Source organism: Lepidochelys kempii, chromosome 2 (genome assembly GCF_965140285.1).
Source record: "Lepidochelys kempii isolate rLepKem1 chromosome 2, rLepKem1.hap1, whole genome shotgun sequence".
Classification (NCBI taxonomy): domain Eukaryota; kingdom Metazoa; phylum Chordata; order Testudines; family Cheloniidae; genus Lepidochelys; species Lepidochelys kempii.
Genome location: NC_136381.1, coordinates 216689461 through 216761549, shown reverse-complemented (window position 1 = coordinate 216761549; position 72089 = coordinate 216689461). Strand labels below are relative to the sequence as shown.

General features: G+C 39.7%; 1 long non-coding RNA gene across 1 annotated transcript; it reads right to left on the bottom strand.

Annotated features, from left to right (window-relative positions):
- Nucleotides 1-30211: 30211 nt before the first annotated feature.
- Nucleotides 30212-60338, bottom strand: LOC140906052 (uncharacterized). Its single transcript, XR_012157030.2, has 3 exons — nucleotides 60187-60338; nucleotides 39272-39354; nucleotides 30212-30794 (listed from the first exon to the last, which is right to left on the bottom strand). It is a non-coding gene; the product is annotated as an uncharacterized LOC140906052 (long non-coding RNA).
- Between the last annotated feature and the right edge of the window lie 11751 nt (nucleotides 60339-72089).

The following is a 72089-nucleotide window of genomic DNA, read 5'->3' as shown; positions in this document are numbered from 1 at the left end:
CTTGTGCTATGGTGCTAAAACTAGCTGAGTTAGTCATTGGGACTCGGGCTATGAAGCCTACCTCCCTTCCTAGGCTTCAGAGCTGAATTCCAGCCTGACCCAAACATCTACATAGCTATTTTTAGTGCCATAGCATGAGCCCTGTGAGCCCGAGTTTGTAGATCCAGACTCTGAGGTGGTTTCTGCTTGCCATGTAGACATACTTTGTTTGTAAAGTGCCTAGCCCACTGGGTAAGAGACAGTGCCTCCACTGAAGGCTTACATTCTAAGTGGATAAGACAAGCAAAGAATGGGAGGGAAAAACAAAGGCACAAAAAGGTGAAGTGAGTAGCCCAAGTTTACAGTGAGGTTAGTGAAAAAGCTAGTCTCGAACCCAGGTCTCCTGAATTCCAAGCTGGTCTAGCCATTAGACCATGCCACCTCTCAGCGTGAGATTGATCTGTACAGCGCATTGCTAGTGAGCATATAAGTTTTGGGGGCATAAACAGGGCTCTTGAGTCTTGCCACAGTAAATCAGGTAACTCTACCAAAGGTTCTCTACTATCAGAGTCTGGGATAAGACAAGCTGATTGTTTGCACACTTCTAGTTTAAAAAAAAATCAACTGAAATAGATGTTAGAGAACTTCTGTCTCTACTAATTCTCTGTAGCAAGTGGGAAGTGTATTATTTTGGGGAGCACTTTTGTTACTTTTATTGAGCTATAAACAAAAAACAGCTTTGACCAGACTAAAAAATATTCTTTACATGTCATGGAATTGTATTGTATTCTGTGTTTGTGTGTCAGAGTAGAAGTGAAGCAGAAGGTAAAGTTCAACTAACGCTTGTAGCATCAAAATACTGAGCTGAATGATGAGTGTCTGATCAACAGGGCTTTCTGACACAATGCAAAAACTTTAGCAAAAGCAAGAGGATGGCTGGTGCAGGGATGGAATATGGAGAAAGTAATAAAGCTCCCCAAAATTGCTTTTTAATTTTCGTATAAGCTTTTGTAAATATATCCAATATCTGTGTTTTGGAGAGACCTTTTCATATCATAATTGAAACCAAAGTATTTCCATAATAAAAATTGTTTTTCAAAAAGTGTCATGTCAGTGAAAATACTAAATTATTATTACAGGACATTTTTTGTTTGTTTATTGCATTTAAGTTGTAAAGATGTAAAGTACTCTGGGCTAAGTTCCACCACCTTAACTTCCATGAAATAATAAATAACTCTGCAAGAGAATCTGTAACAGAGTAGCTTGCCCCCTTAAGGGATGGAAACATAGGGCCAGCCAACCATGATCACTGAAGGAGCCACCTGTGCTGTATTAGGTTCGATGGGGTCTGTCAAGGTTCCTCCCCCACTCTGAACTCTAGGGTACAGATGTGGGGACCTGCATGAAAAACCTCCTAAGCTTATCTTTACCAGCTTAGGTCAAAACTTCCCCAAGGTACAAAATATTACCCCCGTTGTCCTTGGACTGGCCACTACCACCACCAAACTAATACTGGTTACTGGGGAAGAGCTGTTTGGACGCGTCCTTCCCCCCAAAATACTTCCCAAAACCTTGCACCCCACTTCCTGGACAAGGTTTGGTAAAAAGCCTCACCAATTTGCCTAGGTGACTACAGACCCAGACCCTTGGATCTTAAGAACAATGAACAATCCTCCCAACACTTGCACCCCCCCTTTCCTGGGAAATGTTGGATAAACAGCCTCACCAATTTGCATAGGTGACCACAGACCCAAACCCTTGGATCTGAGAACAATGAAAAAGCATTCAGTTTTTTACAAGAAGACTTTTAATAAAAAAATAGAAGTAAATAGAAATAAAGAAATCCCCCCTGTAAAATCAGGATGGTAGATAGCTTACAGGGTAATTAGATTCAAAAACATAGAGAACCCCTCTAGGCAAAACCTTAAGTTACAAAAAAGATACACAGACAGAAATAGTTATTCTATTCAGCACAATTCTTTTCTCAGCCATTTAAAGAAATAATAATCTAACACATACCTAGCTAGATTACTTACTAAAAGTTCTAAGACTCCATTCCTGGTCTATCCCCGGCAGAAACCAGCATATAGACAGACACACAGACCCTTTGTTTCTCTCCCTCCTCCCAGCTTTTGAAAGTATCTTGTCTCCTCATTGGTCATTTTGGTCAGGTGCCAGCGAGGTTACCTTTAGCTTCTTAACCCTTTACAGGTGAGAGGAGCTTTCCCCTGGCCAGGAGGGATTTCAAAGGGGTTTACCCTTCCCTTTATATTTATGACAGGGTCTGATGGAGGACAGTAGATTCTCCAATAAAGGGCAGCAGGACACTGGAGAGGGGAGAAACTCATGAAGAGGCTGCAGAGAATGAGGAAAAGCTCCTACAGGGAAAAACCCCTGACAGGGGAATTGTCCCCACTAGGAGGACTGAGGGTAGCTTGCTAAGGCAGGAGGATGCTGGAGCCTGAGCTCCAGTCAGGTAAAGCCTGGGAGTGGTGACTGAGTTTGGACCCAGCTCTGGGAAGGATGATTGGGAACAAACCCCACCCAATCCACACCCCCAGGGATGGGTGGGGGATGGGGCAGGAAGAGACAGAACTGGGGTTAGGGCCCAGAGAGGGTCAGACTAAATACATTCCAAGGACTAAATAAATTGGACTCCAACAGGGGAATGTTTTAAATTACCTTTAGACTGGTGGTGTGACATTCTTAAGGGGCCCTGAAGAGGCGGAAACAGAGGCAGGGTGCTGTACAGTTGCCTCTGGCCATGAGGGAGTGTTCAGGAGTTGGCTGACTCTGTTAAAGAACGCAGTGGTCAACTGGACTACTTTCGAAGTAAGGTACTGTGGGAGAAATTCTGGCCCTAAGTCAATGGTAGATTCTCAATAACTTGAATGGGGCCAGGATTTCATGCCATGTCTAAGCAGGCCTCTGTTAGTAGAGGACCCACCCTATACTCTGGGCATTCAGATATCTGCTATGTTTTGTACAAGAGAAGCGGGCAGGGGGAGACAGATTGGAGAGATATACTAGAGAGCTCAAAGAAGATTTTAAAAAGAAAAGCCTTGTAAAAGATGAAGATAAAAAGTACTGGGAAAGGGCTATATTGGACAAACAAAATGTGTTAATGCTGCCATCTCCAAGTAATGAGTTTACTTATAAGTAACCTAGACTGGGGAAGATTCCATAAGTGGTGAGCACTCAAGCAACAATTTCATGAATCTGAGGCCTATTTCCTGATGGAGAAGCAACATGCAAGTATCCTCTCATCCTGATCCCAGTGTCACCTAAGACCCTTTTGTAATTTCTTTACGTAAAGTCTTGTGTGCTAAAATTGAAAGGAGAGTTCAGAACACACAGCATTAACTAAAGGACAATACAAGAAAAAGCTCTTGACTCAACTGTAATCAAGACACTAAGATATAGGAGTTGTAGTATCCACCACAGAGGACATATGCTCTATGGTACTTTTCCAGTGGAATAACAGTAGATCAATTCTCATATATTGATTTTTTCGCATGTGTCTATATCTCATATCTATCTTATCCTACAGTGCACACGACACTATCCCACACATGGGCACATATATTAATTCCAAAGGGATAGATGATTTTTGTGCCTTTGTGGGTTTCATCAAGCTGTGACTCATGCTTCCTAGAAGGCTCCAGCCTTAAACTTTGGCAGGTAAAGATGGGGTAAGTTTTTTTTTCTGAGCTTCCTCCCCAAAATCTCAAATGTTTTCACTTAAAATCAAACCCAAGATTTTCCATCATTAAAACCCCATAATGATTATCCCTTTTTACTTGATCCTCTAATTTGTTGCATGTGAACAGACTGCTGTGCTCATGTGCAATGAATTGCAGAATCAGGGCCCATATTATCAATATGTAACATCACTAAAAGGCAGGATCCCCAACTGCTGAGAGCAAAAAATCCCAATATCTTCACTTCTCCCTTTTTCAACAACAGATACTGTTTAAAAACTGGACCTCAGTGCACAGAAAATGAACTGAAAATTACAACAGTGGAGTAAATTTGAGATGTCATTTGAATAATTTTTTACGTAAATGCTACGTTTCTCATGTAGCTCTGTTACCTTTCTTCTTTTTCAAGTATTTCCAAGCGCTGTTGATCACTAGCGCAAGAGCCAAAACAAGAATTAGTGTACGCTTTCAAAGTCCAGACTTTAAATTTAGGTATTTAAATGTGTTCGTAGGTAACTGCATATACATTTTAGATGCCCAGGTATTCATTTAAGCATCCATATCGGGATTAGGGGCTGTGTTCTGCTCCGATTGAGGTTAATGCCAAAACTCCAATTGAATTCAACGTTCTAGGAGTGAAATCCTGGCCCTTTGAAAGTCAATGAGAGCGTTGTCGCTGGCTTGAAGCTAAGATTTCATTTTCACTACCCATGTTTGAAAACTGGGCTCTGCATGAGAAAAGCGAGTTCTGTCTTTCTGTGCACACAGGTTCCCCATTCTTCCACCGTAAAGTTGTCATAAACATTCTGCTGAATATTTCCTCCACCTGCTTCAAAGAATTAAAAAATCATCTCTTAAAAGGAAAAGTAAATGTACCAAATGTTGCTATGCCTCAGGGGGTTGAGAATGATGAAGGAAATGTTGTAATGTTTTATATTTGATCTCATGGTATACACATGGAATTTGTGTGTGTGTTATATATATGTGTGTGCACACCTACTGTCATATAATCAATCCTCATTATTGATGCTGTAGGGTAAAGGTGAGATTACGGTTTCATCATATTTTCTAAATACTCAAACTTTCTCAGTATTATTTTTTGGAGGCTGAAAATTTCTCCTGCTCGTTCTTCAGCCAGTGTTCAGAAGTGCATTTTCATGGAAGGTTTCATAAAAAAAAATTTGTTTTTTGAATTATTAAAAAATAAGAAAAAAAATCACCCGTTGACATTTTCCGAGATTTTTTGTGTGCTTCCACACCACACAAATTGCATGGACTTGGGATGTGGACTAGAAATATGATCTACAGCAATAAAAATGTTTAACTTCTATGATTTTATAAAGAAACTTTTGAACAACAGATTTGATCATTTTACTTTAGAGGGATTCTTATGGTATAATGCAAAAATCTGAATACGTTGGGCCAGATCCACACCTGGTGTAGATCAGCACAGTGCCACAGAAGTCAGTGGATCCTTGTTCAGCTGAATTAGGTGTCTTTTTCAGGCTGAGGGCTAAATTTTGGGAGGTGCTGAGAACCTGCATTCCCCACTGAAGTTGAGGAGTCCTGTGTTAGCCCCTTGGTGAAGGCCAGGTGTTGCCCTTCCACAGTGAAACCTGTGGAAGGTGATTCAAAGAGGGAAAACAAAGTTTCCTTCAGTTTCCTCTGAAGTTTTCCTTTAGTTTGGGCATGGAGCAGAAGACTTGCTTCTCTGGAAGAAGGAAGTACAGTCACCAAACAGTATGATCTGCTAAGATCACTTAGATCTTTGAGGAATTTCTCAGAGGCCAGGGCTATGTACGCTGTGCCATGGCACTGACTGCTAGGCCTCCTGTAGCTCTTTCCTGCTCCTTAGCTCCACAGGACACCTAAAAGATGGTCTCTAAAATTACATTTTCTGTCATGTTAACTTTGTTCTCTCTCTCCTCAGTTCCTTTCACTGATTTTTGTGTACACACTTGCTGCTGCCTTTTACAGATGAGATGTTTAGAAGGTTAAGGCAGGGATTGTTTTGTTCAGTGTTTTTTTCAGTGCCTACCATATTAGGGCATGATTCCTGCTCAGGGTTTCTGGTACTACTGGGATAAAATAAATACTTTTTAGTGAGAGACAAACTGTATTTAAACTCAAGTTAGCCATAGCACATAGAGGCCGGATGGTATTGTGTTGAAGGCACTAGTCTGTGCCTCAGGAGACGAGTTCACTTCCCGGTTCTGCTCTGAACTTCCATTGTGATCTAGAACATGTCCCTCAGTCTCTTTGTGCCTGAGCTCCCCACCTGTAAAATGGATATCTCATAAAGTGGTTGTGAGGATAAATATATAAATGTTTCCGAGATGCTCACATACTGTGTTAATGAGGCAATATATTTACCTACACACAATGCAAAGGGGGATGCAGTCTTATACAATGGCAGTGTACAGCAATATTAATGCAATGGGCTTTCTTTTTTATCCCATACCTAGATAATCGCATGTATGCTGCCATCATTTGAATCAATAACACGTTATCCCTTTTCAGAAGAGGGATCATTCACAAATGGAAATGACAGTGAAAGCTAAAGTGGACTCAGCATTCCTGTCAGTGACATTAGGTGAGCGCTCAACAGAAACCTCTTCCTCATTCTCTTTTGAGTTCCTTCTCATGTTCCCAGAAGACATCAGGCCTCTTGCTAGGTGCTCAGTTTAAAAGCTAGCCAGTCTCTTCAGCTTTCAGGTTTTATTATCTTATTTCTTCAGAATGTTCTACCAACCTGTCTGGGTTGTGTGAAGAATGTAAATAAATTACAAGCTCATAACATTTAGACTTCATTATCAGGTAACATCCTCCTGTTGCCCTGTTCTTGACTCCTGATACCTGATGCCCCAAAATGTGTTGTCTGATGCTGAAGAGTGAAAATGGGGATGTCTTGCTCCTTTTTTATGGATAGAGACTAACTGGTCTATGGGATAAAAAGATGTCTGATTAAAGCACTATGAGACCCAGAGGATCCCCTAATATAGAAACTCTTTGGACCTGATCCAGCTCTCATAGAAATAAATGATAAGATTCCCACTGGCTTTAAGGAACCTGGATAAACCCCTTTTATAGCACATAATTATTCCTGTACTCCGTATACTTTTAGTGTTACAGCTGGCACAGTGGATCTTCCAAAACAGCAAAAAAGCAGAATGGATTTTCATAACCTTTTTCTGGCTTTCTGATGTTGCAAGCAAGTAAGGTTACAAATATTTGGTCCAACTGAAGATCTGATCCAAAGCTTGTTGAAGTCAATAAGACTTTTACCACTGAATTCAGTGGTATTGGATCAGGCCCCAGGTAAAAGTCAAAAAGATACTTTTCCACTGGAACAGGAGTGGAGACGTTTAAAAGAAGGGTAAAAATCTGTAGTACCTGATGCTTTAGGATGCATTACTAAATGCACTCCAGCTTCATCCTTACAGGGTTGGCTCCATTTTCTAAAGCTTTTAAATAGCTAACAAATGGCTTTCCTATGTTGCCTGGTTTTCTATTATATTCTTTCTGGCATGTATGATATAGTGGAATGACATCATATCCATTAAATCTGTCTCTATTCTAGAAACTTGTTTAAGGTTAACTGAGGCACAAGGGTTTTGTTTCACATATCTGATGTGATTCAGACTGCACAGCTCTAATTCATAATGCCTTTAAAACTATGAAAGAATACCCAGTAAATGGGTCACTCAGTTTGATACATGGATTCAGCACTAACAATACCCTAATTTATATATTTAATACATATATAAAAGATTGAGGGCACTTTTCATTTCCTGAACTCTTCATAGTTCCAAGGAATCCAATCCGTGCTTTGCTCTCTACAACGTAAGTTTGGGGTTTTAATGAAGGCTGCCAAGTTGGCAATATGTAAGTAAATTAATGTTAACACATGTGTTAACTATCTGACTGATGACAACTACAGGACTTCTCACCATTAATCTTTCATCTTAAAACAGACTATAAACTGGGTTGGAAATAATAATAATAAAAAAAATACCAAGAAGTATAACAATAGGAGAAGAATGTTCAAGTGCAACCCCACCATAAAACCCACTGAGCATAACTCATAATAATTTTCCATATCCCCAGTCATGCACAGTAAAGTAGACTAGTCAAAACCTTGAAAATTAACAGCATCATCCATCTGAACCCCTCCATAAAGAACAGTCCAGTTTTTTAAAATATACCTTTAAAAAAGATCATTATGGATCTTAAAATTAATAAGAAAATGTCAGTTATAGATCATATCATTTACGCCTCTCAGACAGGGAATTATAAGTCACAAGGCTGAATCAGTTCCTTTCTTAACTGTTGTCTGTTGTGCAGCATTGCTATACTGTGTTAAATGGCTGACACATTCCCCCTTCCCAGAGATGGCCACATTTCAGAGGGAATTAAGTTATTCCTGTATACACTAGGACACGATGATGTCTTTGGATACCAACAGCAACTCCAGTTGTAGATAGCTAATAGGGCCCGATCCTGATGACAGGAGCAAAGACTTAAGGCTACTGTATTTTACAGCAGCCGCAAATGGCCCAAAGAAACCCAAACCATAGCTGGGCTCAGGGTGGCCTCACTTCTTTTCCTCTAGCTGGGTCCCCTTTCTCCTGTGACACAGGACTCAGGGAAAGATTTGGTTCTATCACATCATGGTATCCAGCCTGCATGAGAATAATCCTCCTGAGGCTTGTTAAGCCAGCACTGTGGCTGAATTCCAACAAGGGTGTAGCACAAATCAGCCACATTTCACCTGACAATCTGCCCCTTTCACTGCAGACACACTAGCTAGACCTAGTCAGAAAATTTCCATCAAAAATGTTTTGAAAGGAAAGTTTAAAAGGTACCTTGAATTATCAATCACCTGATTTTAATAAGTTTCACAGTCCACAGTTTCACCTTATTCCTCTGACGAGCTGGTCAGAATTTTTCATTTAAAGCTTTTTTACCTTTTTTTAAAAAACAAAAAACAAAAAACCCTTACAATTTGTCAACAAAAATCAAAATCTTTTCCATTTGCTTTGTTTTTTGTTTCTCCAATTCCCCTCTTCCTCTCCCCATTGCACTGGCAAATGGAAACAAATTGAGTGGAAGGGGAGAAAAGAAAGGGGAACTAAAAGGGGGAGTGGAGAGGAGAAAAGAATCAAATAATTATTTTATTTTGAAAACCAAAAGAATCATTAAAAATGAGTTTTTTAAAAAAATCTTTTTAATGAAAAACATACTTACTATTTTCCAGCTGGCTCTTTTCCTTAGAAATAGGCATGAATCATGGTGGGTTTTTTAATAGTAGTAATCAGAAGGCTTTGCAACTGAAGCAAGTCAAATTATGGCTTCTAAATGTAGAACTTTTTTGTTATGTGGTTGATATAGTCATTCAAATGAAACATAATGTGATTCGATGGTAGCTAGTGTAGATTGAAGGTATTTTTCAATCCCCATGTTGAGTTGTTGTCTGAAATCCTTTGTTTATTTTATCCTATTTATACACACAAATGAACTCAATTTTAAACTTGTGATATCTCTGAAATAAAGGGTACAGAGAGATCCTGTTATAATTTGCATTGCATGGGTTCTGTGTTCAATTTTGTTTTCTATATCAGTGAGATTTGCAATGAAAGCCAATAACAGTCATTTACTCATATTCATGTATGTCTATAAGGCATACACACAGATTTCATACTGGTATATCTATGTAGAATAGGTGTGCAAATTTTAACCAAAATAGTAACCCCTAGTATTGATACTGTTATAACTTTATAAGGTGTCTTATACTGGTATAATGTATTGCACTTCCCCTATGGGAAGAGCTTACCTGTATCACTGCATCCACACGCTGATCGGGGGGAGGAAGTGGGGAGGGAATACAGTACAACTTTTTGAGTAGAGATAAAAGCTTAGATCCCAATTTTCCCCCTAATCACAATGTGGATACTAAAGTACAGGGTTCAAGACTTTAAAAACTGGGTACCTAAATTCTGGCTCCTACATTAAGTGACCTGATTTTCAGAAGTGCTGAACACCCGGAGCTCTGACTGGGGTCAATGAGAGCTGCTAGGTGCTCAGTACTTTTGCTAAAATTCATGATGTAAGTATTGAATTTAAGAGCCTGCCTTCAGGCATCCATTTAGGCAAATCTTTGTCAGGACCAGCTCCAGGGAGGTTCTGAACACCTGCGGTAATGAGCAAATGGGAGTCGCCCAGCCTTTCTGTGAGTTGGCCCATAGCTCAAAGGGAAGTCAGAGCAGCTCATGAAAGGATTGATTCAACCTGAATTTATATCAGAAGGCACTCTCAGGTGAAAGGCTGAGAACTAAAATGTGAGGGGTATCATCACTTTCTTCTAGGAAAATGGAGTACACAAGCATGAGAATGACATGAACTGCAAACTAAGGCCCTGGTCCTGCTTACAGGTGTGCTGTTTGGCTGCAGGAGTCTGCCTGCCTATGTTACACTGCAGTATCGGGGACCGGTATCAATGCAAGAGTAGGATGTTCAGTGTCTTGAAGGAGATAGTCAGCACTCTGAAGAGTAGAATCTGAGATTTGCATGTGTCTCGTTTATCTGCTACTTCATACAAATATGAGCAGCCATTTTAAAAAAAATACAACACATCCATTACTTATTACATAGCATATAGTAAGCACAGGCATAATAGCCAGGGACTGAGGGATTACCCCAAAGTGATTAAACAATCCTTCGATCTCCCCTAAAATCTCACTCTACCTGTGGTACACATGGCCCCCACCCCCATAATATCAGAGTACCTCACAATCTTTGATTTATTTATCTTCCTGTAAGGTAGGGAAGTGCTATTATCCCCATTTTATATGTAAAGAACCCAGGCACAGAGAGTTAGGCCTAGCATACACTAGGAAATTAGGTTGGTATGACTGTATTGCTCAGGGGTGTGAAAAATCCACATCCCTGAGCAACGCAGCTAAACTAACCTATCTGCTAGTGTAGACAGCTAGGTTGACAAGAGAAATTCTCTCATTGACCTAGCTACCACCTCTTGGGGAGATCGTTACCTATGCTGATGGGAGAATACCTTCCATCAACGTAGGTAGCATCTTCACTAAAGTGCTACAGCGATGCCAGTGTACTGGCTTAGATGTAGATGAGCCCCAAGTGATTTGTCCAAAGTCACACAAGAAGCCTACAATGGAGTAAGGTACCCCAGGTATCCCAAGGTCCTAGGCTAGTGTCCTAATCACTGACCATCCTGCTTTCTCCTGTGGTGGCAATGAGCTCATTATGCAATGTTGTTAATAATAAAAAGCAAACCCGCTCACCAAGTCTATTCTCAGTCTCTCAGTGCAGCATATCTCTTCTGTGGGCCCTTTCAGGCCAAATCCTGCAAACCTATTACTGAAAGTAGTTCTTAAAACCATGAATTGTCCCACTGAATTCAGTGCTCATGCAAGATTGCAGTATTTGACAGCATTCACAGGCTTGGATCCGTGGATTGTAAACGCTTGGGGCATATACTCTTTTATTTCTCTGTCTTGTACAGTTCTGCATGCATTGTCAACACTTAGTGCTTAATTACCCACCATTTCAGTTAATGTCAATAGGAGCTGTAGGTGCTCAATAGCTCTGAAATCAGGCCCTTGATAAGCAACATTCAAAAATGACATGTCTGGCTCCTTGTTTTTCTCCAGTCATTGAGTTTACATTAATACCAGTCTGTTAGCAAAAGAGAACTTAATGTATTAGGAATTATCATTTGTAGCTATTTGTAGGCAAAAAATAGGCTATTCTTTTGTACTAATGGGAATATTTGAAATGCATAGATTATATTACATACAACTACTCACAGGCAAGGATAGGAGTACAATATATCCATGCACCACTTACCTCCCTCTCCATTCCAATCTCATTGTCAAGTTTATGAGTGGAATTAGATGACAGGGTTGCTTGGGATAGCAGGAGAGTAGACTCAGTGACCCTGGAAATCCCTTCTAGTCCTATATTCCCAAGTAGTGACTTGTCCATAACTCTCACTAGTTTCCATACTCCTAAATCAAAGTGGGCCCCAAATGGAAATACACCAAACCTTTTATTCTGAGAGACCAGACATCTTAACTTTTAAAAAGGCGCCCAGTCATCCACCTTTTCAGTGCCAATTTTGCAGCTGAATAAAAGCCCAACACAGTTGGTTTTAAATTCTCACGTGCTAACAGGAAGCCAATATAATTGTATAAAACCACTTTGTTACTCAAGATTTAAAACATGATGGAACACATAATAAATATGCCACAATATTATTGAATTACGAATGTGATGAAGAGCTGCACCTAGATCAAATGCTTGAGAAACAAGTCCTTGATACGCAACAGTTGATGCTAATTTGCTAATACAATATGGGGCAGATTTTCAAAAATTCTGGGGAACTGCATCTGGGGACAGATTTTTCAGAAAAGCTGATCTCCCATTTAGGCACTGAAATGAATTGGCCAGATTTTCAAAGGTGCTCAGCAGCTCCTACTCCTCTCAATGGGAGCTACAGGGTGCTGAGCACATTTAAAAATCTGTCCCATAGCATTTAGGTGCCTGAATGAACTATTTTGAAAATCCAGCCTTATTTGATCAAATATTCTGGAGCGTCAGATAATCTATCTAGCCACATACTTGTACTGTCCATGTCGCTGTCATCCCTGTGCTAGAAAAATTGGAGAGTTCAGAGAAGATAAGGTCTGACTTCTGAAATTAGAGGTGAAAAATAATGATTCTGTTAGCCATCAGTGGTGATCCCATTTGCCATCAATTACTGTTTAAACTTCAACTTCATAAATCTTTGGGGATTTTACAAGTGAAGCACATGCAGCATTGAGACTGATTTATTTTATCTGATTATTCACAGCTTGCTAATTTGTAATTGGACTTTTACAACTTGAAAACCTCCAGATTTCAGAAAAACTAATTTATTTTTTTCTTGGGTTAATTGCAGCATTCACACTCAAAACAGTGGAGTGAGATTACTTCTAGTGGGTTGTGTGCAGTGTTCTGGAACTAATAAAAGATATTATTGATTGCCTAATGAAAAGCACCACATTCACACAAATTTACTGTGGGCTAAGCATGGATACAACAGCTACTTCTCATTCTGTTTTGAGGATCACCTGCCATTTTACTTGGGTATATTGCTGCACATGAAGTGTGCTTTTAAATTAAGTTAGGGTTGCCTACGGGGCACTATGTTGGGTGGCTCCATTAAGGTGCCCTTATACTTTTTCTTCCATGCAGTGCTACCCATTGCTTTTAATTTAGCTTAAGATCATCAAAATTAATTATGATGGAGTGTATTAAAAGTTGAAACAGCAAGTCAGAGTTTTATTCAGTTAAGTGCTCTTTACTTTTTTTGTTTGTGTTTGGTGGCTTTAGTGTGTTGTTTGTTCATGAGCGTCTAACCTATGCCATTCTGAAAATAATTAGTAAAGTAGAACACAACAGTTGAATAAGACACTCAGGTACTCTCCTTTCTGATCTGGCTAAGACATGGATTTTAAGACCAGAAGGAACCATTATGGTCAGCTAGTCTGAGCTCTTGCATAACACAGACCAAAGAGCTTCACCCATTAATGTCTACATCAAGCCAATAGCTTCCAATTGAACTGAGGTATATCCAGACTTGACTTAAATAAAGTGATGGAGAATCCACCATATCCCTAAACAAGTTGTTCTAATGGTTAATTACCTTCTCTGTTAAAAAATTGTGCTTTATTTCTAGTCTGAATTTGTCTAGCTTCAGCTTCTAACCAGTGAATCTTATTATGCCTTCTTCTGCTGGACTAAAGAGTCACCTATGATCAGAAAACTTTCTTCCATGTAGTTACTTAGTCACCTCAAAACCTTCTCTTGGATAACCCAAATAGATTTGGCTTCTTTAATCTCTCACTGTAAGGCATGTTTGCCAGACATCAGATCATTCCGGGAGATCTTTTCAGAGACTTCTTTAATCTCTCACTGTAAGGCATGTTTGCCAGACATCAGATCATTCCGGGAGATCTTTTCAGAGACTTTTCCAATTTTTCAATATGCTTTTTGAAGTGTAGACACTAGAACTGCACACAGTATTCCAATAACAGTTTCACTGATGCTGTATTTCCTTATACCTACCTGATAGTCTCCTGCTTATAAATGTCTTAAGGATCACATTCACCCTCTTAGCTACAGCATCATCCTGGGAGTTCATGTTCAGCCAGTTATCTGCCTTCACCCCTATACATTGCATCTGGGAGCATGCTTCCCAGAGTAAGTAGATGGATGCACTAGCTCTGCTTGAGCTAGTGCACTAAAAATAGCAGTGTAGATGAGGGTTACATGGGTGGTGGCTCAGGCTAGCCACCTCGTACATACCCAGTGGATCTGGGTTTGTACTCAGGCAGGTAGCCTGAGCTGCCACCCATGCTACCCTCATCTACACTGCTATTTTTAGTGCACTAGCTCAAGCAGAGCTGGCTCGTCTGATTACTCAAGCTGAGAAGCACGATCCCAGCTACAGCGTAGGCATAACCTGAGTTCTTTACAGAGTCACTGCTTTCCAGGATACAGTCCCTTATCTTACAACTGTGACCTACATTCTTTGTTCCTACATGTAAGATCTTGCATGGCTGTGTTAAAACTTGTGTGGTTCAATTGTGAGCCCACCTTTCCAAGTGATCCTTGTCAGACTGACTTGTCTCCATCATTGTTTACTACTTCACTAATAAGTCAAACCTAACTCTGTGATCCACTGAAAGTGAAAGGTGATAGATATTTTTTTCTTTGTAAGTTAATTTAATGTTTGAGTGCCTCATCCAAAACATATTAGACTCAATGGGAATCTTTCTATTGACTTCAATAGGCTTTGGATCAGGTCTTGAGACATTTACAGTGCTGTTGCTTTAAAAGTATCATGACTTTTAAGACTGAGTGCAAAGTATTGCGGGGTTTCACAATAACCTCAAAATTCTGTCCATCAGCTTGGCTTATTCCTGTTTAAAAAAAAACCCACACAAAAAAAACCCCTACTAACAACTTTTGGTGGTTTTGGCTCAGTTTCTCCATATGTAAAGTGAAAATAATACACACCCATCTTTGTAAGGCATTTTAAATTCTCAAATGAAAGGTTCTTTGCAGAGTTGGTCAAAAAACTTTCAGTAGATCAGTTTTGTTGAAATGGGAGTTTTATGGGAGCATATTTATTTCAACAATTTTTTGATTGGGAGTGAAAAAAGTCCAAATGTTTCATTTCAACAATGTCAACATCAAATTCAATATTATGTTAAAATATTCATGTGAATGTATTCTATTTCTGCATAATATGTCTGTTTAATATTTTAATATAATATAAAGGTAAAAACAAAATGAATCAAACTAACTCTATCAAGATGAAGCATTTCAACAATACCAAAACACAACTTTTCAATAGCTCCAAATTGAAACTTTTCAGATTTTTCATTTCATTGGAAATTCCTACATTCTGACTCAGATGAAAAATACCAAAACTTTGGAATTTCCTGTGGAAAAAAAATTCCTGTTCCCGAACAGCTCTTGTTCTATGCAAAGTGCATATTGTGGTTAATAAATATTCTTTAATGAGTGAGAATAGTCTTGTGGTTATGACATTAGTGTAAGAGGTGCCAGTTCAATTCTTCACCTGTGCCTCAGTTCCCAATCTGTGAAGTGAAGATATGACACTTCCTTTCTCTCCTTTACCTGTCTTGTCTATTTATGTTGTAAACTAATCTGTGCAGGGAGTGTCTCTTACTATTTGTATGTATGGTGGCTGGCACAATGGGGCCCAGATCTCAACTAGAGCCTAGATACTACTGTTAAAAAAACAAAACAAAAAACCAACAACCCTAATAACTTTTCAGTACTGATCAAAGCTATTCCAAAAGTATCCAGAAAGTATTTTAAGGTTCCAGTCCGCAAAGGTGGCTACAAGCCAGTGTAGGAGGACTTTATGGTATGTGTTACTTTTGTTTCATATGTGAGTGCTTAGCATTCAACGACAAAAGGATTTTTTGGGATAACTTTTCAAATGATGCATTAACATGTAGAGCCCAAGTGTACAATTTTTAGTATTGGAATTTTAAACAATAGTAAATGGATAGTTTGTGGTTATATTCAGTCTTGTGCAGGGGACAGTGTGAAATCACACCAACACAAAGTTCTGGGAGAGATTGTGCCGCAGGACATAGCGTGATTCCCAGATTTTCCCACAACCGTAATTATTTGGGCAGGGGGAGGGGGCTCCCAGGAACTTTTACATCAGTTTGTTCTTCTGTTAATATCAATGGTGGCTCCTCCCACTGATTTTTCTCCCAGTGACTGGAGACTGAGAAATTTGTTTATTTTTGCTTTACCTGTTCTGATAACTCCAAAGTTGTGCCTTTCAATATTTTGCTTTTATGAGTAAACTATTTAAAATGATCCTGGAAGATGTAATGCTTCCAGTCATCACTGCCTGAGAAGCATGCCTCTTCTCTCTTTCCAATACATCACTGCAGCCTAGGGGACATAATTTTGTTGAGAATATATAAGGTCACACACTGTATCACAAATTAATGTTGTCCTATGAGATTATTGTGCAGTTTGGGTTCTAAAACTCTCAGTCAAGATTCTAACTAGAGAGTTTGAATGTCTTCATGTAGGAGGGTGACCAGCAAGAGACACCTTAAAAGGTCCTAATTTTCAGAAAGCATTGAGCACCCACTTCTGTCAATTCAGGCCATTTTGTTGTATCTCAGGTTTGGATACGCACAGTCACTACTCGCTCTTGAAAATCTTGGCTCTTTTTAGCGTTTTAATCTTGAAAAATATTGTGTCATGCCTTGTTGGGTGAGTAATGGATTAAATATAACGGCCAGATCTGAGAGTGCAATCCTCAGTGACTTCAGCAGTGGTTGCAAGTGCTTGGCATCTTGTAGAATTGGGCTCAATGTATCTAATTATAGAGTTAGTATTTTGTTAACCTGCACATTTTATCGCAGACAAATGAACTCATATTCTTTCCCATCAGTGTGTAATTATGTTGCTCTGTCTGTAAATGTGTGTTTGCCCTTTAGATACACTTGATTTTTGCCATTAGTCCCATGCAGGCTGTGAACACTGCTATATATAGTCCTCTTTTCCATGTTGTCTATTCTTTGCAATACTTACATCATACATCAACAATGTTTTATTTGGATTTTTCTTAAGTGTTACCAAAACATATTCTTTTCTAGGCTATTATTTTCTGTGAAGCTTTGAGATGTTGGAAAAGAGAAAAAATGCCACAAAACTATGAGGAAACAATTGCAGTTTGGCTGTTCAAAATCCCCATAGGGGTATTTCAGCAGAAACTTCATGGGAGTAAAGCAGTGAGATCAAGAAAGGAACAACTTAAGCAGAATGCCAGGATCCTGTCTGTGAGAAACATAAAGGTCCAATTCTGCAAACACCTTCGTATATTATTTTGGGGAAGTTCTATGGTCTTTGTTACACAAGAGGTCAGACTAGATGATCACAATGGTCCTGTCTGGCCTTGAAATCTATGAGTAACTCTACTGATTTGAGTAGTTCCATAGAAATCAAGGGAACTGTGTACAAAAGGAAAGTAACTGCTGTGCTAAAGTGTTTGCAAGACCACACCCTTAGATTATAGAATGATCTCCCTAGTGAATTAGTTGAAACCCCATCTTTAAAACTAGACTTCACAAAATACTCCAAAATGGGTTGTAGGGTGGTGGTTTTCAATCTGTGGTCCACAGACCCCTGGGGGTCCGCAGACTATGGCTAAGGGGTCTGTGAAAGGTTGTTGTTACCATGGAACAGTGGTTTTCAAGCTATGGTGGGTGGACCCCAGGGGGTCCACAGACTATGTCTAAGATTTCCAAAGGGATCCATGCCTTCATTTGAATTTTTTTAGGGGTCTGCAAATGAAAAAAGGTTGAAAACCACTGTTGTAGGGAACAATCCTGGAATGGCAAAGATATGGACTGAATGATCTAATAGGTCCTTCCCATCTCTCACATCTGTGATTCTAAGTGTATGTCTACACTAGAAATGCTGCAGCTGTAGTGTAGACACTTAGTACAATGATGGAAAAGGGGGTTCTGTCGCTGCAGTAAATCCACCTCTCTGAGAGGTGGCAGCTAGGTCAACAGAAGAATTCTTCCATTGATTTACCAGTGTCTGCATCAGGGCTTAGGTCAGCTTAACTATATTGCACAGGGCATGCAATTTTCCCCAGCCCTGAGCAATATAGTTAAGCTGACCTAACTTTATAGTGTAGATAAGCCATAAAATCTAAAAGGGCAAGAACCTTAAGCTGTAACTTTAGGCACAGCTTAATTTCTATTTTCCATTAACCCTGGTTGAGCAGAGAGTTTTTTCCTTCCCCTTTGTATATTTGAAAAAAAGTTATTGTTTCCCTTGCATTTATTACTAATCTTCACCCTACAACATGAGTACAATATTGGAGCAGTGTTTTGATGGCAGGCTGAAAGCAGCCACTAGGAGGAGCTGATTGCTTTATTGAGAAAATCTGGGATTGATTTACTAACAGTTCTAATAAAAAGTGTTAATAAATTGCGTCCAGTACTAAAAGCAGTGCTAAGCTAAGATAAAGCTGAAGTATTTATGTATTATTTACAACTGTTACATAATAACTTGTGGGATAAATGCTCTGTTTAAGACTAATGTACTTTCAGGCCGCAAAGAAAGTCAGGGGCCTGACCGAAAAAAATTGAACACTTTCCTTTCTAAATGAAAAAATCTGATTCATGTGTGTGCCTTTAAAAAAACCCAAAAACACAACCTATGTTTGATGCACCCATGGGGGATGCAGATGAAATAGAAGATTTAAAAAGAAAAATGAAAGGATACACTTCTGTATGTGGCTGAATATCAAAGTCTGCTAGGGGTTTAGGTGAGTGCATAGATACTGCATGGGTGAGGAGATGTGACCCTTGTTCATAAACAGGGATCTTGGAGAGAATAGCTACTCATTCTGCAATAACATAATAGCCTTTTTTCTGCATTATAATATATTTGTGTATTTTATAACATAAATAAAATAGTGGCCTTGAAGAGAACTATAAATAAAACAGTGGTAGAGAGGGAAAGTGCCAAAAGTAATTTTTCATACCAATTTCTTAAAGAAAAGAAAAGGTCATTCAGTGCCATAGTGCATAAATTTGGGGGTGAATTTTGTATTCCTGCTCCCAAAGAGATGTGCTTGTGTCCAAAGAAAGCGGTTGCCAACTGCACCACTCCTAATGATTCCTATCAGTTAGGGCCTCTTTCTCGTGTTCCTTCAAAGTGAATTCAGAGCTGGTGAAAGGTGCCAGATTGATGTCACTGAAACAGTATTAATAGGAGTTTTGGAAAAGGTTGCATATTTCAGCCAGAGAGTAAGCTCTATGAATGAGGTATGAGGTATTGTAAATTAGAGAAGACGAGCAAGGCTTGGAATGAAGAGGTGGGTTTGGCCCATGGTTATAATTAATTATCTACTGTCTGGTAAAGTATAATTCACGGGATGCATGGAAAATGCAAACTAGAGTGGGGGAGACTTTTTACTTATTTAAAAAAAAGGAAAGAGGAAAACATGGGCTAGGTGGGCAAATCTGAGGTAGTAGCATATTTTCTAGCTCTTACTTTTAAGAAAAGAGCATCTTAAAGAAGTCAGAACAGTTTCTACTTATCATAATCCACATAGCAGCCAAAAACATAAGAGAACTCAATGAACGGAGATTCACCAGAGCAAGGATCATTTTAGGGACCTGGAAGGAGAATGGAGGAAAGGTAATCTCAGATCCTCTAATGCCAAATGTCAATGAAAATGGGGAAGGTTGATGTTCGAGAACAGCCAAAGAACATCCTTTGGGAAAGGGCTTTGTGTGATAAGGACAAAACAAGAGGGTATGGCGCTATCATCTATGCTGAACAAAAGATGAGTTTTTCTTGATCAATCATGACATTCCTGTGTAAAGGACACTTTCTTTTAATGCTACAGCAAGATGGATGAATACAGGAAACTTGTCCAATGTCTCTTCATGTTTTTTATAAATAGTGAAAGCACTGTATAATCCTGAGTAGAAACATAATTTCCAGACTCCAGATTTATTTATTTTTTTAAGAAAAACAAACAAACAACTTACTCCCTAGCCAGTGGTTAGGGAATTTACTTGGGATCTGGCAGGCACAAGTACAAGTCTATGCTCTGCCTGATTCAGAGGAGGGTCTTGATCCTGGGTCTCCTACATTTGAGGTGAGGGTCCTAGTCACTAGGCTATTGGCTATTCTGAAGTGACTTTCTCACAGTTTTTCATGAAAACTTTCAAAAGGTCTCATTTTTGTTCTGATGCAGAATAAAAACTAATTTTGGAATCTCAAATTTTTGTGAAACAGATTTGTTATTTTCCAGACAGCCCTATTTATGACCCAATGAGGAGGTCTTACAATTTTGGGTCTGAACTGTAAACAGCCTAATGCACCTGCAGTAAAGGGGCAAAAAACGCTTCCATCAGTTCCTGCAAGCACTGCCAGCCCATATGCTGTGGGGAAAGCAACTGCTGCCAGACTGCTGCTTCCCTGCCCATGCAGGTGGATGTGCAATGTACTGGCAGGATGGGAAAGTAAGGTGTATCTGGAAAAGGGTTGTTACAGCTTGATTCTCCCAGGTCAGCTTTCTGTGACATTCATCCTATGTCAGCTCTGCCTTGTAAATTGACAGCTTCTCCCTGATGACAGAAAGCTTCACTGACATTCTCAAAGGAGACTGTGGAGAAAACCAAGTATTAGCAGGAACAGAGTTAAGCGATGATACTTTGCACTCCTTTTCAAACAAGGTTGCTTGATTAGCTGGATTTTGTGTGTCTGTTTATATTAAACTGTTTTTATTCAGTTGTTGATCCAGTTGTATGGATTTTCATATTTCGTTAAATACAGTTTTATTGCTTGTGACAGATGCCAGATTATGAACTCTCAGAGGTCTCCAGGGTTATTAGAGTCTGATGAATGATAGATAAATGAAAACTTCCCCTTCAATGTGCCATAACCATGGTCTGGAAGAACTGCCTCTGATGGTAAGAGAGTAACTAATTCTCTATCGAGACTGCCAATGAGTTGTAATTGTGATGGTATTTTTTTTTTTTCACGGATGTGGAAACTACCAGCATATTTTGCCTGAGCCAAGCAAACCATCAGATTGCCACAAACACAGGGCAGAGTCAAACTGTTCCTCTAGAGGTGAGAGTTTTGATAGCCCATAACCAATTCCTGGAGCCATCCAGCTCTTCGTGGCTATGAAGCTGAATAAACTTGTATTAAAAAGAAACATGCTTTTTGGCTTAAATCTGCACCCTATTTGAGTTGAACATTTCTCATGCTGACAGGAGATGACAGGTATCCACTTATAAATCAATTTAATCACAAAATAGTGTACTTTAGTTCCATACTAATTCAAACCAGTGGTCAGTATTCACCATAATTTGCCATAGAAATATCCACAGTCTCATCCGTCTAGTGTGGGTTTTTTTTCCTGCATGAGTTGTTTTTTTCACAAATAAATACCTCATGTTATAGTATATGTATCCTTCCCTCTTCCTCCATTTACCCTTTGGGACACTGCTGTATAACTTGACAAGCTCTGTTGCTTGCCAAAGAAAAAGGCGATGGGCTAAAATCACAAAATTAAATCTTATTGGACTGCAGCATCAACAGTAGTTTACATGCCTTCAATGTAATGCAGGGTTCCTACTATTACCAAGTCCCATTTAATATCTGTTCATGTTTTCATGGCGAAAAACAAAGTTACTTGTTGACGTCTATGATTAAAGTGCCCTTGTCTTGTGAACTTGTACTGACACTCCAAGAAATAAAACTGTAAACAAATTTAACCTTGCCTATGTGAGAGCTACATATTCTGACTATTGGTCCAAATTGCAAATTTCTTATTTGGGCAAAATCCCCATGCATCTCAAGAATGACTGAATCAATAAGCCTAAATCCCGTTGTAGGAAAACAACACAAACTCCCTGATAAATCCATCTGGGAGCCCATGTAGTTCATGGCCTGGGAAGTGCAAACCTCTCCAACAACTGATCCTTGACACCACAGTCAATCAGGCACTCTCTCATTTAAGAAGGGGCTCTTTAAAAGGCGCATGATAGACTGCATTCAAAATCATTTAGCAGTCATTCCTCTAATGGCACAATGTTTATCTGGTGCAGAGCAGCAGCTATTTCCAGTATATTGTTCTTGGAAGTGAACATGGGCCTAATAAGGGGATCAGAGTTTTTCAACTAATGAGCAAGTTATGATATTGATTATTAGGTTAGGTGGAAACTGTCCAGTCTTTGTGGCTAAATTCAGAACAATGAGTTGATTTTAAAATGTTTATTAATCAGCAGGAGCTCAGTCTTGCAGCCATTAGTGATGTGAAATCAGTGGAACTATTTACAGGAGTAAGGACTGCAAGACTGGGCCCCAGCAATGCAGTGCTCCCCTTTGGCTTCATTAAATCTATTTTGTCCCCTCACGTTTTAGGTTATCATTAGCGAGGAGTAAGTTCAGTCATCTTAACCTCTCCTTTAAGATTTATAAGAAGGTACCAACTGGGAGAATGACTCTTTGTCATCTGAATACTTGTCTAGTAGCAGAGCAGGATGACTTAGTTTGCACCAAACAGGTCGGTGGGAGGGTGGATGCACCAAAAAAATTACTTTTTTAAAAAAAACAATGTTTTGCAAAACTTTCCAATGTCATTGACTTTTCTGCTTCCCAACATCTGCCAAAATATAATTTAATTAAATTTTAATATAAATTTCTATCAAAATCATTAGCAACATTTTTATTAAAAACCAAGTTTTCAGTACATTAAAAATGTTACAAGTTATTTTGATAAATTCATTAAAAATATTGGAAAAAATGACAACTTGACATAAGAAGAAAATGGGTCCATTTCAAACCCTGCATCTTCTTAATTTCAAAATTTGTAATGGAATTATTTCCCCATTTTTTCACCATTTCTGTCTAATGGCAATTTGACTAGACTTAATTTACAATTACAAAAAAAAGTTAATAAAACACAGTCATTACCAAGCTAGAGTGTATGTCAACTGGGATTTATAGTGAAAGGCTCTGTGGCACATCTCCAATCTAATCTATATACCTAAAAAATGTCATCGATGGGCAATCTTAAAAGTTTTCATCATAGGTCAACTCCTGCTCCTCCTTCATGTGTATGGAATACTCTGGTTGCAGCAAAACTATTGCAGTTCCATTGCACAGTGAAGAAGGCAGGATTTGGGTAGCTTGAAGGCTCTTGGCATGTAGCAAGAAGGAGATGTGAGGGTGGCCGATCCATGACTAGGAGATGGATGGGTAAATGTAATTGACAGTGTGGATTTTCTCCTAGCTTTCTGTTGTGGGCAAGTGGTATTTGAATGAGTCCTGAACATTAAAGATGCACTGATTCACCACTCACAGCACATCTCAAAGGTTCACAACCCTCCCTGATGTTCTGTCTAAGACGTAGATGAATTATGAAAGAGTGAGGCAACTGATGTAAATGTGTTGGTGAAGAACTTCAGCTTTTGGCTGGGGGTGGGGGGAGGCAGATCTGACTGCAAGTAAAATGAAAGACTGCATGATGGCCATTGTCTTGGTCAATGTACCGGAGATTGACTTAAGAACATAAGTTTGAAAAGTTTGAACTAAAAAGCCAGGCTATGTAGCTGGGGGCTGCAATTGACTCTCCTCCTTTGTGGAGAGGGAATAGAGAGGTACATGTAACTCAGATCTGACATGGGTTATGAAGGCATTATTTTTCACTGTAGAATGTTTGACAAATCTTCATTGATTATATAATCACTATATGTACTATATTAACTATTATAAATAAACTATATTATTCTATTGTAACAAATAATTCAGTTGCATGCAGCAGAGGACCAAATGTTTATATTGAAAAACTTTGCTATATGAAATAAAAATAGGTGTCAGACTTGTGATTCTAGAACTATTTTAAAAGATGACAAAATCATGACAAGTCATAAGCTAGCACATAGAGTTACCATAGTATTTAATCAGGACGGTCAGAAAATGTACGGGACCAAATTCCGTTCTCGTTTATACTAGTGTAAATCCAGTGTGACTGGGTTGACTAAGATTGTGTTACTCTGGATTTACACTGGTGTAACATACTTGTCCATACTGTTTATGAATTGGCAGGAATGTGTCATCCTCCCTTCATCTGAGTGTAAGAGAGGGTCTCAGATTCCAGGCCATACTAAGTCTCCTTTCAGAGCCTGCTGACTAGTAATTTTAATAGTTTATGTTTCTCTGACATCAACTGCAGCTCTGCTAAGGCAAAGTAAATGTCATAAAATGTTTTGTTCTTCAGCAGCCATTGGCAAATAATTGGCATCTGTTTTCTGTTGTCTATCTGAAACAGACGTTTCCATTTCTCATCTAATTCCTTGTTGATTTAGGGTCCTTGAGGGATTGAAAAACTTTTAAAAGGAAAAATATTGAGAACATTTTCTCTTTGGAAATGTGAAAAGATTCTAAGCAACTTTCATCCAATTATTGTCTGGACTAGTTGGGATCTCTGAAAACAATTCAAAACAACACTCCGGAAATCCTTTCTTTTGTTTAAAAGGTGGTTAACATAAAAACAGGAATCAGACATCTTCATTTGAATGATTCTATTTTCATTCATCATCAACTGCTGGGTGACCCCAGCAAAATATTTACCAGAATAAAACATAAGATTTGTGTGTGCAGTAGGTGTACTTTTCCATAGGATCCAATTAAACATTAAATTAAGGCTCATTTAATTATGATTTGTGTTTTGTTTATGATGGGGGAAAAAACCTCCTTGTTACTCACGTTGAAAAGCAGATAAAATGCCTCTCTGACTTCAGGAATTCTTTTGGCTGAGCATGAGGCCATTAATAGTCATTAACACTCTTTCAAATGTATTGCCAGAGTGGTAATAAAATCAACACCTTCTAATTTTTATATTGAAACTGCGCCAAAGTGCATTTGGTCTTGTCACTACACAGCAATGTGCGTGATACTTAAGATATCAACATAAACACTGAATAAAAACATAATTTCTTTATTAAGCGAAGACATGTTGCAATGTCATCATAAACGAATATTATTCAAGTGTATCAGCAAAAGGCATGATAAGGAATATGAGATGGGCAACAGGTTGGCAAAAAAGGTGCAATCAGCTTTTATTTTCCATGCTTGAACGTTTTCATGAGTGTGTTAAACATTAGCTGCAAAATCGTACTCAAGAAAGCTAATTCTAATGTTTGTATTTTCTACTTACCACTTAGATGCAAGTCTCAATTGGACAACACCTTGTCTAATCAACACAACATCTGATAAATTTTCCCTACTTTATTTCAGAACAGACTGACATATTTACATTGGAATCTTTTTACAGCAAATTTGGTTAGAATAAAACTCAGTTTGAAGGGCTGTAGTTCCAAATTCCGTCAGTGCCTTGAAATGTGGGAAATGCAATTCTAGATGTGCTGAACCTCTCTGATCCTCTGTTAATCAGGCATTAAGTGGATAAAGGGCTGAAAATAGGATATCAAGACTTTTGTTTCTGGGGCTAAGATCTTCCATCCTGCTCTTTGGGGACTGAAGGATCTGCTCATCTGGAGTTCATTACAAGATCAGGGACTGGCTCATTGGTTTGGATTTGGCCGACAACATCAGTGTTTGGCTGTTTAGTGACATGTGTAAAATGTTGGTCATCTCGGTCCTTTTCTTAGTGGACAAAGTCCCCATCACTCTAACCGCTATCACACTTTATGATGTCGTTGTTGGCAGTCTTAATAATGAGGCCAAGGATTGATTTGGACAATTAACATGAATGAACAGAGATTTTCCCATCTGGATCATGTTCAGAGGCCTTGACCTTTGCTGGAGAAGCCCGCATTGCTATAGGTCATGGCTGTACCTAGTCTGTGGATAAATGGAAATAGGCCCACTCTACAGTGCTCTAGATTAACATCAATATTATTGGTGGTACTATGGTCTACTTTCACTCTTTGTTGACTTTCTCAAATTAGGTCATTTCCAAATGCAGAGAAAATGTTCTATTCCCTTGTGAGTCTAGTAGCTTGAAAACTGTTTTGCTACATACTTGGAAACTCTTGTCTATCTTAGTTTTGCCTTTCAGTTGTTAGCTGTCTTTCTGAGCTATCTTATCACAGCATGAATGCATCCCATTATCATTCTGTCTGACACTCACAGAAATAGCTGTAGCCAAGCCTCAGGGAAAGATTTCCCTGTAGCATGGTCATTTTATTCTATAAACACACTAGTTAGTTGCAGATGCAGTTGCATATCTTTCTGAAAGGTGTGAAATCACACAGAACAGTTACTACCTTGTGACCCAGTGGCCAATTAACTACAACATATTTAAGATGTGCACCAGATTGCCTTATTTTCTGATAAAACCAAGTCCATGAAAGGAAGCGTCATGTAGTTTAGGTAGTTGGGATTGCCGCAGACTTCAGTAGCAGAACTCTCTTTTTATGGAGTCTGAGGTGCTGTCACCTTCAGTGTATACTGAACCCTCAAGCACATAAGTAGTCTCACTGAAGCCACTTGAAAAATATGGAAGTTTAGTCAAGAATTCTCCTCTGGGAAAATTTAGGTTTTGTCAAGTTACATATTTTTGTTTGGTTTCAGAGTAGCAGTCGTGTTAGTCTGTATTCGCAAAAAGAAAAGGAGTACTTGTGGCACCTCAGAGATTGGTTAAGGTGCCACAAGTACTCCTTATATTTTTGTTAGGAAAATCAAAATGAAATATCATTTTATGTTGGCTTGACCCAAATCAGAATATTTCAATGTTTTGTTTTGAATCAGTTCAATAAAATATTAAAGTGCATTTCCCTGTTGTGGTACATTGCCTTGTGGGAGTTGTAGTTCCAGCCCCAATTTTCTTTTATAAGCCAGGTTTCCTGGAGAATTAAATCTCCCATAAGGTAATGTGCTCATTTCCCTCCCATTGAGCTGTGTGGTGTATCATGGAAGTCACACAACTCTGGGTGGATTATGGGAGATATAGTCTGGTCAGGGAGCCTGGTCCAAAGGGAAGAATGGGCTCATCAGGCTCCCAAATTACAACTCCCGTGAGGCAATACACAGTTATGGGGAAAATCCAATTTAGTGCTTCATAGCAAAGCATTTTGGGTCATTTCAATAAACTAAAATGATACATTTCAATTTTGGGAAATCATTTTTTTCCCCAAAAATGTTGAAACATAACATTTTGGCATTTCTGAATCAAAACTTCTTAGAATTTCTGTTCCACTGAAAATTTTGAAATTTCAAACAAATATTGAAATGTCAGAATTTCCCGTGGGATAGAAATTCCAAAATTCTCTCAGCACTAATTGAAATTAGTGGGAGTAGAGCTCATCAAATGTTTTCAAATCAAGTTTCAATGAAGGTCTGCCACGCCACTGGGCAGGATTTCTGGCTCCTGGATTTGGAATGAAAATAATTTTGGAAATTCAAAATTTCTTGTGGGATGGAAATTCTGCTTCCTGAATAGCTCTAAATGGGCCTACTCACATCCTTAAAGTTAAGTATGTGCTTAAGTCTTTTGCTGGATTTGAAGCTCTAATCATATTTTGTATTGAAAAGGAACCAAACTGAAAGTTGTTCAACTTGAGTATATGCCCTAAACTGAAAACAAATCCAAACACCAAGGTTCAGAGAGTCTTTTCCTTTTTCTATTTCATTTTAATTTCATTCAGTGCAACCATCACAGTTGGACTAGTTTTAACTCTGCATGTGGAAATTTTAGGGGAGTGTCTGTTCCAAAAACTGAATTGTTGTTTTAACACACCTCAATAAAGGTATTTTCATGGGCAGTGTAGGAGAGTGTCAGTATTTACTTCATCTAACATTTCCCCAGATTACAATTGCTCAGTAATTTTGTTAAGATAAAATTATACTTGTTGGCAAATGACAGGAAATTTTCATCTATTTTTTGTTTACATCAGGACTGAGAACAGACGTACCAAAATGCTATGAGTGTGGCTATTTGTGAGCTGAGTTAAGCCTGGCAGTATGTGGAAAATCTTATAAGAGAAGTTTCTATCTCATTCTCAGACCACAGATGTTCAGGTGAACTTGGGCATGCTTTAGCCAATTGTTTGGATGGTCATCAAAATTAAAATGAGCCTTCCAACTTGTTGACATTTACCTATCACTGATCTGAATCTGGTTGCTTGATATATGCAGGAAGCTTCTCTGCTACCCTATGAAATGAATGAATGTGCAACTTCAAGAGAGGAAGGAATTTGCTATGTGCAGAGCTGATGTCCTTTTCTTGCAGATCAGAGTTCCAATATGGCCATTTTGTCCAAATGGAAGCATTAAATACACAGCTCATTTATCAATCTTAAAGAGTTTAACTCTGACCTGAATCTTTGCTGCTGCTTGTTACTTTAATTGAAGCTACACAAGATAACTGACCCTTATTCTGTGATCTAGGTATCTATCTGATAATGTTCTCACTTTGTCCCAAGGTTTAACAAGTGTTTACTTTTTAACCAACTCTCTGATTACATGATTGTTTCTCCCTCTCCCTTTTCCTTGACTCTCTTCCTTTATTATGTGATATAGCTTCTTAAGTCTCTGACATTTCAAGTGAGGGTCACTGTATTTATGCAGTGCCAATAACTCGAGAATGTAGTCTTATGTGTTGAGTGTGCTCTTCACCATTGTTTTGCAAATTAGTCAACATGAAACCAAATAGTGATAATGTGTTGTTATGATTAAGGTTAATAAGCTACTGATTATCTCCATAGAATAAAACTGCAGACACATTATTTAAATGGATTGCTTTGTTGAACTAATTGATAAAGGATCCAAACTTATCTCTGTAGTTTTAAAGACGATGGTGGGTGTGGGGGGAAATATTAAAGAACAAAAGCAGTGTGGGTTGTGTAGTTGTAGTATCTGTAAGTCATAGCCCCATGCTGTAGCCCTAAATGTTTTGTCACCCAAGACAGAAAAAGGTTTTGGTGCCCTACCCCAGACCCTGAATGGCTGAGCCAAAAAAAAACCCCTAAAGATTTGCATCCTGGGCATCCCCCATAACAAAGATCAGCCATAGTGTGGGCAGTGTGCCATGCCATAGCTACAGAGCAGTCTATCTAGCAGCAAATGTCTTTGAGGCTACTGGGCTACCCTTGTAAACCACTTACCTCTGCAAAATCCAGTCTTAGAGCAAGTGAAATATCAGATAGCTAATCCTTGGGCGGTGGGTATAATAGGCCTGGGGAGGTTAAGCCTCCCCTGGCGCAGTTGCCTTCAGATGCCTGGGCCATGGTGGCCGTGCCTGTGCTCCACCTCTTCCCCTCCCTGCTCTGCCCCTTCCCCAATGCCCCCACCACACGATGCTGCCTGGTGAGTCCCTCCTCTCCTCTCCTCCACTCCACACCCCCCCCTCCGGAGGTCTCCAATGTCCCTTCTTTCCTCCACCCCCCTTCCTTGCAAGACCCCCCTCCCGCCACATCCCTTCTCACCTATGAGACAGCTCCGCTTGCTGTGTCCCTCTCTCCTCCATCCCCCTCCCCAGTAAGATCCCCCCGTCCACCTCTCACCATGCCCCTCCTCACCGCGTCCCCTCCACAGGGGTGGGCAGGTGAAGGAGGTATGTGATGAGTGGCAGGTGTGGGGGGGGCTTACAGGGGTGGAGGATAGGAGGGATGCAGCAGGCAGGGGGAGTCTTGCAGGGGGAACAGGTGGAGGAGAGGAGGGATACGGCTAGCGGCAGGGGTCTCGCAGGAGAGGAGGGCCGCGGCGAGCGGGGGCAGCCCCAGCGTGGGAGGGGGTGTAGTTACCACAAAATTTAAACTAAACTGTCTTTTTAATTTAAAAACCTTTATTCTCAATTTATCTATTTCAATATTAAAGGTTGTGGCCCACCCTACAGATTTCTCCAGAGAAAAGCCACTAACCAAGGCCAGCTAACTTTCCCCTTGAAGGACACGGATACAGCCCTCCGATCAAGAACAGGCAGCAAGCCGCAAATTTTTCTAAAACAAAAACCATATTTATTTAGAAGTAAAAAGTTACAATAAAAGAGGAGAGAGAGAGAGAGAGAGAGAGAGAGAGGTAAAAATAAAAATAATAAAACAGTAACGGTTACAGATACAGTGTAAAGGAAGCGGCGGGAGAAATAAAGACACAGTACTACAATCACAATTTAGAACAATATAATCATTTACTTAATGCTCTACACCTTATACCAATATCTGTTACAAATTAAACATATAACATGTCAATTAACATTCAATGTTAAATACTTAATACTAACATCCAGTGAGCGTTGGCCTTCTGGTCACTGAATGGGGAGGGAGATCTCCCTCAAACCACAGGCATTCAGCTTTCTTTATACTTGAAACCCAGACACTCCAGGACAGTGGGTCTCAGACGTTTGTACTGGTGACCCCTTTCACACAGCAAGCCTCTGAGTGCGACCCCCACCCCCCGCCCCCTTATGAATTAAAAACACTGGTTTGTATATTTAACACCATTATAAATGCTGGAGGCAAAGCGGGGTTTGGGGTGGAGGCTGACAGCTCGCAACGCGCCCCCCCCCATGTAATAACCTTGTCCCGACCCCCAGTTTGAGAACCCCTGCTCCAGGATGTGACATAGAAAAGATTTTGACTTGCGGAGGCTTTTTAACAATCCCTCTGAACCGTCCAGCCAAGGCCCTTCTGCTCCGTCTGCTGCTGGCGCGCGATGGCCCGAGGGGCGTCGGCGGCTGTGGCGAGCGGGCCGCGCTGCACGGGGCGGCTGTCTGCCGACACCGGGGCAAAGTGTCTCCTCAGGTGAGAGAGCCGGAAGCCCATTGGTCGCTGCTGCTGGGCTGCTGCGGAGGCCTCCTGCTGACTGGCTGCCACGGTGGGCTGCTGCTAGGATAGCTATCCTCCAGGCAGCCGCTCTTTCGCTGGGTTCCGCGGGAGCTGCTCTTGCTGTTCTGCAGGCGTCTTCTTCCTTTCAGCATTCCTCTCTGGCTGGTCCCTGTCTCCTGCAGAGCTTTAGCCTGCTGGCTCCTGCCTTTATATATGATTTCAGCTCATTAGCTATTAATTTATCATCGCAATTCAACCAATCAGCTTTCAAGGATTTACATATGCTAATTTATATCGCACGTACTGACACGACATTCAAGCTCAGGCAATCGGCTTCCAGAGATTAGCATGTGTTAATGCTACTTATCATGTGCTAATTAGTTACCTGTACAGAAAGCTCCTCCCCTGTCCCATAGACTTCTATGGGCTACACTGTATCCGGGTGGGATTTTGCTGAATCATTGTGAAGTAGCAGAGGGCTGCTGCCCATGATCCCCATTCCAAGCCTGGCTTGGAAAGCCCAGGTTCCCAGTCCCGCAGGAAACTCCCAGGTGTGTCAGAGTGCCGCTGCTTTGACTGGAGACAATAGCAGCATGAAATTGACAAGAAAGTCAATTTCACTGCCGGTAGGCTCTATGCTGTGAAATTGAGCCAGGGTGGGGCTCACAGCTGAGGCTGTCACCCAGGGGCGGATGGTGGGTTCCAACTGTGAACCCCATATGGCTGTCAGTGCCTCACAATGCTCAACTTCAGTGGGTGCAAGTGCTCCCGGTGAGGACACGCTCCACCAGCAGATGGAGGGTAGTGTGGACACCAACAGCCGATTGAATTACTGTGGTGGCTGTAAATCGACCTAAATTAAGTCCACCTAAATTTGTAGTGTAGACAAGCCCTAACCCTATATATCATGAAAGAAAACTAGCTTCATATAAGGTTTGTCTTCACTGGGAAAGAATGGTGTGTTCTTTGTTGGAGAGAGCCATCTGGAGTTAACTAATTGGAGGTAAAATCCTAGTGAAGACAAGGAAGTTTGTCACATTTATTTCAGTGGGAGCAGAGTTAGGAAAATGCTGAGCATTTTTAAAAATCCAATTATAAGTGTATCTGTTCCATGTTCATTAGAAGACCATCGCTTTTGAAAATTCCACCCTCTATTTTCCTGTAAGGGCCATGCCTCATGCCATTTTCCACTGACTGTGGGAGAGTGTTGTCATAGGCACAAAAGAAACATCAATATTATATTACACTTGGAAAAGATTAGCACTCTCTTTGACTTTCTGGCCCAGAGATGTGAGTACTGCCAACTGGGTCACTACTGACAGTTTTGTCTATTTATGCTTGTATCCCCCCCAAAAGAATATCTGAACATTGAAATAAGGAAGGGCACTTCTGCCAAAATCAAAACAGAACAGTGTGGATTGTGTAAAAGTGACTTTGAAATCTATTAAGAACACACAGATGGCAACTCATACACATATATAGAAATCTATAACCAGTGGATGCTTTATCTGCACGGGTCAGAGCAGACAATGGCAGCAGAGGCCAACCTCAGTGATAATAAAGTTAAGGTAATTAAGACCAAAATTCAAGTTGTGGGCTAACCCTAAGAAGTGAGAGATTTCAAATAGAGCTGGATGAAATTTTTGGCCAATTTTTTGGTGAAAAATGGAGATTCCTCAACACCAAAATGTTTTTCAAATTTTGAGTTGATTTTGCCAACTAGCCTCCCTCCCCAAAAAAAAGAAAAATTTGAAACATTTCAAATATTTGTTTGAAATAATATTTTGTTTCAAAATTTCCATTACTTTTGTTTTTTAAAAAACTAAAATTATTTAAAAATTATCAAAATCTGAAGTTTCAGTTTTGTCAAAATAAAGTGTTTCATTTGGCTCAAAACTAAGACATAAGACTAATTTTTTTGACCTTTTGATAGACTGAACACTTCAAAAAAATTTCATTTTCTAGCCAGCCCAAAACTATTTCTTGCAACTTTACAAAATTGCCAGTGAACTGAAAAATCTGTTCTAAATGCAAGAACTCCAATTACTATAGTACTTGGGTTCTCAATCTAGGTGGTCATGAATAGGTTTCAGTGGGTCATGACAACTCTCCTTTTCCTCATGGCTAGATGGGAGAGGGGTTCTGAAACTTTCTGTTGTCTCGTAATGTGAATCACAGCATGGAAGAGGTGAGTTACACATAGTTTCTTTGCCCTAATGTCTCTTACTTGTGTATTAATTTTAGTACTTGCTTGCCTCTAAGCTTTATGTGTGATTGAATAAAGCTTCATTCTGAATACAGAAGGGATGTCCAAAAGACTTAAGCTCTTATTTGCAGCATTGTTGTAGTCATGTTGGTCCCAGGATATTAGAGAGACAAGGTGAGTGAAGACCATCTTCTATTGGTGAGAGAGACAAGCTTTTGAGCTTACACAGTGACCTGAAGAAGAACTCTTTGTAAGCTCAAAAGCTTGTCTCTCTCACCAATAGAAGATGATCTAATAAAAGATATTACCTCACCCACCTTGTTTCTTTGACTCTGACATGCAGATGGCCCTTTTTCAAAGTTTACTTGCTGTCATGGTCTTTTAGTTTCCATTCCAAGCTGAATGTGTATGCAGTTATTCAAATGACAGCAAAAGGGAGCCTGATCTTTAGCTCACAAACTGTGAGAAATATGTTTAACGTTAAGGAAAACAGCTCACATGCCAATTACAAACATTTGTGAAAAACTGCTTTTTGCCAAGTGAAATTGGAAGCTGAGTATCTCACTGCTGAGGGTGGAAGGTGAAAAGTAAAATTCAGCTTGTATCATTTAGGCCCAAATTTTCAAATTTAGTTGCTTCAAGTTAGGCACCCAACTCCATATTTAGGCACCTAAATAAAAGTGGTTTTATTTTCATAAAATTGGCAGCAGCTCGGCATTTCTGACCACCTGATTATTTTTATTTGGTGTCCCAATATGGAGTTAGGTGCCAAGTTTTAGGCACGCAAGATTGAAAATTTTGGCCTTTGTCTTGATCCAAGATATGGGAATAACAATGCTTGTTCTGCCACTCACATTTGGGATTAAAAATTATTTAACTGAAATAGAAAACTGATTTTTTAAACGTGTGCTCGGAAATGTTCGTTGTGGAAACGGTATACAGATCACTTCTCTACTTGTACTTCTCTGAAAATGGAGCCCATCATTATTTCATTAACTATATTACGATAGTCACAGATTCCAAGATCAGAAGGGACCATTCTGATAATCTAGTCTGACCTCTTGTGTAGCACAGGCCATAGAACTTCTACCCTCCCCTCCACCCGCCAAAAAATAATCCTAGAACAGATCTTTTTGAAAACCATCCAAATTGATTTTAAAATTGCCAGTGATGGAAAACACACCTTAGTAAATTGTTCCAGTGGTTATTTACCTTCACTTAAACTGTGCTTTTATTTCCAGTTTGAATTGGTCTAGCTTCAACTTCCAGCCATACATTAATGCACAGGCTGTTGGGGGGGGGGGGTGAAGAGGGAGTGAGAGAAACCAGGCATGTTGAGGTCCCTCAGAGTACTGAGCATGGAATCTGCTAGAAGTTTAGAGGGCTGCTAATGCCCAGGATTGAATTTATCTTCACTCTAATGGTCTTCCAACTGAACTTCTTTGGCAGCTAAATTGAATCAGCCCCTTAAAATATACAGACCAATACAAGCCAATCCTCTATATTTTTTCTGTCTAAGATCAGTACCTGTCCTTCTCTGAAAGGAGTAGAGTTCACAGTGGATTTCAGAGGGCAAATGTGAAAAGCAGTTAAAAATCTCATAGGAAGAGGGCAAAGGAAATACAGATATGTATTGTTATAATCTGGCTCTATCACCTGTGAAAACAGTAAAAGATTGTTTTATAGAAAGAGAAACAAAAATGAGGATTGGTGGTAGAAGACTAAAGAAAATAGCTATTGTGTATTTATGTCATTGTCGTGTTTTATTATTTTAGGGAGGCCATATACAATATACCCTAAAACAATGGGGGAGGAGGGGAAGGATGGTAACTCTTGCCATTATCATTAGTTCTCTGGCCAACTTGTGGGATGGGACAGCTACAGACTGGTCCTTGGGAAAAACTAATAGATTTTAAGGCCGGAAGAGACCATTATGATCATCTAGTCTGATCTCCTGCAGAATGCTGGCCATATAATTTCATCCAGTAAAGTTACAAACTAGCCGATTATGGTTATGTTTATGTATCACAACAATTATCTGTGCCCTTAATAATCCCACAGTATAATAATAAATAATACCATACTATTCCACATTCATAGTCATGAACACTGCAACTTACTAGAGTACTACTAGTGTGCATAGAGAACAGTGTTATTTTTTTAATAAAAGTAAAGGAATGAACTAGATAAATGGGAAGAACAATAGACAGAATCCATCAAAGGCTCCAAACTTAACATGTGTAATAGGAAATGGACAGGGGGTAGGGGACACATGGTAGCGTTATCCTCTTCCACTTTCTCTTTTATTTGTGGGAAGTATCTCCATTCCCTCATGGGAGCTGGCAGAGCCCTTTGCCAAGTTTCAGTGCCAAACGCGTATGAAAAGGGGCACAAAGGAGAAGCAGAAGTGGAAGTATCATTGTGGAATTTGAATGTAGTGGCACTTCTAATTTATTTAGTATTCAGCGTTTTGACTTTAATTAGAATTCTTTTGTCACATCATTCATCAAATGCACTTGAAAGAAATGGAAATTAACACCAAAGTTTGGGTTGCCAGCAGCATGCTTGTAATACTTTTACTCATTTTAGTTTATTGTTGTTCAGTTCAGTTTACTTGCGACGGTTCACTTATCTGTGACTGCATTAAAAAAACAAAAGGTTAGAATGAATATACACTCTTTAAAAGTGTTGTTTTGTGAGGGACTCATAGCTCTCAACACCCTCCTAATCAGCTGCCAGTTTTTTTCTGGTTCTTTCGTTTGCTGTTGCATATAGAAAAATAGTACAGAAGCTTCTCCATAAGAATTAACTGTGCGGTTGTCCAGGACACTGAAGCTTCATGATGCTCTTGCAACACTGGGAAGTCATTGACATTTGTGTATTGCCTGAAACTCAGTTAAAGTGTACAGAGAGTGGAATGTCACCTAGTTGCTGAAAGCACTCCTGGTTTTGAGGTGAAGCAGAATAATTTTATGCAAGTATTGTCTGCAGGGAGAAAACGTCCACAGGTATCACTTCAACTGCATGATTATTTATGCACCAGGATGGCAGTATTGCCAACCTCAAGTGCTCAAAATTCATTAGTTTAGGCCCCAGAAAATCATGTAATTGGTTTAAAAATCTAAAGAGTCTTTAAAAAAAACCTACCAATAATAAATTGAAAGTTGTTTTAATTTGGTTTCTGAGCCTCTAGGATACACTGAGGGCTTGTTTTCTAGCTTTTTTTCTGGGTCAGTGGAGGCTAGTTTGTTTTTTTTAATGGAAGTCAAGATTCTCACATAATCTCATGACTCCTGAAACTGGAAGTTTAAGAAAAACGTGAAATATCACAAGATTCAGTATAAAATTATAAAAGCAGGAAACACTGAGTTGTACACATCTACACTGAGTAACAGGGTCGCTTCTCGTCCCATCTCCTCCCTGATATTTGTCATCCCCCTTCACTGTGTCACACTGCGAATATATGCTGTAAAGTCTTTCGGGCAAGGACAGTGGCTCCTTTTTGACAAAGGGCTTAGTACTAACTTTGGTGACTATAAAATATTTATTTATAATACAAGACCATGTTAATCGAACTAGTTTATGGCCTGATCCAACTTCCATGGAAATCAATTAATCGATTCCTTACGATGTCAGTGAGAACTATCTGTTTGAACACTTATGAAGACGTAGGATGCCTTTTTACACTATAATTCAGGGCCATATACTTCAAGTATCATAGTACTTTCTTCATGCTTATTGAATTCTGAAGTATGTCTGCTTTGCATTTTAGTAAAGGTAAACATTTTAATAAAGTGTATATTTAAGCATGCTGCGATCAATATAATACAGTGTCAAAGCATTCACTAACACTTTGCATCCCCTTGTTTTAATTATAACAATGGTTTCAGATAACTGGCACATCTAACCAATAATAGGGTACTCTGGTTTAATCATTATGGAAACACAGTAACACAAGAAAATGCAATAGTGGCTAAAGGATCCCCATTATAGTGGTATACCACACACACAGATTTTGTGGGTGCCTAATGCCAGCTCTGAGTGTAAATAAATTGCAGCTCTGAGAATATTATCTGTGCCTTGTACTTCAGAGCTGTCAGTCAGTATTTTTGATCATTAGCCATCTGTGATTATTTTAATTTTTGCCAGCAGGAGAAGGAACTCTTTTCCACCAGGGAGCTCTGCTATTACAATATAATTTATATGTAAAGAGCTCATTTCATTAGTGCAAAAAAACTTTTTATATAGTTTTGGGTTTTTAGTTTAAAAGAAACTCCTGGCACTTGTAAAAACACCCACTGAAATATTTATTACACCGCTTATTCTCTTCTATTGATACTTTTGTACATTCTCTCTACAGAAAAGACAATTAGCACCTTGCTGGATTGGATGGCAGTAACCCTGCCACTATAACACCTTTACTTGTGGGCAAGCAATATAGTACTTTTGTTTCTTCAGTTCCACTTGAAACTACCACATTTTTAGGCTTTGTCTTCGCTCAAAACCAGGCATTAGCCAGCATGTGGTAATACCCTAATGAATACAAGGCAGGTGTTTTTTTAAACACGTGTTAGCAGGTTCACAGAAAGGCTTTACAACTGTCTTTGTCTTTACTGGGATTTTACCATGTTAGTTGGCACATCACATTAGCTAAATTGGAGTAAAAAAACCTCCCACTTACTTCCTAGTGTAGATGCCCCCCTTAGTGAGAGACATATGGGCATTCCTCACTAACGTGCCATTGTGTAGACACTTCCTTATGTAACTGGTTGAAATAAAAAGGTTCCATCTGCTTGATTTATAGAGCTAAAACTACCCCCAGTCGTACAGTAAAAAAGCCTTATTTTTATCACTGTTATAAACTACTGACATTATAAATTGAGTTGGTGACGTTCAAGTTGCTCATACAGATACTTATAGCGAAAATAACTTCTTGTATTTAAAAATCATTTTGTTATCCTGATTTTTTGTGAAAAACACAAACACCTGATTTTCAAAGGTGCTGAGCTATTGTTGCCATTGTGCTCACTGGATTTCAGGCTCTTAGTGCCTTTTAAAATCCAAGTCTCCTATGTGAACCTTAAAGTCGTCATTCAACAATTTACATGGCTGAGGGATGTGCTGTTTTCTACATGCTTCATGTGTGTTTAATGCCCTAAACATGATTTGGAATCATGTGCATACAAACAAGAGCAAAGAATAGATCTTATATTTTGTGACCACATCTTTTGTTTCATGCACTATAATTATAGTATAGATAATGTTAACACTTTTTTCTGTCCTGTAGCAAATAATGTGTAGGATACAGCACTACTTACTTTTCTCCTTCTTACACAACTCATTGTAGTTGCATTTCATTTCATAATCCAGTTTTTATGCCACCATAGCATGTAATTTACACTAATTAATGACCGGTTAATTAATTTACACTAATTAATGACCAGTTGACCATGTGCAATTCATGCCAACATTTGCCTGACTTCTGAATTTGAGCCAATGAATCATAATTTCTATTGCCGAAATGTAAGGGCCAGATCTGCAGCTGGTGTAAATTAGATAGATGCTTTGAATGTACATGTTGAACGAACATATGCTGATTCACAACAGCTGAGATCTGGCCCTTTACTACACAATTATACACTGTACTGCACTTGGTGCAGTGATAGTTCCAATTACACTAATCACCATAATGTAAGAATATTGATAAGCAGTGTAGCAGCTAATCAGATGTTCATGTGACCCTGTTTTGGTGGATCCTCTCCAGTTCTGAACTCAGCACACGTCCACTTCTAGTTCAAATCCGGAACTTAATTTGATTGTTGAAGAATCAGATTTGAAATTAAAAATTATGATAAAAAGGAATAATGTTGACCCTATGATAGAAACCATTCCAAAGTCATGATAAGTTTTGCACAAAATCACACTATAGCTAGTAGAAGACTGCTACAGTTGGTAAACAACTTAAACAGGAAAACCTATTGTATTTAGGTTTTTAGGTCTTCCGGCAAACTGAATTCATGAATGACAGTTTCCATTTAAAAAAATATCCTTGGGATACATGAAGTACAATTTAATTTTTACTTCTCTATTGCCAAACTTTGATTTGATTGAATCTATCTTTATCCCCATGTGGCTGCTGGAGCACTCACTTTACAGCACTCACTACCTTTCATAATTCCAGACTATCAAGACAAATCTGCAAGTAAAACACCTCACTTTTATCAGCAGGCATTCAGAGAATGACAGGTGGCAAATAAAGCACTTAGTGGATTGTTCTAATTACATTTTTCTCCTGCCACCAAGAACTTGAGAAAGTTTCAGGAAAATCATATCAGAGAGGTGGATATATTTGCTGCTTTCTTTTTCTTCAAACACCACTTAATTTCTGTAAGGATTCATAAGAAGAGTTTCAGCCCTGATGTTATACAGTCATAGAATTTAAGACCCAAAGGGGCCACCAGATCATTTAGACTGACCTGCTATATATCACAGTCCACTAACACCATTCAGTAATTTCCTGGTCTTCCATGGAGTTACTCCAAGAATGAACCTGTCCCTACTAAGAACAAAAGAGACAACAATAAATACAAAAAAGCGAGATATTCCAAAAGAGCTAGACTCACTTGGATTTATGTAAACCTAGAGAGAAAGTGAATTTAATCCAAGATCTCTAAAATAACGTTCAGAATAAATCCCTTTCACTTGAGAATTAAAAGAGAGATCATGGAAAATAGTGCTCTCAGGTTTGCTTCTGGTTCTGTGTTCCACCCTGGGGTCACTTCACTGGAGTTATTATGGATATATACCCAGTGATAATCCAGTATTACAAAAGTCATTAGGTTGAGTGCTTGTATTGACTGACTCTTCAGCTCAAATGGGAAGTTGAATTCAGTGGGTGCTCAATACCTTGGAAAAACCTAGCGAAAATTTGACCATGTGAGCTAGGTACCAAATGGCTTCTGTGGCCTCACATGTTTGGTGGTGGAGTATGTTGCATTGCTTCCACCACCCCACTTCTGCAGATTGTTCCGACTCCTTTTTGCTTCCTTGAGTGCAACACAGCTGAGGGACAAATACATACTCCAAATAATAGAGGATCATATAAGATTGGACTGAGATGCTTTAGCAGACCTGAGTGAGCAAACCTGTAGAATACCCCAATGTGTTATCCCTATCTTCAGCCAGTGCTATTAGTGTTTCACTTCCGTGAGCACCTTGTTTCATGATGACCATCTGTAATTATTTTTAAAGCCTTTTGACTATAATCTCTAGCTTGGTAGGGCCACACAAAAGCAGGTGGATCTGGCTACTGGAAGATTTCCCCTGTGTAGGGGATTTCTAGAGTGGTGTAAAGCTGCTGTAGTGGCTCCTACACCACTTTCATCAGGATCCCTGATTCAAGGGGCATATCTAGGAGGCATCTATATAACTGGCAATTAACGGGTGCTGGGGTACCCCACTGGGGCCATTAGCAGCTGGTATAGTTCAGAAAGCTGAGCAGGTTGAGGATCAGGGGTCTGTGATTCTACTCCCAGCTCTGCAAGATTTAACCTGGTGCAACTTCTCAACTGCCTTATTTGTAAAATGGGAGAATGGTAGTTGCTTTGTAAGCATGTGAGGCCTTGAGCAGTAAGGATGGTTGTGAAGAGCACAGAAAAAATAACAGTAGTCAATAGAAAAGGTGAAAATGGAACTTGAGTTCTCCTGGCTTCCAAGCCAGACCATGTTCCCCCAAACTAAAAAGGTACGTAGATTTGGATGATGAGTGCTCTCTTTTTCTAAAAATAAGAGTGCACCAGCATGCCTGTACAACAGTGCAGGACAATCTGCCCAATTTAGAGATTGTCCCATAACAATGAGGATGGTTGGCAACCTTAATTTTTCACTTCCCCCAACAATCTATATTCATCACAGTATCAGCTCAGAGCATTCAGACTTCGACATAAAGTTCGAAACAATATTAGGGACTAAATGTGAGTATTTAAAGCTCTATTTTAATATTACTTTTAGCGATTCCACTAAAGGACTAACCAGGACTCTTCCTGGGGTTTGGACCCTGAAATAATAACCTTGGGAAGTCATGGAAACTCCTTCACTGAAAGTTTTCAAAAGGATACTGGACAGCCATTTGTCTTGGTGGTTTAGACACAACAAATCCCGCATCTTAAGAACATAAGAACAGCCATAGTGGGTCAGACCAAAGGTCCGTCTAGCCCAGTATCCTGTCTTCTGACAGTGGCCAATGCCAGGTGCCCCAGAGGGAATGAACAGAACAGATAATCATCAAGTGATCCCTTCCCTGTCGCCCATTCCCAGCTTCTGGCATGGGTTAGACTAGATGACCCTAGCGGTCTCTTCTGACCCTATGATTCTATGGCACACTTACCAAATGAAGCTCATCTTCTGGCAATACCTGTGCTAGAACATTCTGGATATGTAGCAGTACTTTATACAAATTCTGTTGAAGAACATAGTCCCTGGGCTGAGTCTGGAGAGGGGCAGACCATACCCTCTCGAGGGCTCCAAAACTGAATTTCATTGTGATGTTTGCAGTAACTCAGAATAGCGAAATAATATTTAACTCAAAGAGAGAAGGGCTGTGCATGGAGAGCTTTCGTATTAGCATTTTCTTTATACTTCCAGGTAGCAGTGTAATTAAAGATGGAGATCTGTTTCCCATGCAAAGACAGATGGATGGTCTAGGGATTAGGGCAGTAGCCTGGAACTCAGGAGTTTGGGGTTCAATCCTTTGCTCTGCCAAAGACTTCTTGTGTGACCTTCAGCAAGTCACTTCACCTCCCTTGTGCTTCAATGCCTCAGCTGTGAAATGGGGTTAATAGCTAATAGCACTTCCCTACTTCATGGGGTTATGAGGTGATTATGAGGTGCTCATCAATTAGAGGTGTATCAATTAGAGGTGTAGCATTTTAGAGTCCCTTTATGGTCTTACTCTGTAGCCTATACTTAAGCTAAATACCTTTTAATTATAATAGAAGTCTTGCCTGACTAAGAATGCAAGATTTGCACCTTTTGCTGATAATTTTGAAGATAGTTTGGTTCCAACCTCATGGTAAGTGTAGAAATTTAGCTACAAAGAAGACAAATAGAAGCCAAGCATATACATCAGAAGGAAAAATCTTGGCTGTTGGAAATTTAGTTGCTTGAAAGGTGGTCTTTTTATTTTCATCTACAGATTAGTAAAACATCTTCCTCATAAATCACTTAGGTAAACACTTTCAAGTGTGCAACATGCCCTACTCCCATTGCTCACAAGAGAACCGATACAGCCTACGATGTGTATGTGGTATGATCGCTCACAAGAGAACCGATACAGCCAATAGTAAGCCTCAGTGTGTATGTGCCACTAGTTCTTGATGACTTGATCTAATTTGCAGTCATTCTATTAATTGGTTTGCCTCCTAGCACCATCAAATCTTCACATTCTAGAAAAATTTCCCTCCCCCTGCCTTTTTGCTAATGAATTCACCCCTTTAGGGCACTATGCAGTCCCATTTCTCACAGATAAATGAATCCTGAGCTGCTTTGTGAGTCTCTAGATAGAGGAATAAGAATGGCATAAGGTGTGGGGGTTTTTTGGAGGGGGGATGGATATAATGGGGAGGCTTTTAAAATATCTCAGGTTGCTCCATTATCATTATGAGCAACAACAAAGAAAATATTTACCTTACTTTACAATCTACTATGCATGCTTTTGCACATTTCCATTTTTCAGTGTTTCCTCGGCAAGAACACAATTCTCCAGTCAGCTTTCCTAATAGAGTCCTCCTTACTATGCTGGACAAATGTCATGTCCCCTGGCTCTCTCCATCCTGTAATGAAAATAGACCTATTGCCAGCTACACCTTGCTGATTGCTTCCTACCTGCTGCTAAGGATAATTTGTGCAGTGTAAATGAAGACTTCAGTAGTTGCTGAAGGGGAAAAAAAGGTACAAAAAGGAACTGCTGTGCCATATCTACATAAAACAGCCCCTACAGAAACAGTTCTGATTAGTCAAAAATGTGTAAAGTGTATAAAAGATCTTTAAGTTTTCACAATACTAATTACACTAGACATCATAAACAAGTGTTTCACCCTGAAAAATGAATCACATCTGTTGTATTTTTATTTTTTAATTTGCTCAGACCTGGGCCAAGCGTGCATATGTAATTTTTCCCCCATTTATTCTTGCGGCCCTGATTTTGCAATATTTAGTCTTAGCACTTCTACTAGGTGTAGTGCTTACCACACCAAGTAAGTCTTGAACACTACACCCAGTCTTACATGATTGCAGGGTCGAGCACACAAATCGGAACCAAGGCCTTTGAAAATCTGCCAGGTACCACAGTTTAGTTTGTCAACATTATTTATCTCTAAAAAGGGCTATAGAGAGATCCTAAACTTAACAGTGTAACAAATCAGTGGGGCTCCCTAGGAAGTTTGCCGTTGTTTGCTATGCTGCACACTATGGACATTCAGAATGTCACAGTGTCAGTAAATGTTGCTCTGAGCAGCATTAACTGTCCTCAAACGCTATCTGACAAACCCCTTCCCTCACCAGAGAGAGAGTGAGTCGATGGCAGGATGGCAAAAGAACCAGCTTGGAGCTGGGATCTCAGAGGTGCACATAGTTAACTATTGTGTGTGTCTGGCTTGGGCTGCATGTGGGTTGCCTCACATCTACCGTTAAACAGGTCACATGCCTTCTGGTTATATGCTAAGAGAACCAGATGGCACATAACTTCAGAAGTTGAAGCATTGATCTTGTATTTTTTTTTCCTTTCTGATCATTTTGATGCAGAAGGGAACCATAAAGGCCCTGGTTGTTACAGTACTGATATTGTACTTGGTCTCAGTTTCTCTGAACACCTTGGATTCAGCTGGGAAATACTGGGACCAGAGGAGGAAATAATGAAATACCACAAGAAAAATTATTCCCATTATAATGCTGATCCAACTAATGAGTCTGATTTCTAGACCAAAGCAATCCAGATATGTTTAAATAATTAAGCTTTTATCTGCATACTATCTAGATTCCCCTCACAACTTTTCCACCTTCTTCCTCTTCTGTAAATACATCACAAAAGAACTACTTAACAAATCAGCATATTCTTATATGTCCTGTCTCCAGTTCTCTTTATTGTTTGCTAGTGGATCAGGGTTCTCTTCTCCCTCCTCCCTTTGTCTATTCTGAATAATATTTGAAGAATCTGTTATCATTAGTTTAAAATATCCTTTGAAGGTTTGACAGTTAGTATCTCTTTTTGATCCTCTCTAATTATCCTTCTAAACTTGCTTCTCTTTCTTTTCACAGCTCTCGCAGTCCTTCTGAACAAATTGTAGATCCTGCTGCTTCTCACTAATACTGTGCTTTCCATCTCTCTGTTCTCTCTTTCCTTCTCCAATTATTTTACCTTGTGTTGCTCTTTTCACCACCAAAGATCTAATAATACTCTTAATGCTTTCTGTCTGTCTATTTATACAATTTAAACATAGATACACTGAAGCCGAAAAAGTGTTTCCAAACAATGAGGCTGGATTGTGAACCATTTACTTACCTGAATATGGCAGTGGGTAACTGCTCACCAGTGTGAGTAAGGGATTCACATTACGACCCTATCTGACTAAGCCTTACAGCATCTCTGCGAGGCAGTTTACAGATCAGGGGAAATGAGGCAGCGAGGGGCTCATTTAGGGTCTGATCCTGTAAGGCGCTAAGCAATGCCTGGTGATGGTCCCATTAAGACCAATGAGGGTTGTTATGCCTATCATTTTTCAGGATTGAGCCCACACATACAATCTGGGGCATAGGTGGGAATGGAACACAGAGCTCCTGGCTCCCAGCCCCTCTGCCTTACCCACAACACCATCTTAAACCAAGCTGAGTTTAATGTTCTGTACTTACAGCTTGTTCTTGGTTCCTTGCAGGAAATTTTCCATGTGTGTTAGGATTCCTGTAAAGGTTACTGAAGGCATTTTGAATTTTCCAGTTAATCATCTTTGTTACTCTGTGTTTGAACCACCCAGAATTTGTGCTGTCGTGCTCCAGCTTTCTGCCTGAAAGCTCTCAACCCCATCAGAGAGCAGGCAGCAGTACCACTGACAGTCTATGCCAGTGGGACACCTTCAAATTCCAGCTGAGGCACCATAGGAACCCCACTGGGAAAGGCTGCCCAAGAGATGTCCTCAGTCAGCCCTATTCTCATACCTACCATATCGACTCTACCTCATCTTCAGCTGCCACCAATCCTGTTCTGTTCTGACCCTGGGCCTTCTGGGATTATGAAAGCTGACATAAGGGCAAAGTTTCAGAGTAGCAGCTGTGTTAGTCTGTACCCGCAAAAAGAAAAGGAGGACTTGTGGCACCAAATAAATGTGTTAGTCTCTAAGGTGCCACAAGTACCCCTTTTCTTTTTATAAGGGCAAAGGTAAGTCTCCATTGTCTGCTTCTCACTTTGCCATGGAAGGCTCTTGTCTATTTCACTTTTTTCCTACAGGCAGAATGTGAAAATGATGAGTTGTCCAGGTGGGCAGCTAGAGACCTTTCATTTTGATCATTCATAAGAAAATCAAAATTTTCCAGCAAAATTGAATTTCCCACAGAAAATTTTGATTTTGCAAAAATGCCAGAAAATCATTTCTGCCGGAAAACCATTTTGGTGGAAATTTCCTGATGAGCACTAGATAATATACCTCCATGATGCATGTTTCCTCTGAAGCATAGGGTGCTGGCTACTACTGAAAACAAATCCTGGAGTAGATGGACTGCAGGTATTATCCATTATGGCAAATCCTATGTTCCTATGAAATCTCATGAAAAAGAATCTGGTGAGATTTTCAGTTCAATATTACAGATGTCAGAGACTCAGACACATCTCCAAATTTCCCCCAGAGTCTCATTTATAAGAGTGATTTAGGCACGTAGGAGCCAAAGTCCATTAAAAGTGAATGGCACTTGGACTCTCAAGTGCCTAATGGCCAGATTGACAAAGGTATTGAGGTGCTCAAAGATGCAAATATGCAGCTTTGAAAAGCCTACTAGATGCCTAAGGGGTTTAGGTGCCTAGATCCTATTGAAAGTCAATAGGAGTTGTATGCCTGATTCACATAGGTGTGTAGTGGGATTTACAAGTGTCTATCTGCATATTTGGGAACCTAAATACCAATTCATAAATCCAGACCTAAGTCCCTGTTGAAGACAAGTCTTAGGCCTTTCGAAAATTTTGCCTTTTGAATAAGGCCTGAATAAGCATCCAAAGTCCTTGGGGTGTTTATACTTTCTGAACTGGGCTGGGATGATTTAGTTGGGGATTGGTCCTGCTTTGAGTAGGGGGTTGGAATAGATGACCTCCTGAGGTGCCTTCCAACCCTGATATTCTATGATTCTATGAACTGCATTTGCAAGCCTTGTCAGGCTCCGCTCTCAGCATTCACATTTTTTAAACCCTTCACCTCACTTCCACCTTATCTGCTAATTTTACATCACTCAAATCCTTGTAATTCTCCACATCGCCCTCTATTTTTGTAAGTATGGGACAGTGAGTTGAAAAGATCAAATGAAATATACAAATAAGATGGTATAATCTAGCACTGAGCAAATCAGGAACCAAAATGATTTCAAGTAAAATAAAACGTACCGTATAGTAATTCCGTAATGAAGATACTGACATGGTATATTGTGCAAGAGAGATCCAGAATAAGCTTCTAACCAAAGGGAGGGCAAAGGGGATGGGATGAAGAAGCATAGGATGACATAAAGGGAAGTTAGGAAAGTGAAGTGAACAGATATTGACGTATTCCCCCACAGGGCTTGGTGATCTCTCTCATGTAAACACTTGAAAATACATTGTGGACCCAACTGCAATTAATGCTGTACAACAAGAGCCTTGAATATACAGACCTTGATTCAGGAAAGCAAGTAAGCACATGCTTAATTATAAGCATGTGCTTGCTTGAATCCCATTGATTTCAATGCAATTTAGCAACACTTAAGTGTTGTCCTGAATAGGGTTGGACCCTCAAGTGTCCTAAATAGGGATACTTTATTGAATCAGGGTCTTGAATCAGTTTAGAAGAGGAAGAACCAAAGGGAAAGGTCTGTAATGAGAAATTCTGATGATAGTTTTGGAGGCTAATTTTTACCCCTGCCTTAACCATACTTGCAGCTGTTTGCAGCAGCAATTTTGCAGATTCTCTGAAATCAATAAAGTTACTCCTGCAGAGAATTTGAGCTAAACTTAGCTTGAACTTAGAGCGAGCTAAAAGAAAGCTGATTAAATCTGATTTTTCAGGGGCTAAACTGATTGCTGGAGCTGATAAAAAAAATTTCTATTGAAACATTTTCTGTGGAAAATGGCTTTTGAACAAACCTGAAGTTTTTGTGAAAAAGATAGTTTTTGTCTGAAAGTTTTTGGTTTTATACTAAAAACCTGAAAACTGATGATTTTCACTTTTTTGCAATTGTTTTTGACAAAATCCCCAAGAAGGTTAAAGAAAACTTTTGACAATCATTTGAAAAAAATTGCATCAAAGCTTTTCATAGAATAAAAAATAATTTCCTGACCAGCTTTACTGATTGCATTTGAAAGTCAGGAAGGAATTCTTACTCGAATAAAAAGTACTGCAGAATTGACAAGGAGCGCTATATGGGATGGAGGATCATCTATATCAGGTATTGGTCACTGGTAGCTGCAAAATATTGGACCGATGAGCTGATCTAGCACAGCAATACTGTGTTTCTAGTGGTAATATTAGTTTAGGCTATTCTATCTCTTGTTCTGATTATCTCTGAAGTACTTGAACAGTACTACAGACCGAATGGCTAGGCAGCAGTTCTGCAGAAAACGACCTAGAGTTTACAGTGGATGAGAAGCTGGATATGAGTCAACAGTGTGCCCTTGTTGCCAAGAAGGCCAATGGCATTTTGGGCTGTATAAGTAGGGGCATTGCCAGCAGATCGAGGGATGTGATTGTTCCCCTCTATTCGACATTGGTGAGGCCTCAACTGGAGTACTGTGTCCAGTGTTGGGCCCCACACTACAAGAATGATGTGAAAAAATGGAAAAGCATCCAGCGGAGGGCAACAAAAATGATTAGGGGGCTGGAACACATGACTTATGAGGAGAGTCTGAGAGAACGGGGATTGTTTAGTTTGCGGAAGAGTAGAATGAGGGGGGATTTGATAGCTGCTTTCAACTACCTGAACAACAACACCCTATACCGGAAACCTACTGACCGCTATTCCTACCTACATGCCTCCAGCTTTCACCCAGACCACACCACATGATCCATTGTCTACAGCCAAGCTCTACGATACAACTGCATTTGCTCAAATCCCTCAGACAGACACAAAGACCTACAAGATCTCTATCAAGCATTCTTACAACTACAATACCCACCTGCTGAAGTAAAGAAACAGATTGACAGAGCCAGAAGAGTACCGAGAAGTCACCTACTACAGGACAGGCCCAACAAAGAAAATAACAGAACGCCACTAGCCGTCACCTTCAGCCCCCAACTAAAACCTCTCCAAAGCATTATTAAGGATCTACAACCTATCCTGAAGGACGACCCATCACTCTCACAAATCTTGGGAGACACGCCAGTCCTTGCCTACAGACAGCCCCCCAACCTGAAGCAAATACTCACCAGCAACCACACACCAGAACCACTAACCCAGGAACCTATCCTTTTGACAAAGCCCATTGCCAACTGTGCCCACATATCTATTCAGGGGACACCATCACAGGGCCTAATCACATCAGCCACACTATCAGAGGCTCGTTCACCTGCACATCTACCAATGTGATATATGCCATCAAGTGCCAGCAATGCCCCTCTGCCATGTACATTGGTCAAACTGGACAGTCTCTATGTAAAAGAATAAATGGACACAAATCAGATGTCAAGAATTATAACATTCAAAAACCAGTCGGAGAACACTTCAATCTCTCTGGACACTCGATTTCTGATCTCAAAGTGACTATCCTTCAACAAAAAAAATTTCAAAAACAGACTCCAACGAGAGACTGCTGAATTGAAATTAATTTGCAGATTGGATACAATTAACGTAGGCTCGAATAGAGACTGGGAGTGGTTGAGTCATTATACTAAGTGAAACTATTTCCCCTTGTTTATTTCTTCCCCTCCCCCCCCCCCCCCCCGTTCCTCAGACATTCTTGTTAACTCCTGGAAATGTGCTGGAAATGGCCCACCTTGATTATCACTTCAAAAGGTTTTCTCTCCCCCCACCCCACTATCCTGCTGGTAATAGCTCATCTTAAGTGATCACTCTCCTTACAATGTATATTTTTTCATGGTCTGTGTGTATATATAAAATCTCCTCACTGTACTTTCCACTTTATGCATCCGATGAAATGAGCTGTAGCTCACAAAAGCTTATGTTCAAATAAATTGGTTAGTCTCTAAGGTGCCACAAGTACTCCTTTTCTTTTTACTGAAAGGGGGTTCCAAAGAGGATGGATCTAGACTGTTCTCAATGGTAGCAGATGACAGAACAAGGAGTAATGGTCTCAAGTTGCAGTGGGGGAGGTTTAGGTTGGATATTAGGAAAAACTTTTTCACAAGGAGGGTGGTGAAGCACTGGAATGCGTTACGTAGGGAGGTGGTGGAATCTCCTTCCTTTGAGGTTTTTAAAGTCAGACTTGACACAGCCCTGGCTGGGATGATTTAGTTGGGGATTGGTCCTGCTTTGAGCAGGGGGTTGAACTAGATGACCTCCTGAGGTCCCTGCCAACCCTGATATTCTATGAATATTGCAAAAGGTGTCATAAAATTTAATTGTAATAGTTACCTAAACACATGACATGAAATGTAATGATTCCACGTAATAATGTGATTTGTGAAAGTAGAGTAGTATGAATTGTTTGATCTGTAGTTTAGTCTGGTAGAGTTACTTCTATATGTTTAGAAAGATGGACCTATTGAAATACTACAGAGTTATAACATTGACATTCTTCCCATTTAATTCTAAGTTTCAAAATAGAGAAGAATTGTAACCTTTTTTTTTGTATATCAAAAGAGTAAAGTTATATTTATGCATTGTCTCATAATTCCATAATCTTGTCCAAATTAGGTATAATTAATGTTATCCTAAACTACTGTAAGGACAGTGTTTAAATATTTTCCTTGTCTAATTCTCCATGGTTATCTTATCTTAATTTCATACGAAAGCACATTATAAAGACAAAACTTTATTGACAGCTGAATGGTTGCATTCGATTACAACTTGAAAACAATGTGGAGAATTTTTACAAAAAAAATTTAAATGTGACTGGCTGCTTTTAAGTACACCTGACTGAAAATAAATCACTCAGTGCTGTTGCTAGTTACAAAAGAAGCCATTGTCGTTGCTTACAAATCCAGACATGCATATTCCCTTTGTGTAGTTCTGTTTCTGAAAAAAGTGGAAAGTCCTAAGTTACTTGTCAGCAGCAGTCTTGATTTAACTGGAGAATTTCCGTGTGCAAGGAGAATTCTGTAATAAAAATGTGCCAATTCTGAGCTGTCTGAAAATGTGTCCTGTCACTTTGCCAATGAAAAAAATTTTCAAAGTCTAAAATAATGAAAAAGACCAGTAAGCACAAGTTCCCCATTTAATATCTGGTCTATTGCGAGTTTTTAAAGTGTAGAACTGTTGTACTTTTTATGGTCTGAACCAGCAGATTCTCAATACTCATGTGAGTAAGGGTTTTCTGAATCAGACCCATATTTTGTACAAAAACATGCATATGTAGCCTCCCTGGTTTGCATTGATTTGCATCATATTTGCAATTTTTAATTAAGTTTGTAGTCTTCCCCCCACCCCCACCCAAGTACTTCTTAGTTTGTTATTATTATTTAATATAGCCCATGGAACACCGAACACTGATTAAGTGTTGTATGCTTTGTTTTATCTCTGAAGCATAAACTATCAAGTATTGTGAATTTGGCACTGTGTAATGTAACATTTTGCTTGCTGTGCAGCACTAACAAACAACACATCAGTAGTCATGCCTGTCTCTCATTTAAATGCAACCTCACAGTCACACTGCATGTTACAAATATCTGGGAGCTGTGTGATTAGTTAACATCTTGTGCATAACCCTTAAAATTATAGCAAGTTCTCAGGAGATAATTAGCTCACTGTGTACCTCTAGTGAAATGAACTATGGCTCAGCAATGGTAAGCATTGTATGTTCTGTGACTCCAAGGAACAGTGGCAAGGAAGTGCCTTTAAAGCAGAGATCAAGTGACTCCTACGTTTAAAAAAAAAAATCAAATAGCTATCTGTGCCTTATCATGCCCATTATTGTCTTTCTGGTACAGTCTCGCAAGCATAATGCTACTTAACAGGCAGCTCCGAACAGATAGCACATTTATTTATTGCTTGTTATCCAGTTCCTCTTTGCCTCACAATTTTCTCTTTCCATTTTTGTCTAATGGTCTTTTCACTTCTAGCTGTTCCGCAACTGTATATAATAGGTGCCCAGTCAACACTGGGCTTCTCTCACTGGAGTCAACTCTCACAGCCTCTTTAGAGTTTATATATCAAGTTGATGTGATCTAAGTGGACAGACGAAAAGCATCACAATGGAATAATCAGTCTGTAGAAAGGATACGCAGCAGCCAAAAGGAGGCACATTTAAAAAAAAGAAAAGAAATACCCCACTGCTTTAGTGTCTGGATTTGTGACTCTTTGGGAAATCCAAGCATGGTCTTTGTGCTTTCGGTTTCTGGTCAGATTGAAGTGCTATTATTATTATTATTATCATTATCATCATTATTTTATTTTAGGTTTGCTATTTCCTCTGTATACTAGTTTCCCTTCAAAATATAACTCCTGTTGTAAATGCATCTTGTGCACTCTGGTCTGACTTGTGATCTATGCAAAGTCCCCGCTGAAGATTTTTGAAGGCCATTCTGTATGTGACTGTAGTTAAGTTGTCTTGCTGCCCACTAGCTATCATAATCATTATCAACGATAGTGTAATACACTCTTTGAGATAAAGAGCTATGTGATGTTTGTTACCTATTTCATACAGGGAGATGCGCTCTCCCTCTCCCTTCCATCCAAATTAAATAAATAAGCAAGGTATAAAAAACCCCTAAGACTTCGAACTCCAAACATGCACAAGTGGCAGTGAGGCAAGCTAAATAAATTTAAAAAAGCAAAGTGAAAGAGACCTAAAATGAGATGTAGAAATGAAAAAGAAATATATTTACCTTTTATGCCTTTCACATGGCCTTGCCTAAGACACTCTTGCATGCTATATTCATTGCAAATGTCATGTACCTTTGGCAGCCTCACCTGTACTCTGCACACTGATCTTTCTGTGCTAACTGCTTAAATGTTTCTATTGACACAAAGTGGAATTACTTCCGAAATTTCATTTTTACACAAAATTTCAAAAGCTTTTGTTTTCATTCCAATTCAGAATGTTAGAATTTCCTGCAGAACAGACATTCCAAGTTTTGATCAGCTCTATAGACTTTCTCTGTTACAAAATCTTGTACAATTGGATTGATGGGAGCTGACCTGGCAAAGACTTAAGGGCATGAATATCTTTAGTCATGTGCATCCTCATTCGAAGCCTGTTTATGTCAAAGGAAGGACTCTCGTTGGTCAGGCTGTAGCTTTGGATCAGGGCCGTGCAAAGTGCCACTCTCTTTCACAGGATGGCAAGGTCAATAATAAGCTCATGCACATCCAATGTAAGGCACCTGGTTCAGTTAAACTTTAGTTAATTAGCTTTTATATCCATTATTTCTTGTAAATGAGATGGCTGAAAGAGTTTTTAGAAATAATTTCAGTGATGAGGGAAGCAACTTTATGGACAGGTTTGAGCGAGTGTTGAAAACACAAAGTACGTCAAAGGCACAGAGGCATTTGTTGGAGATGAAGGAAAGGGTAATGAAGCTAGTAACATTGAAAGAGTAAGACTCATAATAAATATAAGACAAATATTATATATACATATTGAGTACACCCAAAGAAATAGGTATATAGAAGTGCAAATGTGAATGCAACATTGATTAGTGCCTCATGTGAATTCTGCTACAATACTGTATCCAGTTCTGGTGTCCACAATTCAAGAAGGATATTGATAAATTGGAGAGGCTCCAGAGAAGAGTCATGAGAAGGATTAAAGGATTAGCAAACCTACCTTATAGTGAGCTTGATCTATTTAGCTTAATAAAGAGCTTGATCAAAGAGCTTGATCTATTTAGCTTAATAAAGAGAAGGTTAAGGGGTGAGTTGATCAGAATCTGTAAGTACCTACATGGGGAACAAATATTTGATAATGGGCTCTTCAGTCTAGCAGATAAACATATAACAAGATCCAATGGTTGGATGGTGGAACAAGCCTGGAAATAAGACATATTCTTTTAACAGTGGGGGTAATCAATAATAGGAACAAAGATTATGGTGGATTCTCCATCACTGGCAATTTTTAAATCAAGATTGAATGTTTTTCTAAAAAGTTATGTTATAGGTCAGACCGAAATTATTTTGGGGAAGTTCTATGGCCTGGGTTATACAGGACATCAGACTAGATGACCACAATATCCCTTTCTGGCCTTGGAATCTATGGCCTGATCTACACTGGGGGGAGGGGGGGGAGGGAATCAATCTAAGATACGCAACTTCAGCTACGAGAATAGTGTAGTTGAAGTTGATGTATCTTAGATTGACTTAGAATCACTTACTTCACGTCCTCGTGGCCTGGGATCAACGGCCGCTGCTCCCCCATCGACTCCGCTTCCGCCTCTCACCGTGGTGGAGTTCCGGAGTCGACAGCAGAGCGATCGGGGATTTATCGTGTCTACACGATCCCCGATAGATCGATCACTACCCGCCAATCTGGCGGGTAGTGTAGACGTGGCCTATGAATTTTTAAATACGCTGGTTTTTAAAAAATGTACCTTGCTTTGAGCCATATTGTGACCTCAGATTTTAAGCAGACCTCCCACTGAAATCAATAGGGAGCTCTGTTTAATTCTCAGTGGCCTAATATGGCCCACTGTTTTTTCATGCACAGCAGTTGGGTTGCTCTTTGATTAGATTTTCATTGTACGGAATGTTGTTTTCCCCCCATAATGTTAACACTGATGTATTGAAGACGAACAGTTTTTTCAGTCCCCTCCTGTGTATTAAAAAATAGAATGCTCAAGAAGAAACGTTATACTTAACTGACAAGCATTTAAAAAAGAGAAAGGGAGTCCAAGACATATATCATGGTTTTACAGCTGCATCTTTCTGGTCTTGCATACTCTTGGTTTCTCTAGAATTCAGTCTGAACACAGCAATAATTGGAAAAGATAGATAGATGGGAAGGGATAGGAATTTTTTCAGTAATAACTCACCTCTTTGACTTAAAAAAAAAAGGAGGGGGTTCACTCCTTGTTAAAGGTGCTGAATTGACAGCTCTGAAGCTGAATCTTCTGTTAAGGAAAGATGGGATTGTCCAGTGGTTAGAACACTGCCTGGGACTTGGGTTCAATTCCCTGTTCTGCCTCAGAATTGCTGCGTGACTTTGGACAAATCACTTAGTCTCTCTGTGCTTCAGTTCCCTATTGGGGAAAATGTGTATAATAGAACTTCCCTACCTCACAGGGGAGTTGTGACGATGAAGATATTAAAAGATCATGAGGTGCTCAGACAGTATGGTCCCTGGGCCATGTAAGAACCTTAAATAGAGTATTTCCCAGAACAAGGAATAGCAGTGAAAGCTTCAGCACAGTGCACTGCGAATATGCCTAAAACTCAGAGGGCACTCCAAGGCCAAGATGGTTGTTCAATCTCCATGTCTATTCAAAACTTGACCTCTCTATTGAGACTGCCAACAAGGGTGCTGGTTAGAGTGGTGAGACTTTGGTGATGTATCCAATGTCAGCTGATCTGAGATCAGCAAACCCATTTCACATAGGCGAAGAAGCAGCTATGGAACGATGCAATTGTTTTGCTCAGTATTGGCCTGGTCTGGAACTGAACTACTAAACTAAACGCTCTATAATCCATTACCATCCAGTCCTTCCTATTTGTATTTACATGAAAATACAGGGTGAAATTCACCCCTGTGCATCGAGCCAGTATGAAGACTGCCTCCCTAACCTCCTGGGACAGAATATCAACCTAACAGAATGCACAGTGTTAACATTTAGAATATGTGACATTCTGAGCCTACATGTCAAACATGTACGGCCAGGTTCTTAACCCTAACTCTGCCAGCTTTGCATTAGTGAGGCAGAGCAAAGCAGAGAGAAAGCTTCCCTAATGAGGCAGCTGATGGTTTATTCCACTGATAGAGATGGCAGAGTTGTGGGCCGCTGGCTGCTGTGACCAAAAGCACCTCTGTATTCACACCTTACACAATATTGTTGTAATCTTTGTATAAAATATGCCTTGTGGGATATCATTTGAAAACTACTAACTCACTCGTCAATAATATCATGGTGAAATGTATATAGCAACATTATATGTGAAATCCTCCTGTATGAGGTTGTTCGCTTATGGTCAAATCCACACAGCCCTGACTGGGCAAAAGTTGTTAAACAGGTCTATCCTAAACAAAGGTAAACACACATTTACCTCAATTTACATATGAGTAGTAAACAGGGTCCTCAAGACAGTAGGGGGAGGAGATGGCAGAGACAAAGCAAAAGTACATTTCAGCAAATGCAGGAGGAGGAGAAAGACCATGGATCCTCCTTCACCATTAGACTCCATGTTGCCTTCTTTACTCCTTGAATAAACTTTACTTTGAGGCATAACTCTCAGAAGAATCCATTTCAAAGGTTCACTGGACTATAAAAGAAAGGGGCAAAGAGCCCCAAGTTCTCTCCCTTTCACATGAGAAGACAAAGACAGCAGCACCTTTGGGTCTCTGGGAGAGATCCTGACCGAGGAAAGGATCAGCCACCATCTTGCTGGAAGACTGGGGATGAGAAAGGCCATGTTAAACAAAGCCTTGAGCCAAAACTTGCTAGATTAAATTTTAGACTTTTAGATGCGTGTTTTCACTTTTATTTGTTGGTAACCACATCTAACATTTGAATACACTTAAAATTCTATCTTCTTGTGTTAATAAACTTGTTTTATATTTTGATCTAAACCAACCCAGTGCTGTGTTTCAACTGAACTGTTTGGTAACTTCAGTTAAAGAAGCACACACTGTTGAATGTTGACTCCTTACGGGGGTAACAGATCTTAATAACTGAACTGCCCAGGAAAGGGCTGGACAGTGCCGAACACACATTCTGGGGGAAATTCGGGACTGGAAGTGTGTTGGGGTCACCCTGCAAGTAGTACCCAGTACTGGTGGAAGCCAGCATGTGACTGGTGTGTTTCTGACAGGCAACTGGGGTCAGATCTGTTGGGCCGGAGCTGCTGCTATACGTAGGACACTCAGGAAGGGACTAGCATGCTGATTCGCTGGTTGTGAGCAACCCAGGTTGGGAGCTACAACAGCAAAGCATTCAATGGCACCCAAGAGTTCAGGGCAGGTGGTGACACAAAATAATCCACTGGTCTGGATTGCACCCCAGCATGTGACAGCTGCCCATATGGGAAAATGTGGCTCAATGCATCTAATGAAGTGAGCTGTAGCTCACGGAAGCTTATGCGCAAATAAATTGGTTTGTCTCTAAGGTGCCACAAGTCCTCCTTTTCTTTTTGCGAATACAGACTAACACGGCTGTTACTCTGAAAATTGGTCTGGTAAGGTATTGAGTAACTCCAATTACACTTTCAGGTGCTGAATGCCTTCAGCCTGCATTAATGTCTTGACTCTAAGACAGCTGCCAACTTTCATTATATAAAAGTCAAATCACGCATTAAAGTTGAACAAAAATCCTGCCTGGATTCCAAAGGGGGTGGCGCGAAACAAAGTTTTAACAGAACTTTTAGAAACTGGGATTAATAGTTGTCTTCTGAATAGGAAGTCAGGCAGAGAAGGATGTGCTTCCCTAATCTCTGTGGGAGTGCTATTGGGACCATAGTCAGCTGGTATGATTTAGCTTAGTCCCAAGATTGCTTTTACCAGAGCAGATGGGGAGCTGTGTCCGTCTACTTGACAAATCCTGTCTTTTTTGCTCCGATTAGAAGTTTTACATGGCGGAGAATCTGGCCCATAATAAACATTCTGTGGGCCAGATTTTCATTTACATGGAGGCCCCATTACACCATGCTGGCAGTGTAAAGTGTGTTTTAATATAGTTGGTCCTTCTCTGTCTAATATTCAGTAAGTTATAAGGTAGGCACTAGTAAGCAGCAATTTTTGTGTGAGCCGGAGCTTTCAGCCGTTTCTTAAAAACATAATGTACGACATTTTTAAACTCAAAGACCTTGCAATGCTATACATTAAATTACAGCTTGAGTGGGCTTTTGGGATAGTTATGACTGCTACAGGGTGCCTTGTCTCACATCAAAAAAATAGTAGTGTGCCAGGTATTCCAAACTGGTCACCAGCTGCTATTCCTGAACAACACTTGTGCTGCTGCAATGGAGATGATGTTCTGGCCAATTCTGTAGGAGATGATTCACTGCAAAGTAGCATTTGTGGCTAATGATCACCTGCAGTGTTAGTGTTAATAAATAAATAAATAAGGGAAGAGAGAAAGAAGTTCCATGCTGGAATTAAAATCCTCAATGTTTTCAACTTTAAATCTGTTTTGTTGTTTGACTTTCAGCGATAGAAGTAGGTGTGTGTGTGGGTGTGTGTACACTTTTTACTCTGGCAATTCAGAAAGTCACACGGCTGAACTGGGAACAAGTTCAAGCTGCTGGAGGAGTTTATAAAGGAGTTCTTGAAAGTGATCTTCCCCTTGCAGATCTCAGCTGTTTGAGAATTGGGCCCCATAAGTCTTCCTTCTACAATTATTTTGGTTTTGTAAATGAATGATCTAAGTGACTTATTATTCAGTTCTTCCACTGATGCTTTATTTCTGTTGATCTTTGTTTTTCTGCTTAATTTCTATAAATTACTGTACAGTTTCCCATAAGGTATAATTAAGCAGAATTGCTAAAGTTTTAATTATTGTGTATTATAGATGTTGAAAGCAACATTAGCACTTAGCTTTTTAAAATGTGATAGTATATTTATAAGAGAGCATTTATAAACACATTTACATATAGTTAAGATGAAAAAGGTATTTGAATTGTAGTCATTAGCATTTCTTCAAACATATGGCATACCAGCGGAGGCCATGGGCCATGCCTTCATTAACTGAACACTGTTTCATCAGTATCTCAGCTTCCTGCTGTGCTACCCTGTGGCGTACCCTTCTGTCCCTAAGGTTTCAGAGACAAGGGACAATATGTCCCCAAGGTGAAAATCTGGAAAATAACGCAGATTAATCCTTAGAGGAGTTGTTATGATTATTTAATCATATTTAGGAAAAAATACACAGTGCCACTAAAGGATTTTTAAGGTTTTTTTTTCTATCAGCCTACTACTTTCTATATCGCTGTGCATAACAGTGTCTTCAGGGCACCATGAATGTATCTACAGTAGAACATGACAGCTTTATGCTATGTGTTATAAGGCTGACCTGTTTCAAATTTGCTGGTGTAATAGGCAAAGCCTACATTGGAACTAATAGGTATCAAGGGTCAATTATCATTCATTGGCTATAATGTTTTTCAGATGATGGCTCAAGATGAAACTTTTCTTAATGAGGGTACGTGTCGCTATTTAATTTTATTCCCTAATAAAAAATGGAAAAGGAATAAAAACATTGTCTTATAAATGTCATGGTCATATTTTATTTGTGCATTTCTCAGGTATATAAAGAGAGCTTAATATGACAGGCAAAGACATTTGTCTTACGGCATTAGTCTCTCTTGTATTGTGCCTGCCATATTCATCACTCTAATTTAAGATCCTTTGCTACAAAACCTATATTTTGAACATTTTTAAATGCCGTGAGATATGGATTTTAAAAACAATTATAATCTTATTTTATCAAGATGATACTCTAGAAGGTTTTTATTTTTTAGAGGCATCTTTTCAATATTTCTTGTTTAGCTTTTCATACTGTTTTGGTGGGTGATGAAGTGCTGGGAAATCCTCAGAAAATCAGAAAATATTGGTGGTGTTTTGTTTTAGACAATGGGCCTGTTTGTTCTTTCACTTATATTAGTTTGAGAATGGTTAGAGCTCCACTGACGTCAGCAGAGTTATTCCTTATACCCCAGGTCAATTCATGTCTAAGTAGTTGCTGAACAGAGATCTTAAGCATGTGCCTAAAGAGCGCTGCTGAACTGGGGCCTTGTCTGGTGTTAGTGGGAGTAGAATCAGGCCTTTATTTTCCATTGCCCCTTTGGAAGCAGCCACATGTAACTCTCTTATGGCAGATGTCCGTGAAATTCAAAACTAAACCATGAGACCTACCATTCTACCAGGAAGCACTGGGTCTGATTTCATACTTATATCGATTTTGCCTGAGCGGAATTACACTGACTTCAGTGAAGTTACTGCCAGTTTAAACCAATGTAAGTCAGATCAGTTCCAAGGAATCCTTCTCGAACTTCTAGATTCCAGAATTTTATATTTGGCTCTGCTACTGACTTGCTATGTTACCTTAGGCCAGTCAATTAAACTCCTTTTGTTTCAACAATGTCTTTACAATGGATATCATAATAGTTACTTCTAAGTGTATCGTTCACAGAGGGTCATTATTCTCAGTGATCAGACTCCAGCTGTGGAACTCCCTTCTGGAAGAGGTAAGACTTAGCCCATGCTTGAAATCGTGGGTCCATTCAAGTCAATAGGAGTTGTGACTTGGTTGAATGGGCCCAGGATTTCACCTAAATATTATATAGGCCATTTTGAGAAAACTTTCCCCCCCAACAATAATTACTGTAAAACACACATGGTGGCATTCTCAGAGAGAGAGAGAGAGAGAGAGAGAGAGTGTGCATCTGCCCATCTATAAAACACACTTCAATTCACAAACCATTGCATATGAAGGAAGAGAAAGAAATAACATCTCTTCTGTGGACTTTATTGAAATTTTGGTCCACTCTTAGATGCCAAGGTTACAGAAGCTTTAGAGATCCCTTGGATGGAATGGATAGATGGCCAACTGGAGAATATTAAAAAAAAACAAAACAAAAATCTACTGATTTTAAGGATTGAATCCAATCCTCTTGCTATTGAAAACTCCATCCATAACTAATCGGTGGCAACATGGAATACCCTCATTAACTGTATCCCACAGACCCTGATATTATTCCAGTGTTTACAGTACTCCTGAGCAAAATCTAAAACCATCAACCAGGATATCTATATTTTAATAGTGTTAATGCATTCACTCTATTATACACAAATGTCAAATATGACAAAAATCACTCATCTTCAGATATATGCATAACAGATTTTGGTACATACAGTTTTTGTTGTTCTCACGCGACAGCAAAATTAAAGATGCAGAGCCAAGGGGGCCCATACCATTTGCAATCTGTAGCATTTCAATGTATTTTCAACACTGTTGTAAATATTTATGGAGTTTTACATAGACTCTATGCTTGCTTCTGTTTGTGATGCATCGACAAGACACGGTAGGCTATCATAGGCAGATATTTACTTTGGGGAATTCCCTTTTGGGCTTTTTTTGGTTGAAAACTGCTTCATGACATACAGTACTGCAAATCCCCAGAAATGTACTATGCTATTATTGCCAGCTGAGTTCTTCCAAGCAAAGATGACATCAGCCATCTGTCATGTTATACTAATCCTGGGAAGGAAAGCCAACTGTAGAGAAAATAAATACCTTTCATATATATTAGCCAAATATTTATGTTAGAAATGAAATGATTAAAATCTCATTAGTCAAGCTAATTATTGTAAGTGAATAGTCCTTTCCAAGTAACCTTCACACCAAAAATGTATTTGTCTTTTTACTTACCTAAAAGCAAAATGTATTATGAACATATATTTAAAATGATGGGCTCCTACCACATATTGGAAGGTGATGAAATATGCCACCTAATAGTGATCTTTTTGCCTGTGGATTCTTCCCTTCTGCCCTTTGCTAGACCTATTCACAAGGGTATGCCAGGTACTATATAGTGGTTATGATTTTTTCGGTATTTCTGTGATTATGGTGAATGGACCCTACATGGGATCTAGCAGAGAAGAAGCTACCTCCTTCCCTCCTCTCCTCATCACAAACATCTCTATAGTTCACTAAGGAGGACTGGTAGATTAGCAAGAGCTTCATGAGGAAATGTTAAGAAACGATTAATTGGCAGCAGGCACCTAATTCCCTAGAGGGCAGGGAAATAAACTAGCATCAGTGAATAAGGGTATGTCTACATTTACAACACTACAGTGGCGTAGCTGCACCACTTCAGTGTAGACACTACCTACGCCTATGGGAAACTTCTCCCATTGGCATAAGTAATCCACCTTTCCAAGAGGTGGTAACTACGTTAGTTTCTTCCATCAACCTAGTGCTGTCTACTCCAGTGGTTAGGTCAGTATAGCTTGTGTGATTTTTTTTCACACCCCTGAGAGATGTAGCTATACTGAAGTAAATTCCAGGCTTAAGACTTACTTTTATGGTAAGTCTCAGGCTGCAGGTTGCCTTTAGATTATATGGAGATCAACCTCTGGTGCGCTATTTCTGTATTCCTTTTGCTACCGTGCCCTATGGACGCATACCCCCAGAAGTTTTTTAAATATGGTTCTGATAGGAACCATTTATAGAGTACCCTCATCACAAAGCAATTAAGCACTGTGCAATAAAAATCACCGTCCAAAACATTAAAAGTCAATCAAAAAGAGCCAGCCAGCCTACTTCATGACAACTCAGCAACCTGGCATGTGAAAGAAAACTAATCATAGTGGCCAAAAATATTCCATGTAATAAACAAATATTGCAAAAGAAAGTTGACAAATATACATTCACATTTTTGTCGGTTATTGCCTCCTCTTTGTTTGCTTTCTTCATATTCTAGCAAATAAGTTTACTGTTAAATAGAACTGGTCAAAATTTTCTTTTAATGAAAAATAGTTTTTTAACAAAATGGAAATTTTTTCCAGAATTTAGTTTTTTATCAATTTTTTTGGTTTTCCAAAAAGAACAAAAAAATTGAATTTTTTCAGTTTGGTTGGAAAAATCTTTCTTCCTTTCACTTTCTTGCATGTTTTTACTTTCCCTGTTCTTTTTTCTTTCGGGGAGGGAAAAGGTTGAAGGAAGTTGCAAAGAGAAGTTTTTTTTTCTAACTAAAAAAATTTAGAAAGATGTTTCTAAATTGTTTTATTTTTGATGAACATTTTGAATGAAATGGAAACTTTCCATGAAACATACTCCTTATTTTTTTACAAGCTGTACCGTAAAATAATTTTGAATAATACATAAATTAAGACAATCTGATTACATAATTCATGAACAGAAAAAGAGGGGAAACTAAGTAAATAAATAATTAGTTACAATTATTCACCAGTGCTACTAAGAAAGTCAGACCTTCCATTGATTCCAGTGGAGCTACACTGATTTACAGCCTCTGGGGAACTGGGGAAACACATTTTATTTCCTCTCGTCATGGCGTGTTCTTTGTTTTTCAGCTTGAATGGATGCTTTGGCATATGTCTTTCAGGCACAAGCTTAAATTTGTCACCCTTCTCTCACATTTACAATTTATATTGGACAGTCAAGGTTTATATTCTCACTGAGGGTACTGTTGCCACTCTAGTATGTGTTGTAACAGCTTACCAAGTCTTAATTCCGGAATTTGTGACAATTATTTAAATATACTAGCAGCTTTGACAAACACGCTTGCAAATATGAATAGCAAAATATTTATATAAATTACATTGATTTAAATATTAAAGGGGGTGAGCCCATGATTATTTCCTCAGAATAAAAAAAGTTTTATCTTCTTGTAATGGGGTTCAAAGTTGCATCTAATTTTGCTTTCAGCACAGTCTACTGCAGGCAGTAGAATAACATGCATGAGTAAAACATTCACAGTTTGGGCCCTACTTTCAGATGGTGAATCATCTGTCGAATCCCCGTTTCCAATTCAGATTTTATTATTATCCTGCTAAATCCCTGAAAATGCTAAGATCTCTACTTGTCTGTGGATTTTTCATCAAAAACAAAGTGCTTTACCAGCCTGCACCAGGAAAAATATATTCTACCCCTGAAATTATGAAATAATTCAGTAGAAATGTTTTGCTATCTTAGCAGCACTTTATCTAATAATGCCACAATCAACGATGAAATCACACAGTGCATTTCTGAAGCCACTTCTGCCTATGCTTGACTTTGTCATCACCTGTGAATGTGAGAGGCATTCGACCTCAGACCCAGATTAGTATATATCATGAAATTATGTTAAGCACCCCTCTGTCTAGCTCTGGAACATGGGCACTGTAGCAGACACTCGAAGCAACTAGAACATTTTCACATGCACTGTCTGCAACTCATCTGTACCATCAAGTGGTCAGACAGGATACCAAACATTGAAGACCTGGACCAGTGTTGCATGACTAGCATTTGAATCCCTAAACATACAGGAGCAACTTTGCTGGGCTGGTCACCTTGTCAATATGGATGAAACATGACTCCCCAAAGCCATATTTTTCTGGACAGTTGAAAACAGGAGCATGTACACTGGGACAGCAATGACAACGATATAAGGAAACTCTCAAATCTCACCTAAAAGCTGGTTAAATTGACCTGAACACATTGAAAGCTGTTGCTTCTGCCGCTGGATCAGAATGGCAGCAGACATGTTGTTCTGCAGTTAAAGGCATTGAGAATAGCAGAACAGAAAAAGCCAAAGAGAAGTGTGAGTGAAGAAACCAGGCTGTGGCAAAAACATGCGGCCATGTCTGTCTGATGTGTGGATGCATCTGCAGATCGCCTATTGGCTTACAGTCACACAAGAAGATGCACCGAAACAAACTGTCTTTTGCACATCGACCATGATGGGAAACTCCAACAACAATAACAGATTTTTCACCATCTCTACTTTTCACTGTACAACAGCACTTTCTCCAAGGGGGAGAATGAACACTATAAAGTTCAGATTTAATATGTTCACATTATGTATTCATGGCGAGAAGTCCACCATCTCTTTGTTCCAAATGTGTCTTTAAGTTAGAGCATTTGTTCTCTCAGCATCTAACTTAAAAATCAAACCTCTGCTTTATTGTCTTTATAGTAAGCAAGATTCTATTCATAGTTCTGAAGGCATTTCTGCCCTTCAGGAATTCCCAGGAAGTAATGCAGTAGAGAACGGGATGCTTTTGAGTTCCTATGGGTGGCTTCTATGAGAGGTTTCCTCCCTTGTTAACCAGAAATTAAACCTAAAAATAAAATTCTAGTGGCTTCTGCTTCTTCAAGAACCATCACAAGATCCCAGCTTTTTACAATAACACAATGACATTATAGAAATTAGAAAACTTCCAGGAGGAAACGTGCGTGCATTTCCTGTTAACATGCCTTACTTTACTCATGACAGGAGTAAGGCATAAGCTTGTGCTTAGGGGCCCCTGTGCCCGGAGTCATCTGCTTGCATCAGAATCTCAGCTTTCTTCCTGTTTAAAAGGTAGTTTCTAGCCATTAGAGTTGCAAAGAAAGCTTTGAAAGTGTGACCCAAATTTACTTCAGTCAGTGACTTCTGCCTGAGTCTGTAGGAGGCCCGAAACAATAGTTCTGAGAGGTGTGAACTGCCACATATGTCTCTACCATCCAAAATTAAAAGGCTAACCACTCTTTGGGACAAGAAAGCCAGACTAATAACTGGAGAAAGACAGTAGAAAAGCAAAGCTTAAAATTTCCATCCTCTTTACCATTTACCATAGTTTTCCGATGACCTGCACAAGCTAAGAAAGGAAACTCAAGTGGTGTGGGCAGAAAACATAATCTGATGCAGACAAAATCCAACAGAAGTATTACTAAAACCTTGCACTATAGCAATTGTAAAGAATGTGAGGGGTTTGTTGTGGTGGTGGTGGTTTGATTTTTTTGTGCCACTGCAGCTAAGACTCACCTTAGAGTACATTCCAGACCATGAATCACTTTGTCAACCCAGACTGCCTCCACAGCATCCCAGACACTAGCTCTGCATAAAGTGCAGAACTGACAATATACTTCTTTGAGCAGATCGCTTGCTTTCTTTGGATAGTAACAACCATATACTGAGTCCAAGATACAATAGACAGACACACTCCAGTTTTGCCAAAATTTGGCTCATTCACAGAGCAAGATGCCAGAGTTGCCATGTATCATAGTTAACACATATGACTGAGACCCTCTGAGGTTAACTAAGAGATACTCTGGATCCTCAAGGCCTCTGTTGACAGAGATTGTCAGCACATCCTTTGAAGTGGGAGACCTACTGCCTACCCCAAATCACAACTCATTCCCAATAAACCACTAATGGACCCAGAAGCTCTTGTAAACTACCACTTGGTATCCAGACCCTTATTCATAGATTTGAAGGCCAGAAGAGACCATTTGTCCTGTTTGCTCTTGCCAACTGATCAAGTCAGCAAGAGCAAATGGGACAAATGCCTCCTTTTGGAAAAAAAGTCGGGATGGCCAGGACAGGGCTAAAAAAGGGACTGTCCCAGCCAAAATGGGACATATGGTCATGCTACCAGTAAGGGGTAGGGGAGGCTAGCAAGTGCTAGAGACAGAACTTTCAGACTATGCAGCTTATACAGCTCATTCCCACAAGAGTTAAGAATGACTGTGAGACTAATAATTTTCACACAGACCTATGTGGTATCCAGACACAAGCACAAACATAAATAAGAGAATAAACAAAAACATCAAGCTATTTCTCCTACAGGCTGAGAAAGAAGATAATTTTAGGATTATTAATATTTTTGTATGCATGAAAGCACTACAGTGACATGAATCTTATCAGTTCCTAATAGATAACAGCAAATACAAATAATAAAATCTTTGCCTGTACACACTAGGGCACTCTTTGGTCCAAATTTTCACCCCAGTTATCTCTCACACACAAAATCATGTCCATTTTTTTTGTGCTGGCAACTTGAATTGTGAGCCTGAATGTTAGCACCTGAATAGCTTGCTACCTGATTGCACACACAATCAGTTATACTACTTAGTGATGCTTCTACAACTAAAACTTAAATTCAGCAAGTTACAATCTTTTCCTAAGCAGATTTCTCACCTATATTCAGTTCCCAGAGACTTCAACCCCCTTGGCTGAAGGATCCAATGTTCTATGATTTCAAGAGCTCTGAACCCTAGAACCCACCAAGTGATGGATAACTATGGGGTTCTCCACCTTTTCTTCTTTGTCCAGTAAACCTTTGAACTGTATTCTTCGAAAAATAGGTCCAGATCAGTCTTGACTCTTCTGCTCGTGGGTAGACATCATGCTGTCTTCTCAAAGTTCATCAACCCTGCTTCAAGAGGCAGGAAGGCTTTCAGGAGGTGCAGTCTCCATCCTTCTGCTGATGTAAATGGGGCTTCCATTATTTTGATTTCACACTGCTTAATTTACACTGGGGAGAGGTAGATAGCTGCCTTCCTTCATGTCTGGGAAAAATCTGTTTCTTCTTATGTTTGGTCACTGACTTTACAGCAAAATATCAGTGAATATCTATAATTCCTTGTACAGTGTTAATAAAATATTTCACAATGCTATGAATCACCAATGTGTCACAGGCTTTCATAAAAGACTTTACTTGATACACTTTTATAATACAGTAATATTGTATACAATCAATAGATTCAATTACTTATCATTTGAGGTTCTCTTGTCTTTATAGTTAAGAGGCTACCTCCCCCACTTGCTAGTTAGATGTCTTTGTATACCTTTTATGTAAATGTTCCTTCGTTGTCTCTGCCTGACGACCAGGCTGGTCAGACAAGCAAATACACATTCCTTTGTCTAAGGCAGACTGGGCTTATGCATTGCATGGCAAACACATTTTAAGAACATAATTCTAGCACATATTTATAACTCTTTGTACATGATCAGTGAGTTATTAGTCTATATTTCATGGCACCTTTTGGGTATATGTCATGAGAACAGTGTTTAAGGTATAATGAGTACGCCATGCCTGACAAGAGTTGCTGACACAGAGTAGTGAACCACCAATGGGCCTCTATGTCACACGAAGATTTTTCAAATGTGTGCAGTGTTGTCCTGACTCTGCTGCCATTGAAGTCTATGGGAGTTTTGCCAATTAGAGCAAGGCTAGGCCACTGCTGAGCCACTTTCAGAAATACCTGCCTGTAAAGTGCACGTTAAGGAGGACTGTGCTACATGTATGTCTGTTGCCAGCTTTGCTGTGCAGTGAAAAATGTACTGAAGGTGAACCTGGGCTATGGCAAAGGATCCACAGGAGATGATGGTCTTCATTCTGGGCTCTAAGATGTACCCAGTACTACACTGCCCTCCACCTCTATTTGTGATGTGTGTCCTTCCATGTTCATGTGGCAGGAGTTGCTGGTCAAGTGGAGTGGACAGATATCTAGAGAGGTCAGTCATTGCTGACCTATTGTCAGAGAGGTTGTTTGAGACAGAGATTGAGTTGAATATGAATAAGTTTGTGCGCACAGGTTCTTTGTACTTCCACTCAAAGAATTTGGTGAAGCATGAGTTAGCTGGTCAGGGACATTGCAATACTGGTATATAGAGGCACACGTACCTACCATATATTTACTGTTGTAGGAATTGGGTGGAAAATCAACCAATGAGAGGAGTGAAAGCCAAGGTACAGGCTAACAGTCAAAAGCATTTTGGCCAGAGAGTCAGAAATAAATGATCTGATGTTATCTTCAGGGACTACAGTAGTGTCCAGGAACTTGGTAGTATTCTTTTAAATAGTTTGTGAGCCCTCTAGTGGACCTCTCTCTCCTCTCCATTTCAGAAGCTACCAGAACCCTGTCAGAGCAGCAGTTATGTAGTTAGGCCTTGTGTTTTGTAAGTAAACACAGGCAGTTGGGCCCCACTGTGCACACGTGGATCCTTCCAGTTGCATTTGTTGTGTAGAAGAGAGCACAAAACACAACTAGGTGGTAATAAAATTAAGAAAAATAGCAATGCTTTTATTCCCTAATGTATAAATAGCATAAACTAAGAATATCAGTGTTGAGACCTGCAGTGAGGATCTGAGATCAGCATCTTGCTGTGGCTGTGAAATATATTTGAAATATACTACTTGTGAAGAGAATTTAAACAGATTGTCAACAAAGGGACATCAGTTCTGATTGACTATATAGTTGATTATTTTTACATTAAAATACAGCTTTTGTTTCTTTTTAACTAATTTAACTAATGTTTGTAAAGCATCCTCATGCCCAGAGATTTCCCTACACCCCCCTTATGGGGAGTGTACACCCACTCTGAATTTCCCCAACAGCCCTCCCGCCCTCCCTCCCCCCCACCCAGTTTTGTGAACTAATTGCATGCAGTGTTGCCAGTTTAGTGATTATTTGGAGATTCGAATTAAAATTGAAACATTAATACACACTTTAAAAGCATATAAAGTGTATGATAAAATACATGTATCTGAAAAAGTATAATAGATTTGAAAAGTATGAACATAGATTAGCTTCCTTATACAGCTGTTGTTTTTTATGACAATTTCAGTGCATTCATTTCGGTGATGTTGGCCAACCTAATAATTTCAAATTATGATTTGTAAGCAAAGTCTAAATGAACTCTCCCTGAAAGCTAGTGATGAGCTGGGGGGAAAGACTTCAGGACCAGATTGTATTTACATTCACACCTAATCTACCTAGGTATCCAGCAAACAGAGCTGTGTTGCCCAAGTGATAGATTTTGGCTGGGGTTGGGTTACAGATCACTTGAATGCACGGGTGGGGAGTGGGGGAATGAAATGTTGTTATTGTATGAGTAAAGGGCAATAGAACTGTACTTAGCCTGTGCTGACAGAGGGCATCAAGAGAGAGGGTGGGGACAGGTGTTTTGCTTGATGGCCTGCCTGAGTCACAAGTACTATCTGACCTGCCCCTCTCCACTGTTTAAAGACAGAGCGGATTAGGCTCCATAGAGAGTATTTTGTTTTGTTAAGTGACCACTACAGCTGAAATCACTGATAATCAGGTCTAAGTGCTTAGACCTGCTGTGGGGACCGTGTTTCTGAGGAAGAGACGGCCCGGCCTGCACTAGCAGCGAGGGTCCCCCCCTGAGAGCTCAGCTGAAAACACTGAGAGCTGGGTGGAACCTCAAGAGACCAACGAGCAGAGGTCACAGTGGCAGGCGGCAGCAGAAGGTGATGGCGCGGGGCCATTGGCCACAGAACAATGGAGTGAACGGTGGCACAATGAACAGCAGTGGCCAGAGTGAACAGTGAGCAGCTGGAGGAACAAGCAAGATGCCTTCTTGCCCCCAACCTGGGAGGTGAACTCATGTGAAAGCACCTCTGAACTCTGAGTCTCCACTGACCAAAAACAACACCAGTCAGTAGTAACGAGGCTGTTAAGAATGCTGGAGACACAATAGTTCATGTGAACAAACATCATTGTGGCATCCTACTTTCTATTTAAGCAAGAAATACCACACGCTACAAACTGGAGGCCAACATTAAGTGCATTGTCACTGGTTCATCCTGAAGCTGAACACTGGTTCTGAACAAGACCAGCAGACGCTCACTGTCTTTCTGCAAGAAACTCGACTGACTGGCTAGACGCATGTGGTGCAACAGTGAAAGGCTCAACAGTTGAAAAAGTGAAGCGCTCTCTCACCACAGTCAAAAAATTTGCTGATGAACGCACCAATGCAAATGGGCATCAAGTATTAAGTCATTGTGTACGTTATCTTGATGTCAGTGGTAGGCCAGTAGATGCATTTCTAGATGGTCACGTTATAGAAGACACATCGGCTGCATCTGTGACAACCCACATCTTAGAAGAGTTAAATGCTTGTCAACTGGACCCCAAACAGATGGCTGCTTGTGCATTTGATGGAGCTGCAAACTTCTCGAGAAGACATGGTGGAGTACAAGCTTTGCTCAGAGAAAAGTGTAACCTTAATCTCTCCTATACACACTGCAGAGGCCATCTACTCCAACTAGCGCTAGTACAAGCTGCAGACTCTTCAAAAGACATTAAAAAGCTATAAATTTAATGTCTTCATTATATTCTTTTTTCAGCAAGAGTACAAAAAGACTGAATATCTTGGAAAATATAGAAGATACACTGGGACTGAAGTTCAAATTAGTCCAACCTGGGTAAACCCTCTGGCTTGTTCATGAGCGATCCTTGGCTGTTGTCTTAAAATTACTCCAGCCGTTATTACTGGCTTTGGAAAGTATCTACCAAGATGGGATGGATCTAAGTAGTGAGGCTGTTGGATTACATTTGCTATTTTGTTCAGAGAAGATTCTTGCCATTCTCTCTCTTTTGTAAGTCTACTGTTGAAACCACTTGGGTCATTAAACAATGCCATCCAGGCATCTGCTACAACAGTAGTAGATCTTTGTCCAGAAATAGAAGCTACATTTGGATCAATCAGAGAGCTATCCACTGAAAAAGTATTGGAAGAAGCAAAGACTTCAGTCCAGTAGTTGACTAATGAAGGCATTTATATTGAATCCTTAAGTGAAGAGGACAAGAAGTGTTTGTTAAGACAACTGAAAAAGTACACAGACTTGATTCTTAAAAGTCTACAACAGTGACTTCTAGATTCTACTCAACCTCTATGTAGCTTTTGCAGATCCCTGTCCTATGAAACACTGACAGTTGAGTGGAGTGAGGCACTACCAGCAATAGGGCTGCCATGTGCTCAGGACAGAATAGAGAATTTGAACACAGAGTAGAATAGCATATGACGAATGAATGAAGATTTGACTTCAACTTCTTTTTTTATTATCACTAGTGGCTTGACCCGATCTTCATGCTATGTTTCCTAGGATGAAAGAAGTAGGAATTCGTCTCTTGCTACTCCCAGTCACAACAGCTACAGTTGAGCATTCTTTTTCATCATTGAATAAAATTTTGTGTTCTGAAAGAAGTTGCCTTCTGTCTGATCATGTGAATGAACTAATGAGCATATCAGTTGAAGGAATGGAAGTACTAGACACACAAGAAGCCACCAAAGATGAACCCATTTCATTCAAGAAGTTCATTAACAGAGTTGTGCAAAATTATAACAAGAAACTGGAAGTCCTGGCACAGTCGAGGAATTATGATGTGATTGTAATAACAGAGACTTGGTGGGATAACTCACATGACTGGAGTACTGTCATGGATGGATATAAACTGTTCAGGAAAGATAGGCAGGGCAGAAAAGGTGGGGGAGTTGCATTGTATGTAAGAGAACAGTTTGAGTGCTCAGAGCTCCAGTATGAAACTGCAGAAAAACCTGAGAGTCTCTGAATTAAGTTTAGAAGTGTGAGCAACAAGGGTGATGTCATGGTGGGAGTCTGCTATAGACCACCAGACCAGAGGAATGAGGTGGACAAGGCTTTCTTCAGGCAACTAACAGAAGTTACTACATCACAGGCCCAGGTTCTCATGGGAGGACTTCAATTACCCCAATATCTGTTGGGAGAGCAATACAGCAGTGCACAGACAATGCAGGAAGTTTTTGGTAAGTGTAGTAGACAATTTCCTGGTGCAAGTGCTGGAGGAACCAACTAGGGGCAGAGCTTTTCTTGACCTGCTGCTCACAAACAGGAAAGAATTAGTAGGGGAAGCAAAAGTGGATGGGAACCTGGGAGGCAGTGACCATGAGATGGTCGAGTTCAGGATCCTGACACAAGGAAGAAAGGAGAGCAGCAGAATAGCAGACTCTGGACTTCAGAAAAGCAGATTTTGACTCCCTTGGAGAATTGATGGGCAGGATCCCCTGGGAGAATAACTTGAGGGGGAAAGAAGTCCAGGAGAGCTGGCTGTATTAAACAATCCTTATTGAGGTTGCAGGAACAAACCATCCCAATGTGTAGAAAGAATAGCAAATACGTCAGGTGACCAGTTTGGCTTAACAGTGAAATCCTTGCTGATCTTAAATACAAAAAAAGAATCTTACAAGAAGTGGAAGATTGGGCAAATGACCAGGGAGGAGTATAAAAATATTGCTCAGGCACGCAGGAGAGAAATCAGGAAGGCCAAATCACACTTGGAGTAGCAGCTAGCAAGGGATGTTAAGAGTAACAAGAAAGGTTTCTTCAGGTATGTTAGCAACAAGAAGAAGGTCAAGAAAAGTGTGGGCCCCTTACTGAATGGGAGAGGCAACCTAGTGACAGAGGATGTGGAAAAAGCTAATGTACTCAGTGCTTTTTTTGCCTCTGTCTTCATGAACAAAGTCAGCTCCCAGACTACTGCA